Source organism: Eubalaena glacialis, chromosome 6, assembly GCF_028564815.1.
Source record: "Eubalaena glacialis isolate mEubGla1 chromosome 6, mEubGla1.1.hap2.+ XY, whole genome shotgun sequence".
Classification (NCBI taxonomy): Eukaryota; Metazoa; Chordata; class Mammalia; order Artiodactyla; family Balaenidae; genus Eubalaena; species Eubalaena glacialis.
Window position 1 is genome coordinate 75,091,734 of NC_083721.1, and position 60,948 is coordinate 75,152,681.

The 60,948-nt window shown below is 44.0% G+C and overlaps 2 protein-coding genes across 2 annotated transcripts; one reads left to right on the forward strand and one right to left on the reverse strand.

Annotated features, from left to right (window-relative positions):
- Positions 1-12,617: 12,617 nt before the first annotated feature.
- On the reverse strand, positions 12,618-15,696 carry FAM43A (family with sequence similarity 43 member A). The gene has a single exon (XM_061194332.1). The coding sequence runs from the start codon at positions 14,773-14,775 to the stop codon at positions 13,477-13,479; it is 1,299 nt and encodes a 432-aa protein (XP_061050315.1). The 5' UTR covers positions 14,776-15,696; the 3' UTR covers positions 12,618-13,476.
- A 14,968-nt stretch (positions 15,697-30,664) lies between these two features.
- LSG1 (large 60S subunit nuclear export GTPase 1) lies at positions 30,665-55,883 on the forward strand. The gene is made up of 14 exons (XM_061193249.1): positions 30,665-30,834; positions 32,487-32,613; positions 36,453-36,573; positions 36,753-36,839; positions 37,371-37,457; positions 42,509-42,569; positions 43,714-43,890; positions 47,200-47,598; positions 48,027-48,128; positions 48,275-48,418; positions 48,865-48,988; positions 51,357-51,436; positions 52,785-52,958; positions 54,457-55,883. Exons 1-14 carry the CDS (start codon positions 30,736-30,738, stop codon positions 54,634-54,636), a joined length of 1,962 nt encoding a protein of 653 aa, XP_061049232.1. The 5' UTR covers positions 30,665-30,735; the 3' UTR covers positions 54,637-55,883.
- The last annotated feature ends 5,065 nt before the right edge of the window (positions 55,884-60,948 follow it).

Here is a 60,948-nt window from a genome sequence, read left to right on the forward strand (position 1 = left end):
ACCCGCGCTAGGCCAGTGCTACAGCCAGCGTCCATTCAGATGGGTAGGTGAACATGCCGCGCTGGTTGTTGACTATTTTAATACCTCCCTGCCTAGCTGCACTGAGGACTTTAGGATGGAACAGCCTGCAGGGTTCCTGTACTCTGCACCCCACACTCTGCTCTCTGGCTCTGTGGCAGCCCCATTGTGGGAACACAAGTCAGGTGGCTTCAGAAAGCCACAGGGCAAACGCTGAGTGCCTAGGCAGGCCCTTCCTTAACCGTGAGGGAGGAGTGGGAAATGTCCTCAGCGACTAGCACTTAAATGTGGCCTCCTTCCCTTCAGCTGTACCCCAGAGCCCCAGGTTAGGTGCCTCTTAAAAACCAGAAATAATAACACGTAACAGCCACATGGGCAAGTCCCCAACCTGACATCTGCATCAATTTCTCTCTGTTCAATACAACGGAGAGAGATAATAACCTATCTTAGGCTTAATTAACATCTGGGCTCTGCTGCTGGGAGAGTCCCAAACCCATGTCTCCCTGTAATTGCAAACCTTTATTTATTTGGGCACTTTGATGACAGCCACATAATGGGAACTATGGCCCAGACCCCATCCATAGCCTCATACTTGCCAGCAGCTGTCCACCTCCCCTCCGCACCCCAACCTGCCCCTCCCTATTCCTCTCCTGCCTGTCTACCCAGCCATCTCCCAGTATCCCTTGCTCATAATCCCCCTGCCTCATGCCATTCTGTGCTTGTAGAGCACTTGGAATCTGGAGGCCTGGACCGCAGTCCCAGATCTGCCTGTTACTTACTCCACCACCATGAGATGCATGCACTTGAAGTGCCCAGCACTTTGCCTTGCATACAGTAGGTGCTAAACACTTGCGGTGGCCTTCCTTTCTACTCCATTCCATTCTTTAACCCCTAGGTCTCTCACCTGAAAATTGAGTTACTTATGCTGCCCAGCCTGCCTCCCTTGAGTGGTTATGAGCATCAGAAGAGAAAATGGCTAAGAGCATCCTTTGTAAGGTATGCTACACAGAAGGGTGGCCTCCTCAGAAGGAGGGAGGGTTGGAGTGCTGGAGGGATCACTGACCAGAAGAGCCTCCCAGGGGGGAGAGTCCCTTGGACAGACCCCAATCTAGGGTCTAGCCTTTAGTAATGCAGGTCTCTAGGAAATAGGTCTCCATCCTCAAGAAGTTTTGGGGGAAGCGGAACTCCCAGGAAGCAACTAGAGAAGGATAGAGCAGGCTTGGCCACCACATGGCCAGAATCTCTCCAGGGCATGCTTCCCGATCCACCTGAGACCCAACTGTCAGCAAGGAAAATTCCTCACATTTGTGTCATGCTTTTCCATAAGAAGTGGCTTATATACGTGATTTCCTTTGAATTGCACAATGCCATAAGGAAGCATAATTACCTTGTTTACAAATTTATCAGACCTAGGAGAAATGTACCTCTTTGTGCAACGTCACACAGGGAGCCTTGTAGAATGGGGTGCAAACCCAGGTCTCTGAGTTGGAATCCTGTGCTTCTCTCCGTGTGGTGGTTACCTCTGGAAGAGACACAGCTTGTTGCCTTTGTTTTCTTTTTTTTCCCTCCCTTCCTTCCTTTCTTCTTTTTTTTTTTCTCCATAATGATGCATTTATTTAAACTATTTGCTAGTTTATCTCTAAACTTATCAAAGAATAATAATGAATAAAGTAATGCCATATTCCATTAACACCCACACCAGTAAATTTCCCAGTTAATCCTGTTAGGTACCCTAAGCCTTTTTAAAAATACTATTTTGAATTAAAATATTTCTAAAATGCACTATACAGTGCTTTTTAAAAATTAGATTCGTTTATTATAAATGTAGCGTGCTAATAAAATAAAAATTCAGCCAGTCTAGTATCATATAAAGTCCCCCTCTCCTGCCCTCCCTCGGGTCAGTATGCAGACTGAGCTGTTTAGTAGAGGCATTTCTTTTTATATATATATAAATTTATTTATTTTATTTATTTATATTTGGCTGCATTGGGTCTTTGTTGCTGCGCACGGGCTTTCTCTAGTTGCAGCGAGCGGGGGCTACTCTTCGTTGTGGTGCGCTGGCTTCTCATTGCGGTGGCTTCTCTTGTTGTGGAGCACAGGCTCTAGGCGCGCAGGCTTCAGTAGTTGTGGCATGAGGGCTCAGTAGTTGTGGCTCATGGGCTTAGTTACTCCATGGCATGTGGGATCTTCCTGGACCAGCGCTCAAGCCCGTGTCTGCTGCATTGGCAGGCAGATTCTTAACCACTGCGCCACCAGGGAAGCCCAGTAGAGGCATTTCTGACATGGGACAGTGAGACCTCTCTCAGACCTCTGGGGGACAGTGCAATTCACTTAGGGCCTTCCCAGAACTTGCAGTGACCACTCACGCATCTATCCAGGTCTCCCTCTCCCTGGAAAAGCAGAGCCGTCCTCTGTCCAGGTGTCTGGGTCCCTGGTGGGAGGAGCTGAGGCCTTTGTAGGAGAGAAGAACCCAGGCATCTCCCTGCAGGCGGCTGGGTCTGACCAAGGAAGAATTCGCTGACTTGTTCTCTGCAGCCTCACAGGGCAGTGTGACAAGTCTTAGAAGAACTTTTCAAGAATCAGAGCTGTCATCCAGGGGCTGGGTTATCTCAGGAGAAAGAGAGATCTGCTCCCAAAGGCCGTAGGAATTCACAGAGTCCCCAGAGAGGGGACAGTTTCCCTCAAAAATCCTTCTAGTGTTGGGCTAATGTTTACAGCAACTGCTTCTGAAAAGTTACTTGAACTCTGGGTCCTGAGCTCTTCAAAGCAGCCCTTAGGACCAAGTGCAGACTGAATGATGACTGTCTTCACAAACTTTTATAAATAACAGTTTTCCTCTGATCCTCCTAAAGTCTCAGCTCATCTAAACCTGGGCCTGTGGTCATAAGATGAAGAGTCTCTGTTGCAGAGACTGTGTATCTCTTCCTCAAGTCCATTTCCCTTTCCTTATGAGCACACTTCTGGACTACATTTCCCAGCTGGCCTTGCAGTTACATGTAACCACGAACTGAATTCTGGCCAATGGAACATGGTGAGAAGTTGTGTGTGTCACTTCTAGGCCTGCCCATTAAAACCTCCAAATGATCATGCACACTCTTTCTCTGTCCACTGGAAGACATTCTCTAGCTGGAAGCAGGTGACCCAGAGAGAATTTTGAGGTACTATGATAGGGGTCAGCGAATTTTTTCTCTAAAGGACCAGATGGCAAATATTTTAGGCTTGTGGGCTATACGGACTGTTGCAACTACTCAAGTCTGCTGCCATAGTGCAAAGCAGTCATAGACAATGTGTGAATGGATGAGCATGACTGTGTTCCAATTAAACTTCATATACAAAAACATCCAGCAAGTCCAACTTGGCCCACGTCTCCTGCTCTAGAAGATGGTGGAGCCACAATGTAGAAGGAACCTGGGTCCCTAAATGACTGCTTGACAACCACAAGTATTCACACTGAATATTGCATAGGTGAGAAATAAACTGTCCTTATGTTAAGCCAGTAAGAGTATGGGATTTGTTAAAGCAGTTAACATTCTTTACCCTATTTAATTATACCCAACATATTCTGTTCCTTCTGTTTGCCAAGTTCATGGATCAGGAAATGGACCAATGAGGAAGAAAACCCAAATATTCTTCTAAAATGGCCTTTAGAAGTACAGGGCTGGAGAGATGTTGCAGGTAGGAAATTTTCAAAAGCATCCTCCAATCTCACCCTTTTAAAAAAAAAAAAAGTTCTGGAGGATTTTACTTCCCCCAGAACCTAGATGAGGCAAAGTTTTAACTCAGTCAGAGCCTTTGAGAAGACCATCTTGATGGGTGAAAAGGATAACTATCTCTTTTGTGAAGCCCTCTATGACCATCCTTCCCTCACTTGGCTGGGTAGCGGTGGGTTGGCTGCTTGTCCTGTGTTCCCTCAATACTTTACACACTGACTGACCATACTTCTTTTTAGGTTGTACAGGTATTACATGCTTTGGTCTCTTCCACTGGATTGCAAGCTCCATTAGAGCAGGGATGCCTTCTTGTTTCCCTAGGTGCACCCCATCCCCCACCTCAGACTCACCCACCTCACCCCACAGCCAGCACAGTGCTTGGCACACAGTAGGTGCATTATAAATGTTTCTCCAGTGAAGGAGAGAACTGGAATGCATGGATAAAGACATGCACAGATGGACATATATACACTACCAAACGTAAAATAGATAGCTGGTGGGAAGCAACCGCATAGCACAGGGAGATCAGCTCTGTGCTTTGTGACCACCTAGAGGTGTGGGATAGGGAGGGCGGGAGGGAGGGAGATGCAAGAGGGAAGAGATATGGGAACATATGTGTATGTGTAGCTGATTTACTTTGTTATAAAGAAGAAACTGGCACACCATTGTAAAGCAATTATACTCCAATAAAGATGTTAAAAAAAAAAAAAGACATGCACAGGTTAAGGTCAAAATTATCTAGGTAATAGGTAGGGAAACATATAATTTATCATCCAAACTAGGACACTTTTGAGAGTGAAATGTGGCTCTACTATAATTATGTGAGGACATCAGGCATAAATGGGGACTGTCCTGAGCAAACCAGAATCTGTGGTCATCCTAGCAGAGGCCCCTATGGATCGTGGTCTCCCACGATATAGAGCATTCCTCAAGGAAATTGGTGATTTCTATTAGTTTAAGGATCCTTTAAGATTAAAAACAAGCCAAAAAGGAGACTCAGAGTACAATGGAAAGGAAAGGGTGACGTGATTTGAAGTTTTTCTTGGCCGAAATCTGGGAGGATCAGCATAGCTCTCTCATTGCGCTGTGAGCTTTCACTGATCATTTCACACTAATGCCAAGCACAACATCTTGAGTTTACAGTACAGCTCAGCTGCGTCCTAGAGCACAGTCCCAGGCATACCCACAGGAACTTGTACATGCGCGCACACACACACACACACACACACACACACCAGTTCCATCAGAACAGGAGGATCCTAATTATTCCTGTGTGTACTCTATCTACATAGCATGTCTCCAAGGAACACCTCAGAATTTCCACATTTCTAGAACATAGTCTAAAGAATCACTCTAAGAGAACCGTGTCCATTTCAGGGACATCCATTTGAGAAGTAAATGAAATCATGATTGTGGATACTTGTGGAAAGTTTCGGGAAGTAGTGCGTGTGTGTGTGTGTGTGTGTGTGTGTCTGTCAGTCTGAGTGTAGAACAGTAATCACACTAGAAATACTGATCTGGCTGATCATCACATGCTGACAAAATGAATCTAATTACAGAGAACAAATAAAAATCTAGCCAGAGAACACAGGCAGTTGCCACGCTCTCCCGCCACAGCCGATGGAAGAGATTGGGCTGGAGGTGGAGCCACATAGTTCAGGTGGCTATCTAGAGCTTCAGACGGAAAATTGGCCCATAATCTTTCCACATAAAGCATGCCATTTGAACGCCCACCTACTGTTTCCTATTCTTAATAGATTACTTCCTTGTGTTTGCCTGTTTTCCCTCCTTGGGTCCCTGGAACATGTTTCATGGAAAATGTCCCTGCCCAGCTATACATTCCCTCCGTGGAGGAGCCCCACTGAGGCTCACTCATCCCGACTGTGTTATTTCAATCTGAATATTCCAGCAGCCACCACTCCTTTCCTGGACTGCTCTTTACCGAGAGCACTGACTTATCCAACATTTAGATTTTGAGCCTCAAAGCAACCTGAGAGATCGTTTGGTTAGCTAGTACTACCTCCATTTCACAAAAAGAAACTGGCCCAAGGTCAAAGAGCTGATATACGGGAAAACCAAGGCTTGAACCAGGTCTCAAGTCCAATTCTCTTTTGGCTCTACCCACAGACTCATCCACAAGAATACCGCCCCCCACCCCACCCTAGCCCCCCAGTTATTTCATTTGTCAGTTAATATTGGACATTTGCTAAGACCTGGGTCAAAGAAATGAAGTGGCAGAGATATTACATAACTAAAACCTCTTTGGACTTCATCAACGTGAACACTTCCAACAGTGTCTGACCAGCCATGGGCTCCGTGAGCTTCCTTCATCAGCAACAATTGCTACAGATATGAGAGGAAGGGTCCCACACACCTTGGTGTGGCTCCACATCTCCTTCGGGCAAGTAGTGTGGTTTGGTGCAGGCACAAACAGGATCACCTGATCTCATGGTGTTCCTTTAAAAGAGATGAGCTCCTCTACTGGAAATCAGGTAGTGTGAGCGTTTTCCCTGGGAATCGAGGACACGGAGGATGAGTTGGCCTGCAACGGCTAAGACAGGTTTACCTACAGAGGAAGCCTTGGTGGAGGACAGACAGCAGCTGTGGACAAGGAACTGCTGATGGTTTTGTAGATCTTTAGATGGTGCCTGGGAATCATTTGCAAGCCCTGATCTGGCACACAGAACTGATAGTAGGACCCAGTGGCCCTACCCACCCTCCCTCCTTGAACTCATGAGACCTTGGAAACATCACTTTCTCTGTGTATGAGTTCAGCTGCAAGAGTGTGACCTTTAGGAACGTGGCTTATGACGCTAGAACATCTGTAATGTTAGGAGAGGTATTCCCTGCACTAAAACATTTTTTCCTGCCTACTGTGGCCTCCTACATCATGGTGCCTGAAATTCTCTTATTATGGGGTTTTATATCTCAAAGGCTTTTAATATCCAAGAATACCCTATTAAAATGTCAGTTCCCTGAAAAGGCCACTTAGGTAAGAGTTTGGGACACACTGTAGGCTTTAGGAACAATAGCTTGAGGATGCAAAAGTGTGAACATTACCACTTAGGGAAGGGAGGGAGGCAAGCCCTGTGCTTCACACACACACACTTGGCCCATGTCACCAAGGCAGTGAGGGGAGAAATTAGAAGCCTGAGTTCTAATCGTGGCTCCACTATAAGCTCCCTGCAACACCTGAACGAGTCCTTTCCCTTCTTTGAGCTCAGTGTCCTCATCTATAAAAGGAAGGGACTGGTCTGGAAGTGCGCTGAGGTTCTGCCTGGCTCTCAGGCTCTCAGGGAGAGTAGATGATCTTGGAGTGAGCTGGTGACCTCTTGAGCCATTCATTGTTGGCTAATCCTGGAACAGAGGGGAGGGAGAATCCCCGACAGGTAGCAAAGAATAAATTCCCCTAGGAGAGGGATCCAGGATTGGGATGGGTGCTGGAGTAGGGAGGAGCAAGAGGGTGGGGAATGCCTACTCCCTCTTACTCCCAGACTTGTTGCCGGTGGTTCCTGGTCTCCCTTGTTAGGAAAACAAAACACCGTGCTACCAGGTGCCCTTATGGTCTTTGACCAGATGCCTGGGCTCTGCCAAATTTCCTTGGAGAGTGGCTGGGTTGCTTTCAAACTAACTTATCCCAACCAAAAAAAATACAGAGAAAAAGAGGGTAGGACTTGGAGTTAGGAGACCTGACTTCTGGCCCCAACTTGCTGAGTGATCTTAGGGCAAGTTATTTTACGTTTCCTAACCTGGCCCTTAGATACAGTATCAGTCTGCATTTTAGGACACAGCATGGCCTCCAAGTTTTGAGGTAGTGAAAGGGATGTCTAGCAGGCAACTCCTGCTCTGGCTTGGCCAAGAGAACATCACCTCCAAATTAGACTCTGGTGAGGGTCCAGGCCACAATGAGTCCTAAAGATGTCCCCAGAGCCCCAGACAGTTTCTAGCCCACAGTCAGAGGTTTCTTCTATTCTCACCCATTAGGGGATGGAGGAAGGCAGAAACATGCTTGACTTTAACCTTTGCTCCTTCTTTAATTCAGAACATTAGTTTTGCTATTATCTAATGCAATCCATCCATTTTACCTATGAGGATCCCAAGGCTAGAGTGGGGAAGTGACTTGACTGGGTCAGTGCAGACAGAGTCCCGATCACTTCAAGGCCTGGATTCAGGCTTCTGCCATACCACATTTTACGAGCCTTCATTTGGCTCAAATTACAGGGAGGGATATGGGCAATAACTTTGGTGACTACAATTCCATTAAAGCTAATTCCAAGTAAACCATCCTTCTCCAAACCAGAACCATCCCTTCCCTAAGAAGGTCGGGGAAGTTCCAAGGAAAATCTTGAGAACTGAATCTACCTGATATGGAGTGGAGGAGTCAATTGAATCCCAATCTTCCCTCCCTTCCAAACATAATATCCTTAAAACCTTGGCTCCTCCATCTGGGTGATGACCTTGAACTTTATCAGCCCTATTCTCATAGCATGAAGTGGAATCACCCCCTTTACTCCCTCCTTAGCATTTCCTGAGCACCTACTAGGTGTTGGGCTCTATGCTAAGTTTGGTGAATCAGAGATGCCTAAAGTCACATGCCTGTCCTGGGAGAACTCAGCCAACCAGGAGGGATACAGATGATTAATAAATATGGTGCAAGGGAAAGAGCTCCTCCACCCTCAAACTACACCTGCTCTTCTAGGGCAAGACCTTGCCAGACCAGACCTCAGGGGTGGAAACAAGAGGAGACCAAGTTCCTCTGGGGGTGGCCACCCCACCCACCAGCAGCATCCTTGCCAGGAAGACAGACACCTGGCCCCTCTACCTTCAGCATCGTGCAGCTAGTAGACACTCATGCGCACTTGTTGGTGGGAGTGGCATGTTAAAGAATGGCACACAAGTTTATCATCCAGCATCTACCATGTGTAAAATGTAGGGGTACCTAAGAAAGGGGGAAACAAAGAACAATTCAACTGCCAGTTTCTGCCATCCCAAAGCTAAAAATCTAGTCATAAGCCGTAAAAACTGGAGGAATGTGAAAAGAGCATGGGTTTAGGAGTTTGAACCCCTGGGTCTTGGTGTCTCCTTGTATAACTTTGGGCAGGACATCACCCCTCTGTACCTCATTTGTTCATTTCTAAGTGGGGGGTGGGCAGGGCCAAAGCATGCTCTGGAGTTGCAGGATTGGTGTTGATGGATGACTGTGTGCTTGGTTTGTTTTTCCTTTAAAGTTTGGGCTTTCTTTTATTCCATGTGATTAATGTCTGAACTAGGTTTGTGGGAAGAAGGAAAAATGAAGCCAGGATCAGGTGGGAAGCTGGGTAATAGGAGAAGCCCAAGGGGAATGATGTGTTACAGGAGGAAGTGGGGTGGGAGATAGATGAAGAAGAGAAACAGGAAAGGAGGTGGTCGGAAGGGCTGCTCTCCCTGGGGGTTAGAAACAAGGGCCTTTGCTGGTGCCACTGAACAGCCCTAGAGCGGTGAAGGAATTAGTGCCAAGCTCCAGGGCCACCTAGCCATTCAAACCACCAAAATGATGGTTAGTCAAGGCTGTTCAGATTGGGTCACTCCACAGCTGGGGGGGTGGCGGGGGGGGAGGGCGGGAAGTGGGGTTGGTCCCAGGCACATTGTGAACATGGATGAGCCAGCAGGAGCAGGAAAGGCCCCAGCTAACCATAAAGCCAGATCCAGATGGGGCCGAGCACATGGAACATTCTCCAGGGTAGATCACATGCTGGGTCACAAAGCAAGCCTCGGTAGATTTCAGGAAACTGAAATCATAACAAGCATCTTTTGCAACCACAACACTATGAGGCTAGAAATCAACTATAAGAAAAAAACTGGAAGAAACACAAACATGTGGAGGCTAAACAATATGCTACTAAACAACCAATGGATCACTGAAGAAATCAAAGAGGGAATCAAAAAATACCTAGAGACAGATGTGGCCAAGTACAGAAAAACCTGGTGCCAAGAATATAGAGCGCCCTGGCCCTAGGGGCCTCCTGCCCGCCTGGAGCCCTGAGTAGTTTCCCACATGTCAGGCAAGGCTCCTAGCACCAACAATCCATGCACATTGCTAGCTCTGTCATGCATCACTTACCAGCAGATGCTAAGGCTACGGTTGCATACCACACAGAGGAAAGAGTTCTTCTTATTACATTACTAAACCCTTTAGAAATGAGGGCAACGAGCTCCTAATAGAATTGTTACGTTTCTCATGGTTCTTGGTGACTCCCATGAGGTTTTCTAATCTCCAGTGTGGTGCCAGGGGTGGATTCTACCAGCCAGTTCCTTCTCCTTTCACAAGCAGAACCCTTAAAAGCAACTCTGTCCCTGGGAGGGCATTGTGCTTTCTCAGTATAACAGAGCCTTTCTAATTTGTTTAAAATCTACTCTTCTGCTGACTGAGGGCAGTGAGAGGGAAGGTTTTCTTTAGGGGGGGCGCATGCGTGTGTGTAGAGTGGGTGTTGTCTGACACTGTAATAGTTGAGAGGCTATGTAATACCACTGTTTATTTTACTGTCCTACTCCTCTCTCCTTCTGCCTCAACACACACAAAAATTGTACAAACAGGGGATGTTTGTGCAGAGAGAGGTGGAGAAACACCTCCTCTGTGGACGCACGCGGCCACCCCTGCAACCATCTCTCTTTCAGCCGGAAGTCACTCCATGTTTCGTGCAGTCAAGGCTGCATTGTTGGACACCGAGGATTACTTAGGCTGGGGAAGACTGTGGCAAGAGTCTCACTGCATTTAAAGTACCATCAGGTAGTAAAGGAGAAACGTGAGCCTCACCTTGCAAGACGGAAAAGCTAAATTTGATGAATAAACCAGACCTCAGGTGCTTTCTGGAACGTGTATTTCCTCTGCTTCACTGTGCTTTTGTCACACCACTCTTTTCCCTCTGAGTGTCAAGAGTAAATTGGTTTTCCGGTTTTGTTTTGTTTTGTTTTTTCATTTAAAACATCTCTCCTTACGCTAGTGATGTCATCCCTGGAAGACTGAGATGTAAGAAGAGGTGAATCATGTATCACCTTCGCATCTCTTCTAGAATTACATCAGCCAGAGCCCTGGGGTGCAGTGGGGATAAAAGCCAAAAAGTAGAGGGGAGGAAAGAGGGAAAGGGAGGGTGCCGGTGGGGGAGGGAAAAAGAGAGCTGGTTCTTTTGCAGTCTGCTTATTTTCTTCTTTCTCCTTCCTCACCCCCTAAACACCCCTTCCCTATTTATAAATCAGATAACAGGAAAAATCAGACTTTAAAGAGACAGTTGCCTTATATTTATTGATGGTGTTGGTGTAAATATCATTTGTTTGAACTTTCTGACCAATCACCATACCCCCATCGGTCACAGATGAAAGCCACCTTGGCATTCTCTCTGGACACATCAATTGGATTAAGAAGGAAGACATGAAGACCCTGCCCCACCCCCAAGTATTCATCAAATGATCTTCACCGTGATTAACGTTCTCATCAGTTTCAAACAGCAAAGGAACTGGCAGTGCATGGAAATAATTTGAAATATGAAATTACTGAAATGTGAAATCTAATCATGCAAACTAGCGATGACCCACAGCTGACTTTCCTGCCCTCTCTCTACCTGGGGGTTTGAAAACATCATTCAATAATGTGTAGTTGAGGTATTCAGGGAAAGGGATAGGGACTCTCAACAAAACCAAAATATAATAGAAGAGAAATATAAGATAGGCCTTGTTCTAATGCCCTCAGAAAGTGACTCTGAATATTTTTCAATTTCCCACACACCCACCCACCCTTTGCTTTTCTAAAGATCATCTTATGCCTGAACCACTCCTGTTAATTAGGAAGAAAATCTACCACCCCCCTTCATCTATGGCTCCAGTGAATTCCAGACTCCTTAGGATCACTGGGTCTAGCTGCTCAGAAGGTATTTATGATGAAAACAAAACCAAGGGCCTCAGGACACTACACTAGGGAAGGCCAGGAGAGCACTCAATTTCTGCAACACAGGAAAAGGGGCCCATAGGGGCAAAGGAAAAAATAGTTTGCAGAAGGCACACTTTTGGCAGAATCTTATTACAGCTTCCAGCTGATCGGGTGTAGCCAAACTAGAGACATCTGTTTGGAGTTTACAACAGAAACAAACACACGGAAAGCATGAAAATGCTAAGACACACACACAGACCAAGCTCTAGCAGTCCTTCTCCACCTTGACCTCCAAACCATTCTCCCACTGGGTCATGCTGGGTTGTAGAAGGGAAGGAAATAGGCTCTTCCACCTGCCCCTGCCCCGACCCCACCCCACGTGCACCATGACTCATTCAAGCCATGACTGGAACCTCTCCACTTTCCTCTCTCCTTGACTTTCCTCCCAGGGAAAACAGAGATGTTCCCACTCCTCAGAGAGCATCATGGGGACTTTCCTTAGCTCTCTAATTCACATCTTTAAAGCTCCTTGAGCTGTTTGGAAAGGAAAAGGTGAACCACAGAAGGAGGTGGTAAAACCTCAGAAGACCTTGAAAGTCACCCCTCCCTAAATAACCTCATAGGTCTGGCAATGAGGAACAGAACTCACCCGGCATCTCCAAGAATTGCCTCAAAGAAGCCAGAAAAAGCCCACACTCACATTAACTAATAATAAGTGAAGAATATGGTCCCAGCTGCAGCATCCAGAGTTGCAGAGGACCAGAAAGGCCCCAGGCTACGCATGAAGTGGGTTCCCCTTCCCTAATTACCTCCAAGCCCCGCAAAGGACAAAGACTGTCCTCCCACCCCATCCCAGCCATGGTCACACCTTCTGCCGCCCAGCCCCACGGCCAAGCATTTTCTGAAGCAGGTCTAGACGCTCACCTGTTCTGTTAAATTTTCCTCTTTATTCTCTCCCCACTGGCGGGCAAACAGAACCAGAGCAGTGCTACTCTTTAAAAATAACAAAATGTTTTATACACATTTCTGTATATACAGCTGAACAACATTTTACATGTCCCTTTTGCACAGCAAAAGATATAAACATTGGACTCTGAGAACACAGTTATGTACAAAAAAAAACCAAAAAGATGTCAAAAATACTTCACAACAGTGCAAAAATATTTTACACAGTATCATGGAGTGAGATCTTTTGAGCGGGAGCAAGGTGTATGTGTTTCTAAAGGAAAACTCCTTTTTTAGATATTAGATGTCTTTAACTGTAAACAAAATGCAACTTTCTTTCTCCCCCCCTCCCTTCCCCACCAGTTATTTGAGGAATTTGGCAGAATTTCAAGGGTCTGAGTCTGAGGTAAACAACCCAAGCTCTCGCACCAAAAAGACTGGGGGCAAGGAGGTGGCACTAAAGCCTCAAACATTGTGAGAGCAAATTCTTTTTTTTTTTTTTTAATGACATGTCAATGACAGCGCCAGGCCGCTCCCAGTTGGGGGCTGGTGGAGGACGTTAACCCCTCCTCCTCAGGCCCCAGCTGCCCCACAAACAGGAAACTGGCCGGCAGACACCTCACGCCTGTGGGGCTTTGCTAACACCAGCTGCCCTTCCCCTCCCCAGACCCCAGAGGCTGCCTCTCTCCCCTTCCTTGTAGGGTTTCCCTCCCCCATATCTCCACGTGCAATCTGAGCCCTGCTTCAAACAGAGCCAAACGTATGGGGGTGGGGGAGGGTCTGGGCCTCAAGTGTCCCCTTTCCCCTTTCTTGGGGGGGGGTCGGGAAGGTAAGGAAGTGGTGGAGAAACGGGGGGGGGTCACGATGGGGCAACAGGGGAGCGCACAGGACATTGCTGGGAGCTCAGCCCGAGTGGGGCTCGTCTGAGCTGGCGCAGCCGGCGGGGTCGGACTGGTCCCCGGCGGTGGTAGTGGTGGGTTCCGGGCCCCCTCCTTCGATGGAGCTCTCGCTACCCGTGCTCTCACCCGACAGTAGGCGCGTCACCCGCAAGTCGGCCTGCAGGCTGCGCACGTCGTTGCCGAAGCTGAGCTCTCCCAGATCATTAATAAGCTGGGACAGCTCGGCCTTCATGTCGGAGGTGCTGCCCAGCAGCAGAGACGGCGACCCAGCCTCAGGACCCGGTGAGACCCCGCCGACCCCCAGCGCCTCTTCGCGGCCACTCTCCAGCGTGTCCAGCAAGTCCCCGCATTCGAAGTGCATGGCCACCACCAGCGCCCGTTGCGCCTCGGCCTCTTGCTCTGCCGGGTCTCCCTCCCCGGCTCGGTCCTCCTCCTCCTCCTCCTCCTCCTCCTCCTCCTCCTCCTCCGGGCAGCCCTCCGTGTGCACCCCTCTCTCTTCCTCCTGCAGCTCCTGCTCCTGCTGTTCGCCGAGCAGATCCTCGGTGATGGAGCCGAGCTTTGGCGCGCTGCGGCTGCGCTCCACCGGCGGCTTGTAGCAGCAGGGTCCGTGCAGGAGCAGCTTGCGCAGAGGCACTAGCGGGATGGTGTGCGCGCCCACTAGCTCCTGCTGTTGGTGACGCGCATCGTCCCGCCGCTTGAGCCGTTTAAATTCCGCCAGAGCGTTGGCTGACGTCTGGTAGAGCAGCAGGGCCATGGCCTGCGCCTTCTCGGGCTTGGACACCAGCACCGCGTGGCAGCGCAGCATTACCGCCTTGTGCTTGAGCTCGTGCCGGTACACCCAGGCGAAGACCTTGGGCAGTCGCGCGTCCGCCACGCAGTAGGTAACGCGGTGCAGCAGGTAGAGGTGGCCCGGGCGGCGCAGCGCACGCTCCTCGGCGTGCACCATACGGATACCCTGCGCACTCACAGTCAGCTTCATCTTGGTGCCCTGACGGCCCGCCTCGCTCTTGCTCCAGATCTTGCCCACCGCTAGGTCGGTGCAGCCGTCGCCGCGCGCCTGGATGGTGGTGGCATTGCCCAGGTAGAGCACGGTGTAAGTTGGGTCCTCGCTGGTGATGTGCAGCTTCTTGCGCTTGGAGCGGAACATGCTGCCCACCCGGCTGAGCGCGCCTTCGGGGCACGCCCGTGCCAGAGAGCTGAGCGCCGAGTAGTGCAGGCTCACCGCGTAGCCCTTGGGTTTGGACGCCTGCCGTGGCGGCGCCTCGGCAAGCAGCTCGAACTTGTGCTTCTTCCACGGCAGCATCTCCGGAGGGCGCCCCAGCGCAGCTGGGCGGCGGCGGCGGAGCGCCGATTGAGAGCCCGGCTGAGCCACCCGCCCCGGCCGGGCCCGGCCGGGGCAAGACCGAAAAATAAAACTCTGCTGGGAGTGGCCCAGTCGGAGGGAGTGGGGGCGGGGAAGATGTTCGAGAACCCCGCCGAAAGAGGTAGGGGTAGAATTTTTTTTTAAGAGGATTTAACTGCAAGGAGTGGGGGGGAGGGAGGAGCACACAGATTTACCCCTGCCTGGGCAGGACCAGGGCAAAGAGTCTTGGGCAAGCAAAATGAGAGAAAGCACGAGAGTGGAGCAGAAAATGTCTTTAGAAAAAAGGGATGCGCGCGTGCAGCAAAAGCAGCCGGGATGGTGCGAGAATACGCAGGAACTCCTCGGCGAAGGTGAAAAGGGGCCCCCTCTCACACTCACACACACAATCCCCAGGGCTAGGGCCAGAAACCGCGGAAACTCAACCGCAAGTGTGCCCAGGGGTCGTTGCTCCCCACCCCCAAGGGGTGCTGGAGGCAGAGAGGCCCTCGGCTGAGCGGGTCCCAGAATCAGCTGCTTGCCCCAAGTGCGCTCAGATGGTGGGTCCGGCTGGCCGCGGCGGGCCCAGCGCAGCAGTCCCGCCGTGGCTCACTGCATCTTCTCTCCCGCAGGACGCCGGGGACTCGGGCTTCTCCGGCTCACTGTCCGGGCTGGCTCCGCCAGGGCAGCGCCAGGCTCCGAGGGCGGGGCGTGCGCATGGTCGGCTCCGGGGATGGTCGCTACCTCATTTCTTCCCTCCGGAGGGTGTCCGACTGCGCTCCCGGGATCCCCTGGCTCGGCTGCCCGCCTTTGCTGCGCGCCCCCTCCGGTGTCGCGAGCGGTAGCTGCCTCGCCAGCCTCACATCCTTGCCGTCTGGGAGGAAGATCTCGGGTAAATATAGGCCGGCGCGAACCATTCGCCGCGCGGGGACAGGGGAGGAGCAGAGAAGAGGATCTGTTTCGGGCTTGGAAGCCCGGCGGGTTCCTGGTCTCTTAAAGGGACCTGGTTGCAGCCATTGGTTGAGGGAAAGGGGAGAACGGGCCAACCTGGCAATTAAATGCCAAGTTTACCAGCAGAAATTCTGTAGAATTTATCTACAAAAATCGCCAAGACCTTTGGTTACCCCGCAAGAAAAGCAACTTGAATTCTGACACTCCACCCCCAGCCTGAGTTGCAACTCACTGATGTGTATCTCCATCGGAACTTCTGGGGGAGGTGGTGGAAGGTGGGATTTACACTATAAAATACAAAAAGGTTGGGGAAATAGTGATTCTTTCCGTGTGTAATAGCTTTCTGAAATTGACTGGGTGCTGTTTAATTTTTTTTTTCCAGAATTTTATTCTATTAAAGAAAATAAATAGGGGCAAAGAAAACGCTGAGACTTATCTTTCACTATCTTGGAGCCCTTTCTCCACAGGCAAAGAGCAGATAGTGAAAAGAGAGATGAGTGGTAATAGGATGATTAGAGTGAACACTATAGTATGTGTTTGGTAAATAAGGTCCTTCCAGCTCCTAACCCCCAGCAGTGCCCCCTCCTTCTGTCAGGCCTCAGAGTAGAGCAGTTTTCTGAGATATATTCAATTTCTAAGTAATGCTTGTGTGTGGTTAGAACTCAGTTTATAATTTGGCAGGCCAGTCATTCAGTTTTATTACATCATTATCACATTATGGATGAGAATTCCTAGTAAAAATTCAAATGACGTTTTTTATTTGTGTCAAATAATGCCCGGCCACCCTCCACAGAGAATGGTTAGCATTAATCATTCTTTTCTCTTGTGCCAGCTGGATAATGTCGCTTTAATCATCTGGCCGGCTTGACCCTTGGCTAGTAACTCATTTCTGGGCCCTCGAAACAACCGGCTTGCCTCTATGGTCTGCTCAATCAAAGCAAAACCACTTCTAGCTGGAATGTGTGATAAATGTCCAGATGACCCTGCATCAAACTCCCAAACTCATCCCAGAGGAGGAGAGTAGGCCCTCCCACTCCCCAGGCCCAGTCTACTGGGGATCTGGATGTCTCTGGCTGCCATGCCAGATTCTGATTTCAGAACAACTGTAGCTCCTCATGGAAATTCTCTGGCCCTCTACCTTTGCTAACTTTTAACCTTTCTTTGAACTCTAACCCAATTTTCTAGAGTCATTGGTGCTGCGTTTCAATTTAACTAACTTTCCTGAGTACCTTTTGGTACCAGGCCCTGAGCTGGGAACACACCTAATTCCTGTCTCCAAGAAGCTCCCAGTCCAATGAAGGATGTAAACTTCACCCACCTCTGGGCTTCTTCTGGAATGTAAGTCCTGTGAGAGCACCCTATCTCCCCCCAGTGCCTGACACTACTTAATTGTTGAATGAATGAATGAAACATGCATGTAAACAAGAAGACAGAGTGAACTAAATGCCCTGAGAAAGACCCAAAGTACTCTGAGAAGCTGGAAGAAAAGGTTCTTTGTGACTAGGAAAATCAGAAAAAGTTCCATGGAGGTGGTGAAGTTTGAAATATGGACAGGATTTTGCCATGGAGGGAAGAATTAAAGGGCTTTCCAGATATAGAGAACGGCAAAATTATAGAACCTAAAAATGCATGCACATGTGTAGTTGAGGATGGCATTTGACAATTGTGACAATGAAAGAAGAAAATTTCCTGATCAAACAAGGAAGTCTTCTGATCATGCCCTCCTAGTCTCTGAGGGAAGGAATGGCCTTTTCATGGCTGGCTGGTCCCAGAATGTCATCAGACCAAAGCTCTAATGCCTTACTCCTCAGCTGCACTGATGGGTTAATGGAGGTATGGTGTTGGAATGAGCTGGTTAGGACTATAATAACCCATTTAAACCAAGGTTAATTCCTCTTCTGCTTACACTTCTGGAATATCTTGCAGTGGCAATGAAGCAGATGGTATGTGCTCCAAACAAAAAATTCCAATAAAAAACCCACCAAATTAACCTGTGCTAAGTGACCTTTAGCTGGTCCATAATCTCAAAGTCTAGACTCTACAAAAGCAGGCATCATGTTCAAGCAGTTAACATTTCCAAATTACTCAGAGGTCCAGGGACCAGAAGTGTTTGAGCAGGAAGAGGAGGGACCAGTGGTGGGAGCTAAGGCTGCTCTCAGCCTCCGCGAGAGGCACCTCTTTGGGCTTCATGTGGTGGCAGGGAAACCAGTGGACCACAGCAGCAGGGAGGACTCCACTGGCGGGCCAGGGTTTCCAGCGGAGCCAGAGTGTCAGACCCAGATGCACAGGCCCACAGAGCCTGCTCCTGGACTGTCTTCTTAATAAGCCTGTTTTCAACCTGGGGAGGACAGAGAAATTCTAGACAAATGTCAACACTCTGACATGTGAGTCCCGCTCTGTGCAGATTTGAGACACAGAGCAGTTCCAGAAGAGACCTCAGCAAAGTCAGCCGGAAACGGCTTAGAAAATGCATGGGACCGCAGACCTCACCTGTTTTTTTATGACACTGCCCCATCTACTGGTGCCAGGCAGAAGTGACACTTGATGAGATGGTTTCTCATAGAACTGGATAAGCCAGTGGTTGAATCAATACACAACCAAGTCACAGCTGGAAAGAAACCCAGCCTCTAACGTAACATGTAAGAGTCAACCTTTTAGCGCGCAGGAAGCTTTCAGGCTGGTTTTCTCCCACCTTATTTCTTGTATAACGCTCCTGCCTCTTGGTCCCCCTCCCCCTACACCCTACTGAATGAATATGGGCTTCAGAGATGACAAATGACGTATCTGGGATCTTCAAAGTCATTCAACAAATATTTGTGGATGTGATTTGTGGATATACTGTGGATGTGATGTTGTTGCTGGGGATACTGCCCCAAAGCAGACAGACGGGTCTCTGCCCTCATGGGATTTATATCCTATGGGGAGGCAGATAATCAGCAAACAAATAACTAATAAAATATCAGTTAGTGATAAGTCTCTGAGGAAAAGAAAACAGTGTTAGGAGTAGAAAGTAGCTGGCTTAGACAGCAGAGCCAGGGAAGGTATCTCTGGGCAGAGACCTGGATGAGATGGAGCCAGCCAGGCAAAGATATGGAGGGAGAACATTCCAACCCGTGTTGGCCAAAGTGGTAGTCACTGGCCATGTGCAGCTAATGAGCACTTGACATGTACTTGGTCCAAACTGAGATGTGATGCAAACATGAAATACACTCTGGATTTTAAAGACTTAGTAAGATAAGAAGGATGTAAAATATCTCAATAATTTTATAGTAATTATATATTGAATGATAATATTTTGGCTATTTTGAGTTAATAGAATATACTATTAAAATTGATTTTGCCTGTTTCCTTTTACTTCTTTAATGTGGCTGCTAGAACATTTAAAACTATACATATGGACAGCTTTGTGCTAGGCAAAGGACACACCCAATATGAAGTCCCCAAGGTGGGAATGATTCCAGTGGGTTCAAGGACTCTCTGGCTTCAAAATCCCACTGTGTGATCACAGCCTCTTACCCTTCCAGCCCTCTTCATTCCTTACTCTATCACATCAGTTATTTAACCTTCTCAAGACCTCCAGGATCTACATCAGCATTCCTCACAGGTAGACTCACCCACTGGCTGCATCAGAATTCCCTGGGACAAGTCCTGGATCCCACCCTTAAATGGGAATTTCTGGAGTTAGGGGCTGGGAGTATACATGCTTAAACTCCTCCATGATAGAACAGTTACTAAAGTTTAGTGAGCCCTGCCCTAGCCCACTTCATTTTTCCCACTATCAACTCATTCCTAGCCTCTTATCCTTGCCTTCCTCCCCATCCAGTACCTTCTGGATGAGCATCGGGTCCACAATTTCTGTGCACTGCATCCACCCCATCCCTGGACCACTACCACAATCTCTATGCTCTGCTTCTGGAGCTATAATGCTGAGTAGAATCCCTCAACCGTTCGGACAGTGCCTCAACCCATTCTGACCCCTCCTATGGTAGGCAGAATAATGACCCCCCCAAAGATGTCTATGTCCTAATCTCCAGAATTTGTGATATGTTACAGTACATGGCAAAGGGGAAGGAAGATTCTACAATAGATGGAATTAAGGTTGCTAACCAGCTGACCTTAAAAAGGGAGAATAATCTGAATTATCCAGATGGGCTCAATGTAATCACCAGGGTCCTTAAAAGTGAAAGTGGAGACCTCAAAAACATTATGCTAAAGTGAAGGAAGACACAAAAGGTCACATACTGTATGAGTCCATTTATAGGAGCCATCCAGAATGGGTGAATCCATAATGACAGAATGCAGATTGGTGGTTGCCAAGGGCTGGAGGGATAGAGGAAGGGGGAGCAAGTGCTTAATGGATACAGGGTTTCCTTTCGGGGTGATGAAAATATTTTGGAACTAGATGGAAGTGGTAGTTGCACAACATTGTGAATATGCTAAATACCACTTAATTCTTCCCTTTTACAGGGTTAATTTTATGTTATATGAATCTCACCTCAATTTTTTTTTTAAATAAAGAAGGAGGGGGCTTCCCTGGTGGCGCAGTGGTTGGGAGTCTGCCTGCCAATGCAGGGGACACGGGTTCGAGCCCTGGTCTGGGAAGATCCCACATGCCGCGGAGCAACTGGGCCCGTGAGCCACAACTACTGAGCCTGCGCGTCTGGAGCCTGTGCTCCGCAACAAGAGAGGCCGCGATAGTGAAAGGCCTGCGCACCGCAATGAAGAGTGGCCCCCGCTTGCCGCAACTAGAGAAAGCCCTCGCACAGAAACGAAGACCCAACACAGCCAAAAATAAATAAATAAATAAATAAATAAATAATCCTTAAAAAAAAAAAAAAAAAGAAGGAGGCAGAAGAGAGGGTCAGAGTAGTGTGATATGAGAAGGACCCAACTCTCCCTTGCTGGTTTTGAAGATGGAGAAAGGGGCCACAGGCCAAAGGATGCAGGCAGCCTCTAGAAGCTGGAAAAGGCAAGGACGAATTCTCCCCTAGAGTTTCCAGAAAAGAGGCCCTACTGACACCTTGACTTTAGCTCAGTGAGACCTGTATTGGACTTCTAACCTGCAGCATTGTAAATTTATGTTGATTTAAGCCAAGCTTGTGGTAACTTGTTACAGCAGCAGTACACCTCCCATCTAGCTGTCCATTCCTCTGTCACTCCCCTCAATGTGTACCCTGAATCCTCGCACTTTCTAGAAGCCACCCACTCCCCATCAGAGCCAAGCAGAGGACCTGGTGCTTCCTTAAAAAAACTAAGGCAGTTAGAGCAACATTAACTGCGTGCCAACCCCAATTAACCCGGTCACTTAGCTACATCTATACCCATTCCCATCTCTCTGCCTGCCCCCCTCAAATCCACCCTTCACGCTATCACCAAACCACAAGTCTGACCTTGTACTTCCTCTCATAACCCTGCAGTGGCTTCCCACCAGCCACCGGTTACAGCCCCAGCTTCTCAGTATAACACGTGAGAATGTTCGGGTCTGGCACCTGCCCACATCTGCAGCCTCATTCGTCGCCTCTCCTGGCCTCGTAATTTATGCTGCAGTGATGGACAAGAGCCTATGCTTCTCCAGGGCTCGTGAGACTGTTTCTCGTCTTCCTGCCATTGCTTATGTGGTTCTAACTGGAACGGCCTCCTCCTACCATGTCCCCTGGCTGACCCGGACTGGGGTCCCACCCTCTCCAGGAAAATGTCCCGAGATCCCTAACTCCTTCTCCACGCCCCCTTGTGTGTATCTCGACCTCTGTGATCACCTGCTTGTCGTACTAGTGCCTTTAATTCTCCGCCTCCTTCACTAGGCTGTGAGCGCCTCAACAGGAGGGAATGTATTTAATTCATCTTTCTGTCCCCAGTTCCTAGCACAAGGCCTGCCACCAAGTCAGTATACGATAAACATTTGAGGACTGGACGTCAACCATGTGCTTATTTTCATAGCAATCGAATTGTCATAAGCACAGACTGGCAGGACTGGAAGGGCCCCTCAGGATAATCTGGCCTGGGGGCTTCCCTGGTGGCACAGTGGTTGAGTCTGCCTGCCAATGCAGGGGACACGGGTTCGAGCCCCGGTCTGGGAAGATCCCACGTGCCGCAGAGCAACTAGGCCCGTGAGCCACAACTACTGAGCCTGCGCGTCTGGAGCCTGTTCTCCGCAACGAGAGAGGCCGCGATAGTGAGAGGACCGCGCACCGCGATGAAGAGTGGCCCCCGCTTGCCGCAACTAGAGAAAGCCCTCACACAGAAACGAAGACCCAACACAGCCAAAAAAATAAATAAATAAATAAAGGAGTTCCTTTAAAAAAAAAAAGATAATCTAGCCTGCCCCTCGGTTTTATAGACAGGAAAATCAGGTCCTGAGAGTACACGCACTGGCCATACAGTTATTTTCTGACCAGGCCAAGATTAGGACGCATGTGGCCTGAATCTCAATTCAGGCAATTTGTTCAGCTAAACATAAAGCCAGAGGCTTTTAAACACATAAATGTGTGGCACACATGTTCTGCACTCTCTCCCTTCTATGAAGGGCTATGTCTGGGGACTCATGGGTGGACTGGGCAGAAGCCACCCTCATCAATCAAACATACATCTCCCTGTGACACGATTGAGCTGCCACTCACTGGGCCCCTTGAAATGTCCCCTTGTCACTGGCCTTCATGCCACCAAAGAGGTTCAAGGCAAACATGACTGTCGTGGGATCTACATGGTCGGACTTTGGGCTCCCTAGTGGTTGAGATCTCACCCAGGTCCACGACAGTCTAGTGGCCCATTGGGCTCCTCTGCTCTGCCCAGTAACCCTCAACCTCGCTGGGGTTTTCACCTCCAAAACAATGAGCGTTGTAGCAGTTCTTACTTCTCAGGAAATAGTAAAAGACGTACAGTAAAATGAAATGAGTGTGGTAAATACTTGGAGATTTTCAAACTGAGGGTAGAGAGGATATTATGCAATCTGTGTTTTAGTTTGTCTCTCAGTTTTGAACTTCTCTCTGGGCATGTGGGCCTGACGGATCTTTAACTAGGCCACACAAATGAGCTGGCAAAGTCACGGCTCTTCAATCACAAATATTAACTGCACTGGCCTCTCCGCACTGGGTGCTGGGGAGATGCACAGGGTCTCACCCTTAAGGAGCCTATAATCCAGTGTTCACTGATTCAGAGAGGACTTGAGGAGGTACTTTGGGTATGTGGTAGGGCAGGGGTCCCCAACCCCTGGGCCACGGACCACTAATGGTCCGTGGCCTGTTAGGAACCGGGCCACACAGCAGGAGGTGAGTGGTAGGCAAGTGAGTGAAGCTTCCTCTGCCGCTCCCCATCGCTCCCCATCGCTCCCCATCGCTCCCCATCGCTCGCATTACCTCCTGAACCATCCCCCCACCCCACCCCGGTCCGTGGAAAAATTGTCTTCCACGAAACCGGTCCCTGGTGCCAAAATGTTTGGGGACCTCTGTTGTAGGGGATGAAACATAGGTGCAAATAGGTTTAGTCTGAGATAGTGGAGGCTGAGCTAAAGCGCTCTGAGGGCTCAAAGGGAAAAAGAAGTTCTAGCCAATCAGTGAGAGACCAGGGCCCTCTTCATGGAGGGGGTGGGTTACAGACTTCACTGAAGGATGGGCAGGTTGGTGTGGACAGAGATGGGAGAGAGAAGTCTAGAGGGAGGAAAGGGCTTGTGTGATGGCATTAGTGTTGAACCCTAAATGACAGGCAAAAGCAGGAAACTCAAGCGTATTGAGCACCTACTACACGTAGTCACTGCGCTGATGCTTCACATCCATCTGAACATTTCATCCTCTTAAGAATTGTTGTGAGGTTCATGATATTCCCTTCATTTTACACAAGGAAAGGACTGAGGCTAAGAGAAGTTAAGAAACCTGTATGATATCATGTATATGTGGAATCTAAAACAATACAATTGAATGAATATGCAAAACAGAAAAAGACTCACAGACATAGAAGACAAACAAGTGGTTACCAAAGGGGAAAGGTTGGGGTTGGGGGGAAGGGACAAATTAGGGGTATGGGATTAACATACGAGCTACTGTGTAAAAAATAGATAAGCAACAAGGACATACTGTATAGCACAGGGAATTACAACCATTATCTTGTAATAACCTAAAATGGAGTATAATCTACAAAAACACTGAATCACTAGGCTGTACACCTGAAACTAATATAATATTGTAAATCAAATATACTTCAATTAAAAAAAAGAAAGAAAATAAACCTGCCAAAGATGTCCAAAGCCTATGCTATTTTTATTTTAAAATTTATTTTATTCTAGTAGAGTTGATTTACAATGTTGTGTTAGTTTCTGCTGTACAGCAAAGTGATTCAGTTATACATATATATATACATTCTTTTTCATATTTTTTCCATTATGGTTTATCACAGGATATTGAATATAGTTCCCTGTGCCATATAGTAGGACCTTGTTGTTTATCCATTCTATATATACTAGTTTGCATCTGCTAATCCCAAACTCCCAAGCCATCCCTCCTCCCCCTTGGCAACCACGTCCGTTCTCTATGTCTTTGAGTCTGTTTCTGTTTCGTAGATAAGTTCATTTGTGTCATATTTTAGATGCCACATATAAGGGATGTCATATGATATTTGTCTTTCTCTTTCTGACTTACTTCACTCAGTATGATAATCTCTAGGTCCATCCATGTTGCTGCAAATGGCATTATTTCTTTCTTTTCATGGCTGAGTAGTATTCCATTGTATATATGTACCACATCTTCTTTATCCATTCATCTGTTGATTGTTTCCATGTCTTGGCTATTGTGAATAGTGCTGCTATGAACATAAGAGTACATGTATCTTTCTGAATTATAGTTTTGTCTGGATATATGCACAGGAGTAGGATTGCTGGATCATATGGTAATTCTATTTTTAGTTTTTTGAGGCTCCTCCATACTGTTTTCCAGAGTGGCTGCACCAATTTACATTCCCACCAACAGTGTAGGAGGGTTCCCTTTTCTCCACACCCTCTCCAGCATTTGTTATTTGTAGACTTTTTAATGATGGACATTCTGACCAGTGTGAGGTGGTACCTCATTATAGTTTTGATTTGCATTTCTGTAATAATTAGCGATGTTGAGCATCTTCTCATGTGCCTGTTGGCCATCTGTATGTCTTCTTTGGCGAAATGTCTATTTAGGTCTTCTGTCCATTTTGCAATTGGGTTGTTTGGTTTTTTGTTATTGAGTTTTATGAGCTGCTTGTATATTTTGGAAATTAAGCCCTTGTCAGTTACATCATTTGCAAGTCTTTTCTCCCAGTCCATACAAAGCCTATGCTCTTTGTGTTGAGTCAGGTCAGGCCTGACTCTGGAGGACCTTGAATAGCAGGTGGAGGCATCTCACAGACTGGGTGAGTCACTGGAGGCATTTGAGTAGGGACGTGCCTTGATCAGAGCCGGAGCTCAGACACCCACATCCCAGCTCTCACTCAATGAGGGTCCCAGAGCAAGATGTTGCCCCTTTCTGACCCTCACCTTCCTGCTTGTGAGCTGAGCAAATTCCCCTCTGGTTCTAAGATCATAGGAGGCTGTGTTGGTTTTCTAGGGCTGCCATAACAAATTACCATAAACAGGTTGGCTTAAAACAATAGACATTTTTTCTCTCACAGGTCCTGAGGCTGGAAAAAGGAAGCATCCTTCCTTGCCTCTTCCTAGTTTCCACAATCCTTGGCGTTCCTTGGCTTGTAGACATATCGTTCCAATCTCTATCTCCATCCTCTGATGGTGTTCACCCCCTGTGTCTTCTCTGTGTGTGCCCAAATTTGTGTCTTCTTATAAGGACATCTGTCATTACAGTAGGGCCCACTCTAATCACATATGACCTCGTCTTCACTTGATTACATCTACAAAGATCTTATTTCCAAATAAAGTCACATCCAGGTTAAGACTGGAAGCTCTATTTTTTTTTTTTTTTTTTTTTGGAACCTCTGTTTTTGAGAGACACCATTCAACTCAAAGCAGAGGCCATGATAGGAAACTGCAGGGGTAAGAGAAGAAAATAGACAAGTTAGATGTCTATAAACTCTGAAGGTCACCCTGTGTCTGAAGCCCCCCAGAGATGTTGTCACCATGACCTTGTTTGCCCTGAAGCCCCTCCTTTCATGCGCTGCTTGCTTGGAATATTTACCACCTGGACAAGGGCCAGGCAGAAATGCAAAGGCATAAGAAGGCAGTCAAGAGAAGTGAAACGATGAGCCTTGCAAGTGAGCCTTTCTCATCAGTGCCACCAGAGGCAAGGAATGCCAAGTTTGTCCCCTCCAAAAGCAGAGGGCAGAGAAATTGCTATGCCTGCATGGTTCCCTTTAAAACTGAAACGTTGTATCTTCACTTTTCCGTTTGTGCTAACAGTACTGTAACTAATGATGACTGCATTTGCTACATGGTTGGTTCATGGTGCCCTCAACCCTCACATGACAAAGAGGGCGCAATGTTGTCTTCTCCCTGGGTTATATGGTGAAGGAACCGCCCTGCTATTGACAGCCTGGGCACCTTTTCTGAGACCGTCATTGTGCCCCTGTTATTTCAGAGACTGGGGTGAAACAAAGGGTAGCATGAAGCAGAAGGGAACCCATTGAGGTAAGGAGTCTGTTAAGCACCTTAGTGATTATGTATTCCAACACCCACTTTGAAGTATGAACCTACTTGAGAACATCCTGATGCCTGGTTATTTAGCCTTTGCTTAAACACCTCCAGTGGCAGAGAGCTCACTACCTTTCAAAGCTATCCATTCCATCTTTGAACCACTCCAATTGTAAGTAGGTTCAGACAGATGGCAGTGGCAACTCTGTAGCTTCTCCCTATTTGTTCTAGTTCTGCTTGCCTCACGTCTACTCAGAACTCTCGTCTCTCCTGTCCTAGGGTAGTCCTTCACATAAATAGAAATGGCCCATCATACCTTCTCCTGAGACTAGCCATACTTCCTCCAACTTTTCCTCATTCCCTCACCATGCAAGTGTACCTGCTAACATTATCAATGTATCTATTAATGTGACTTAGGGGAGGGCCCACAGTTAGACACAAAAAGTAAAATCCCAGTGGTCAGAAGACTTTCCCAGTGGATTAGGGTCTACCTGGTGGTATAGTTCGTGGCTCCACTAGCGACTTGAGCTATTTAACCTTGGATGAGTCCCTCTGTCAGGCTGATCACCACTAAAATACAAGCTCATAGGGGCAAGGGGTTTGTCCAATGCTGAATCCCCAGAGCTTAGAGATGAATGAATGAATGAATGAATGAACAAGAGAAACCTGGCACTTTCAATCTGCAGATTTTAGAGTTGGTGATTATTCATTCTACTTGGAGCCTTCTTTACTTTGTATTACTTCACCGAACTTTATTGGGTCTCAATTTCTACAACTAAAAGTTCAGAAAAACAACAGTGCCCTTTCTCGCTTGACTGTTGTGAGGGAAAAAAGAATGGCAAAGTCATCTGTGAATAAAAGACCCCAGAAATTCCACATATAACTACAAGAGTTGGGAAAAAAATCCACAGGTTCAAATACAGTACACGTAGGATCTTGTAGCCTACACACCAAAACAAGAGGTCATTTACACGTTTCGTTGCACACACAATGACTAGCACAAGCAGGAAATCAATGTTTGAAGTGACTCAGATTAATCATTTATAATAACCACAAAGGGCTGCTGAACTACTGAAACTTGATTATGTGTAAGAATCCACTCATTTTCAACAGGGATAAATTGAGAATCGCAGATAACCTAAGGGAGTTTCCCTACTGATTCAGTGACTCTGCAGAGACTGCCAGACTTCTGTTTTCACAACTCTCAGCCTTATGCAAACTGCTTTAATGTCCTTGTGGAAGTAGTTGGTGTAGAGAATGGGAGAGAGGGAGGGGCAGGGTTGCAAGCGTGCCTGGGAACAATTTTTCTACCAGTGACACATTGTTGGCCAAGGGGTGAAAAGAAAACCAAAACAGAAACCCACCTACTCACCCCTCTCCATTCCCAGAGAGAGGTGGAGCCCAGAGGCAGAACAGTGTGGAGTTGGAGAGCAGAAAGCTACTCCAAGGTTTGTTCCTGAGTGTGGGTTTGCGGGGCTTGGAACTACATGTGTTGAATCACAGTAAATCAAGTAGTATGCAACATCATGAATGAAGAACACTTCGTATTGCTATCTGGAAACTGGATATGAGGCTTCCAATCTCAAAATCAATGCAACTTTCTCCAAGGGTCAGCTATTCAGAAAATCTTGGCTTCAAGAGAAGGTCTAAGCTATATAGGCATTCAGGAGGATCTGACCAGTCTTCCAGACAGAAACATTTCCACTATCGTGACAAAGTGATGAGGGGAGTTTGAGTGGGTTATGTTGTTCCCTGAAGTGTGTGGGTGGAATGGCTTTTGTAGTTAGAGGGCAGGGACCGGGCTGATTCATCTCTGCAACCCCCTCACTCGGGAGCAGCAGCCAACAGCTTCCCCACCCTTCACCACCACCATCATCACTCCCTCCTCATCTCACTTGGTTCCTCTGAATCTGGATCCCATGATCATGTCTCATCAGCATCCTCAAGTCCCCTTCCTCCTTGCCCTTCTCACTGAATTAGCCTCATAATCCCTCAACATGGACCTGGACCTGGATTCCATACATCTGGATTCTCACCTGCATTGTCCACTTCTGGGGGAAAAATTGTTCAGTTGTGAAAATGGGTACCCCACAAAATACCAGGCAATGAACTTGCAGCATTATCTCATTTGCTACCTCTGCCAGACAGGAATTATTATTATCCCCATGAACCAGATAAGAAAACTGAGGCTCGGTTTGTTCTTTTTCAATGGTAGATTTGAGGAGCATCTTGGGGGGATAGAATTATTTATGCCTTACTTATTTGTCAGCTAAGAATAGTTGCTGCTATTTTAATTTTATAATGCCAGTGTCTTTTTGACACCCCACCCATCTTGATTAAACTATCACTTTATTTGGTCAAGATTTTTTGGAGCCCATAAGAGGAATGACAATAGAAACCAAAAGTGTTTGTTTTCCTTAAATCTCTGAAGGTGACAAAATCTGGAAGAGGAAATGAGGGTGAAGTCCCAAGCTTCTAACTGAGCTCTAGGAATGAGGTGGCAGGTTTCTTTATATCATCTATTTTTATTATTTTTTAACATCTTTATTAGAGTATAATTGCTTTACAATCGTGTGTCAGTTTCTGCTTTATAACAAAGTGAATCAGTTATACATATACATATGTCCCCATATCTCTTCCCTCTTGCATCTCCCTCCCTCCCACCCTCCCTATCCCACCCCTCTAGGCGGTCACAAAGCACCGAGCTGATCTCCCTGTGCTATGCGGCTGCTTCCCACTAGCTATCTATTTTACATTTGGTAGTGTATATATGTCATCTATTATTATTATTGTCACTAGAATATAAAGTTCATTGAATCTTACTGTATGAGTTAGTTTTATCTTTAACCACTCAGCTCCAAGAGAATGCCAGAAACTGTCTGCTAATTCTCTTCCATGGGTCTTCTCCATATCTTACTTCTGGAGATGATGTTCAGGGTTTTTAAAGATACACTGTTTCTAAGTTGAGAAATGGGAGAAACCATGTTCTAATGTATTCCTTCACTGATCTGTGAGCACTGCCTTCCCAAAGCCTTGCCAGCTACTACATGGCTTGTCAGCAGCCCTTTGGGTGTTTCCCAAAGTTCACTCCAATTCAGTAAGAGTCAGCAGTGAGGTGTAGCACACAACGGTCAGGGTCCCAGCTCTTCCTGACCCAAACTTGCTGTGACTGACTTTTAGCCAGTCCACTTCAGTGTCTTCACTAGCAGGCAGTGGACTTCTCTTGCTACTCAGAGTGGCCTGTGGCCCAGACCAGCATCATCAGCATCTCCTGGAAGTACAGAGGGCCGGCCCCACCCTAGACCTTATCAATCAGAATCTGCATGTTAACAAGATTCCCAGGGGGTTCACATGCACATCAAAGTTTGAGAACTGGATTCTGAAATACACACTAACAACCGTCATTCTCCCCTTGCCCCAGGAACGAATAAAATAGTGAGGAGACCTGGGTTTGATGCCTGACTCCGAATATATTTCATCTCTGACTTGGGCAAGCTGCTTCCTCTCCGGAGCATCACAACATTGAGGTGTTCCTCCTGATTAAGGAGAATAGAGCTTAAACGCCCAACACCCGCACAACTCTAACCCGACTTTTCTAACGATAAGGTGAGAAACAAAATCCAGGCCGCAAAGAGTGGAGCGGGGTCACTGCTTTTCACTTTATTTTAATTTATAGGAAAATTTAAATACAATTCTAGGTGGAACTTTTAAACGCTTTTTAAAAAATTATTTGAAAAAAAAAAGCATTTAAGTCAGATCCATTTGGCTTTCCTTGCAACCTTGCCAAGCTCTTTCCATTCCGAACTGCCATCCAGGCTGGGACTCTTCTCACCAGTTCACAGCTCCGGAAGACCAAGTATACAAAAAGCTGTTTAGTTGCCGTGACAACGGCGAGGACACACCTTAGAACACCGGCCGAAAACTAGCGCCAGGAAGCAACGCCACCTAGCGCTGCAGGAACACCCTTCACCCGGGTCTCCGCCTCCTTCTGACGAAAGTAGCCGGGAGGCGGGGCTAGTATCCCGAATATGAACGGCCACGTTTTCCATGTCTCCTAGTTCTACACCGGACGCTAAAGGCCGATGCACAAGTTTGGAAGGTACCATTCTTTTAATTTAATCAACTTATCAAAATTTGAGATATTCCTAGGAATATATATTGAAAATTAAGTCCTCAGACCACTTTACATTTATTTTCCATCATAGTGGCAAATATGAGATATATAAGTGGCGATTTGAAACAATTATTGTGTTTCCCTTCAACTTCGGGCCTTAACTACTTGGGCTAGCTCATACGTCACTTCCGGAGATCTATCGCCTAACAGTCCAAAAAACAGGAGCGGGTCCGGCAAGGAACATTTGTACGCCGACGGGGCAGCTATGGGTCGGAGGAGGGCGCCGGAGGCTGGGACCCTGGGCCGGGCTCTTATCCGCCAGCAAGTTCAGCGGAGCCGTAGCCATCGTCACACCGACTCCTGGGTAAGACCTTGTCATCTTTCCCAGTCTGTCTAGTTATGAGAGTCTGAAAGCTGTGAAGCTTGGGGTCAGAGGTCACAGGGAAATTTTCCAGAGGAAATGATGCCAAAATAGGGTTTCTAAGGATGAATACAGTCGTCCCCCGTTAACCGCGGGGGTCGGTTTGGGACCCCCCCCCACTCCCCGCGGATACCACAATGCGCAAATGTTCAAGTCCCTTAGAGCCTCCCAGGCAGATAAACAGGCCCTCCTTCTAGCAAGGCACAGGGCCCAGAGGTGGAGGCTAATGTGGTGATGAGGTTGCAGTGAGATCTTGAATGCCAGGATAAAAGTTTGGTCTTTGCCCTGTAAGCCATGGAAGCGTTTGGAAGTTTCTGCACAGGAAAGACATAAAAACTACTTTTTGTATTCATTTGTTCAAAGAATTGACCCTCCAGTAGCCGCTGGTTGGTACCAGAAGTACAAAATAACTCAGATTCCTGCTCCACCCTTTTTATTCCCTAGTGGTTTCACTCAAAGCTGAACAACTTATCTCCAAAGTTTGGCGGGCCTAATAGTTCCCTGGACCTGGGAACGATCATAATTTTTAGGATCCTTGAAAAGCGGATGAAGTAGTTTGACTTGTGTTTGTCATTTTGACATTCATTCCCTCATGTATTTGAGAACTCACGAAGTTCTCTGTAAGAATCTGTGCAAAGTCAAAGGTGTCTCTAATTATCCATGTGCACTTCACACCATCTAACTTCCATCTGTGTAATCTGCAGAGTAAACAGCATACAGAGCTCATCAATATTCATCAGGTCAGAGTTACTCTGGACATTAGATTACCAGTAATTTTAATTGATTTTGAAGCAACTTGTTGTTAATGTACCCATTAGGAAGTAGTGGGAAGATTCGATTATGAATTCTAAAGAACTGGATTCTAATCCTTATGCTGATTTTTGCTGATTCTGTGGCCTTGGGCAAACCACCTAGCCTTTTAACCTTCAATTTTTTCATTTACTTGCACCTGTACAGAGTGTAGAGCTTAGGATGGTGTTTATCTTATCAAACTATGGGTTGTGTCTGGAAATCAGTTCAGTAGCTCACAACTAGCCAGGTTTTTCACCCTACAGAATAGAATTCAAGAAAATACCAGTCTGTGTGGCATGTAATAAAGTAGCTTTGTTTCAGGATTCCTTTGTTTCCATTTTACTATACTGAATGGTACACAGTTGTATCACTAAGTTTCTCACAGCATTTGGGTCACTATGTGAAATGTATTTCTTACTGTGGGTCTCCATCAAAAAAATGTGACTAACAGTGGCTGCCAGGACCAGAGTATATGGTATATGGGTTCAGGTTCTTACCTCTACCACATATTAGCTTGCCACTATAGGCAAGTTATTTTATCTAATTTAATCCTGTTTCCTCATCAGTAAAATAGAGATACAATAAAATTTATCTTAGAAGATTTTGAAAATAAAATGAGAAAATAAATAGAGAGTAACTATCATGAGGTAAGAAAGTGCTCATTTAAATGTTAACTGTTATTAGTATTGACTCTAAAGGGGCTGATACCACCCTCAAGACCATAGAATAGTTACTTGGGAGTTAGTTTGGATGTTAAGAGCAGAATAGAGCAGCTGTATTACCACCTTGTGTTTTATTCATAGTTGCACACAAGTGAACTCAATGATGGCTATGATTGGGGTCGTCTTAATCTTCAGTCCGTGACTGAACAGAGCTCCCTGGATGACTTCCTTGCCACTGCGGAACTTGCAGGAACAGAGTTTGTAGCTGGTAAGTTGTTGCTGAGTGCCTACAGCACATTTGTGTCTTTGCTGACTATATACAAATAAGTCTACTTGGAAGTGTTTTGCCGATCCTACCAAACTCATAAAGGAGCTGTCTTTAATCCAAAGGCAGATATCCCAGAAGCAGCGTGGGAAGGTCCAGGTGAACTCAACTGGGAGGTACAGAATGTGCCACACTTTTCAAATTCAGCTCTAAAAAACACTTCAGGTTATCCATCATCATATCAAATTCAAGAACCTCAGTCTCTCATAAGGAAAGAGACCAGTCAACATTACAGTGACAATACCAGCATTTTCCAGAAAATGTTTTCTGATACCATTGTTAGAAGCAAAATCCTGGGCCTGCTGCTGTAACTTAGGCAATTTGAATTGTATTTTAAAGCACTTGTTAACACATAATAGTGAATTTTTCCATGCATGTAATTTGTTTTAATCACTGCTTTCCCTTTTTTTGTTTTTGTTTTTGTTTTTTCTAAGCACTTAGAAAACTACCTGGCACAGAGACAGCATTATAAACTACCATTTCTATTGCTCTTCTCTTATTATAAGTGTTATTATGTTGTTTAGTAAATTCATTCATTTGTTCAGAATGCTTTTATTGAGCCCCAGCTACTCTCAGGTATTGTACTGGCTCCTAAAAGTATGGTGTTGACTAAGACAAATTTTGTTTCTGCAGAATTTTGTCTAAGGTGCTATAAAAGAAGTCTGTAGCAGAGAATGGGGTCATAAAAGATGGAGCTGGTGTTCATTTCTGTCTGAAGGAAAACTACGGCCAGTCAGGGCAAGCTTTACCCTGGGACTGAGTCTTAAAAGATGAGTAGATGTTAGCAGGACAGGTGAGATGACACAGGACATTATACACAGGCAGGCAGAGCACTTGAAACTAAGATCTGAGCAGCAGTCTACTTTGTTCAGAAAACGGTTAGGAGCTTCACCCTGTTGGTGCTTAAAGTACATGGGGACAGGATGTGATGCACCAACACTAGGGAGGAGGGCTAGGGCCAGGGCCAGGAGAAAATAAGGGCTTTAAAGGAGTCTTTAGAGGGATGTAAGCAAGTAGGAAACATTTTTTGAAAGATCACTGATGGATTTTGAGGAAGAAAGACTAGTTAGGAAACTATTGCTTTAGTCCAGCAAGAGAATCAGGCCAGAACTGAAATAGTAGTAGTAGAAGAGTGGAGAAAAGAATAGGAACAAGATTTTTAGTGGGCTAGAATAAACCAGACTTTATGGAGGGGGTGGAGTAAGTGAAGAGTGAGGAGTGTCTTTTTGCATGTTAATGAGGACCCCTAAATAGCTTCAGGATGGGGGTTGGTCTTGTGAGCAATGTAAGGATAATTAGAAGGTTGGAATTTTTAGCCCCACTGGGGAGAGGAGAGGAGCTGGAGATTAAGTTAATCACTAATGACCAATGACTTGAGCAGTCATACCTACATAATGAAGTTTCCATAAGCCTTTCAAAAATCGGTAAGAATTCCTCATTGAAATTAATTTCATGCCTTTTTCCCTTTTTCCTTAATAATGTAGAAGTGATAGAATTTTGTCTCAACTCTCTGTGGCCTTCAGACAGCACTTGTCTCCTGGACACACAGGGACAGGAACTTAACCTGGAGGCTACAAGTTTCAGCTGTCTGTGAACCCCTCAGATTGCAGGCAAAATTGTACGTGTGTGTGTGTGTACATAGTGCATTTTGAATCAGGTTAGATCCATGGTTTTTAAGCCGGTTCTCACATGGATGGATCCCTGACCTTGCAAAGGAGAGCAAAACAATGAGAAATGCTAAGTGTTCACTGGGAACTCTTTACTTTTAAAAGATGGCACAGGCCGTACTCACTTCTTATGTTCAGCAAGTAAGAGGAAGATATGATATTGTGATATAATAAGAAATACATTTATATTTGGTCTTCATCTCTGGTTCCTTGATACAAGAGCTTCTAAAACCCTTGTAATTTCTTGAGTGGTAGGGGTGAGAGGAGTGCCTTGTTATTCATAATAAGCCCCTTGCAGCCTTACTAGAGTTTATGCTAATGAGGTGACCTTTGGGCCCCTAGCCCAAAAGGCCCCCTGTGGGGGCTGATTGCCACAGGAAGCAACCCTGGGATTTGAGGGTTGGGATTTTCAGAAACTCCTCCCTCAACCACTGGGGAGCGGAGACGTCCTGGAGATTGAGTTAATCACCAGTGGCCAATGATTTAATCTATGGGGCCTCCATAAAAATACATTCAGAGATTTGGCATCTGAAGTGGGGAAGTCACTTGATAGTTAGTGTCAGAATAGAATTGAATTGTAGGACACCCGGTTGGTGTCTGGAGAGTTGGAGAACTGGTTGTTGGTGTGGGAAAACCCACACATTCGGTGTCAGAAGTGTTGGTAGTAAAAACAGTTCAGAGACAGGTGGCTGCATTATTGTGTGATTACCTCCAGCAGAACTCAGCATCGTTACTGAAATGAGAACGAGAATGGATAGTTGGCTCGGTGCAGTGGGCTAAGGAATTTGATGTTTGGTCGGAGAGTGGTGGAATGGATGGACCATGTGGTTTTAGCCAAATAGGGAAAGAAGTGAAGCTGCAAGCTGGGTGGTACACTGGGAGAAGAGGAAAGAATCAAGGGGCTGGAGACGTTTACAGAGGTTGGCCCAAGCAGAGTGGGAACACTGGGTGGGAGATCACCATTGGAAGGAGGAAATAATGTGAAAGGGCTAAAGGGATGTGTATTCTGACTGTTGGTTGAGGATGACATGAATGAGAATGGTGACTGAACTGGCTGTACTCTAGGTCAGGGGTCCCCAACCTAGGTACCAGTCCGCGACCTGTTAGGAACCAGGCCGCACAGCAGGAGGTGAGCGGTGGGCGAGCGAGCTAAGCTTCATCTGCCGCTCCCCATGACTCGCATTAGCGCCTGAACCACTGTTCGCATTACCTCCTGAACCATCCCACCCCACCCCACCCCCCGCCAGTCCATGGAAAAATTGTCTTCCATGAAACTGGTCCCTGGTGCCAGAAAGGCTGGGGACTGCTGCTCTAGGTGACTGGACCGTGCAGAATTGGTGGTCCAATGAGGGTAGCAGATTGCAGTCTTTGCTTAAAGGTTGAGAGGAACATTGCTGAAGATGTCCTGTTATCCTTGGATAGGACCTCCCCTTGGCATTTTGGTAAGAAGCTTAGCTGGCTTCTCAGGTGCTTATCTCAGTGGAGTCACCTGCCCAGGAGACTAGGTGGCCGTGTGTGGTACAGTAGAGGGGCCTGGAGCAACTTGAGGGGGATAGAGCCCTAGAGCAGAGGTCTCTGGTTCATACATAGACTGGGCGTTTTTTTATTCCTTTGAATTCTTATATAGCTTAATTGTGGATGTTCATAAATATTTCATATAAATTATAGCTGTGTAGTAATTTACCAGTTCTAACTGGAGTGAGTCTCCTTGCTGAATCTTTGCTTCCCCCCTCACTCCCATTGGCTTACAATTATTCTCTACATGTAGAATGAGGAGATTGGTTGTAATGAATGTTTACAATCCCTTCTCACTCTTATTGCTTCTATTTCCATGAAATGCATTTAGCATGTGGAGTTTTATAAAATCAGTACTTGAAAAAGTGGTTGATCTTTTGAAAGTTTTAGTAAAGATCTGTTCTTGTATTCTTTTTTGGGGGGTGGCTAGAAAGCTTCCTTTAGAAATTATAATTAATTCAAGGCTAGGGGAATCTATCTAAATCAAGAAAGCTTAAATTCTGTTTTAGGTGCTCATATTTTTAGTTTTCTAAGTAATGACCAACATTCACTCTCTATAAGTCCTCTTAAATAACAGTACTTTTTTTTCCCTACAAACAGAGAAGCTTAATATTAAATTTGTGCCTCCTGAGGCTAGAACTGGACTACTGTCTTTTGAGGAGAACCAGAGAATTAAGAAACTCCATGAAGAAAACAAACAGTTCTTGTGTATCCCAAGGAGGTGAGTTGAACAAAAATATAGGACATTAAAAGGCATAACAAGGCCACTAAATATAAAATTTTTTATTTGGTGTTCACGTTTTTCTGCTTTCTTTTCTCAGCTGCTATTATTAAATCCCAATCTCCTATGTTATTTTGGTAACTCACGTGGAATTTTTTTTTCCTTTATGATTGTTGCAGACCAAAGTGGGACCAAAAAACTAGCCCAGAAGAACTCAAACAGGCAGAGAAAGATAACTTTCTAGAATGGAGACGTCAACTTGTCCGGTGAGTGTTAGCCTACAGGAAGATTTGCCTTGAAATTCTGAGTTAGGCATTTTAGTGTGCTTGCATTGCTATTTGCATTTTGAAGGCTTTGTTCTTTTAAAAGGGAAATGGTAGATTTCATCTTATAAGTGCAAATTGGTGTGTGTGCAAACCGCATTGCTTTGTGCACATGCGTCCTTGCACAAAGATGGTGAGTTGATTGCTCCATTCCTGGCCTTTTCTCCTTTTCATACCCTTCTCTAGCCATTAGTCACCCTGGAGTTGATCACTGCTCTCTGGAGCATTCTTCCAGGAAGAGATGTCTGGGAGAAATGTCACTTCGTGTGTTAAATAAACTTTCAGGGCTTAAAAAGCTTAAGTATAAAATTTGCATTTGATTTGCGTATTGATTCAGCAGAAAGTATATAAAAATCACTTGACAGTTAATACTTGTGTACTTATTTTTTTAATGCAGTGAATTTGGGTGTTTATACTACTTGAACCCTACTATTATAATCTGGCAGAGGTATAAACTTCTCATTCTAAAACCAGGTTGGAAGAGGAACAAGACCTGATATTGACTCCATTTGAAAGAAATTTGGATTTTTGGCGCCAGCTCTGGAGGGTGATTGAAAGAAGGTAGGTTACCGTTTTCTTTTTGTGTAAGGAGTATGTGGTGGTGGCGGTATATTAGATTGGGAAGTTATATATGTTTGTGAGCCCAGGGAGGGGCTGAGGGGACAGGATCAAGTTATGCACAGGGCTACTGAGAATTATTATAAAACCTGAAAGTATGATACTATATTTCTTTTTAAATATAAGGGGTTTTTGTTATTAGATAAACACATTGATAAACTTGCAAGAGTGGTGACTATCTTCTGTAAGATGAGTTCTGAAGCACCTGTAGTTTTTCAGCAAATGTGTATGAGTTCCTATCGGTAATATGGAAAATATGGCTGGGAAAGGGGTAGGTGTCTGCTTGCAAAGAGCAAATATGTTATGGGGGAGGCCAAGAAAAGGGCCAAGCACCAGGGGCATACAGTTGGATGAAACGCAATCGTTGCACTAAGGTATTAGTAAAATACAAACTGGAGTGTGGTTCCTATTGTATTAGAGAGAGGGTAGTGGGCTGAGTCAGAGCAGAGGAAGGAGCAGTTAGTAGTATTGGGGGAAATTAAGGAGTGATTTGTTTTAATTGGGCTTTGAAAAGAAGAGAATGCCTTTGATAAGTTGAGACTGTGAGATTTTTTAAGGCTTTTCCATATCCTGATAGCTAAAAGGTTTTTATTTTGTCAAAGAGTGTATGAATTATTTATAAGGATTCCATAAATGAACCTTTTTTTTTTTAACATCTTTATTGGAGTATAATTGCTTTACAGTGGTGTGTTAGTTTCTGCTTTATAACAAAGTGAATCAGTTATACATATACATATATCCCCAAATCTCTTCCCTCTTGCGTCTCCCTCCCTCCCACACTCCCTATCCCGCCCCTCTAGATGGTCACAAGGCACCAAGCTGATCTCCCTGTGCTATGCGGCTGCTTCCCACTAGCTATCTGTTTTACATTTGGTAGGGTATATATGTCCATGCTACTCTCTCACTTTGTCCCAGCTTACCCTTCCCCCTCCCCATATCCTCAAGTCCGTTCTCTAGTAGGTCTGCGTCTTTATTCCCGTGTCCCTAGGTTCTTCATGACCTTTTTTTTTTTTTTTTTTTTTTAGATTCTATATATATGTATTAGCATACGGTATTTGTTTTTCTCTTTCTAACTTACTTCACTCTGTATGACAGACTCTAGGTCATCCACCTCACTACAAATAACTCAGTTTCGTTTCTTTTTATGACTGAGTAATATTCCATTGTATACATGTGCCATATCTTCTTTATCCATTCGTCTGTCGATGGACACTTAGGTTGCTTCCATGTCCTGGCTATTGTAAATAGAGCTGCAATGAACATTGTGGTACATGACTCTTTTTGAATTATGGTTTTCTCAGGATATATGCCCAGTAGTGGGATTGCTGGGTCGTATGGTAGTTCTATTTTTAGTTTTTTAAGGACCGTCCATACTGTTCTCCATAGTGGCTGTATCAATTTACATTCCCACCAACAGTGCAAGAGGGTTCCCTTTTCTCCACACCCTCTCCAGCACTTATTGTTTGTAGATTTTTTGATGATGGCCATTCTGACTGGTGTGAAATGATATCTCATTGTAGTTTTATTTGCATTTCTCTAATGATTAATGATGTTGAGCATTCTTTCATGTGTTTGTTGGCAATCTGTATATCTTCTTTGGAGAAATGTCTGTTTAGGTCTTCTGCCCATTTTTGGATTGGGTTGTTTGTTTTTTTGATATTGAGCTGCATGAGCTGCTTGTAAATTTTGGAGATCATAAATGAACCTTATATTTGAAATGATGCTTTTAACAAGGAGCCCTTAGGATGTGGGTTTGTTTGTTTGTTTGTTTGTTTAGTCCATAAAATACACCCAATAAGAACATTAGGAAACAGGGCGCTTTAACTGGGATTCTTGGTAAAGAGTATTAGCACATTTAGCACCGTTACTAAGAAAAAGGACCTGGATTAAATTTGTAGAAGTTATTTACATTTCCTTTTAGAGTGATGAAAATGATCTGGAATTAGATAGTGGTGATGGTTGCACCACTTTGTGAATATACTAAAAACCACTGAACTGTACACTTTTTAAAAGATGGATCTTATGATATGTGAATTATCTCTCTCTCTCTTTTTTTTTAAGTCACTTATATACCTCCCCCCCTCATCTTGCTCCCTCAGGGGCAGAGAGGGCTGTTGGCCTGGGATGTGAGGAGGTCAGAGTAGCAAGGCAAATCTCTAAGCCTGAAGAAAGGGGAAGCTTGCTCCTGATCGCGGGCTCCATGCAGGCTTGAATGGGGCTTGGGAAGACCCAGTATGGTTCTCCCAGGGAGCAGAGTGAGCTAATCTCTCCTTCAGGGCCTCATTAGCATTTGGGGTATGTACTGCTGAAAATGTCTGTTTTCTTATTTCCAAAGATAAATGGTAACAATGTGAAATACTGAAACCTCACCCTTGAGGGAATGCCCCCATTTGCACGCTTATAGTTTACTATTTTATTGTAGATTTTCTCCTACTTCCTTTATTGCCTGTCTTCCCTCTGCATTCCTTTTTTTTTTTTCCTACTTATTCTGGTTTCTGACTTTTACATAAGAGGCCTTCATCTGATGTCAAGTGATGTTTGTTGTCTGTTCATATTTAAGAACAAAGCATTACAAAGCTGATTGACAGGACTTTTGTTTGGGTGGAGTTTGCCCACTGGTGAACTTCACTGTACAGTAACTGAGCAGGGATCAATTTTATTTTTTTGGAATATGCCAAGATGTCAGTATCTATGAGTGTTTTCCCTAGGATCAGTCAGTGTCTTAAAGAGGAGGACTGTCTCCTGCCAGGAACAGGGCTGAAGGTGGTGGTGTAATACAAGGGAGCTGGGCATTTTCATCATTTGGGGTGTAGACTTACGTTTAATCCTCCTCTCTTCAGTACAGCACCTCTTTCCCACCTTCTCCTGTGCTTGAGGTCCCAGTTCAGGAGCCTCTCAAGTTCATTTTCTCCATGGGTTCATTTTCTCCACAGGGGCTATGGGGTGGCGTGTGGCTGCCTGGCTGAATGGAACAGGGGCGTGGACCTAATTGCTCCCTGCTGAGAATGATTTCAGTCCTATACCTCACTCTTGCCATGAAAGCTAGACGTGATGCTTCTAATCCTGAGCTTTCTCGGAGCTCTGGGGCGTGAACAGGCTCACTTCTCGTTGGGCTGACATTTCTTAGTTGCTGTTCTTTCTTTCTCTTTGTCCTGATGAGTTCCAGTCTTTGCTTTCATGTTTTGCAGGCTTTGAGAGGCAACAGAGGTAGCCATATGTGTTCTTCCAGGTTTAACAGCAAGGCCCTTCCCTTGCTTTTCATGCCCCTAAATAAGCAATTTGTTTCCCCAGAGTGAGCCTGTACTATTGAAACTTCTAGCTTCTAGTGGATTACAGCATTACTTGCTCTTTTACTTTTTTGTGATATTTCTCTGTGTTTTTATAAGAGAGAACATGTTTCTGACTCAGGGAATATAGTTTATATCACACAGAAGTGGATCTGAGTCACATAGAAACATCAGTAAAGTGACTACTGCTGTGTCTTTTAATAGGAAATATTTATTGATATGTTCTGTACAGCAGATGTCTCCTGTTTGGTAACAGGCTAGCTACGCCATCTGCCTCTTTAATTTCAAGAGTAGTTATCAGAAAAGATTTGATGTATAGTATGTCATTGAAATGGTGGAAACTGCCGAGGCACGGAGGGCAGAACGCTGTATTCCAGTAAGACAAGGCGCTTCCATTGTGTTGCATCAACCCTTCCCGGTACATAGCTGGCACTTTGCTAGGCATCCTAATTCAGCACACGAAGCAAGCTGCCTTAAACTTTTCTTCTTTTCTTACTGGCGTGTCTAAGCTGGTTATTCTTTCTACCTGTTTGGTGGGTAGACATAATGTGTGTGGACCTTGTAATTTTAGTTCATTAGGCTTTGTCCATTTTTTGCAGTCATTTTTGCATTTACTGTTAAATCCTCACAGTTGGAAAGTGGTAGATATTACCTTAAAGAAGGAAATACTAGGACGCACTTAACTAGAGAACTTAAAAGCAATTTGTCATAAATTAGCAGGTCTGTGAGTTTCTTTGACTCACAAGATCATGCTGGAAATTTAACTATTCTGAAGGAGAATGCACTTTGTCAAAAGCTCTGCCCTAAATGGTAACCTTGATTTAATACATCGCCTTCGGTTGCATAGGAGTTACCTCAGGAAAAGCTGACCAGATACGGATTTGGGGGAGACTGGTGGAAGGTGGTAGCACATCCACAGCTTGTTTCCTTCCAGTGGCGGTCACAGCTGGCCCTTAAAGCAGCTTTCCTAGCCACAGGGTCTGAAGGGAGGGAGGATTCTGCCGGAGAAGTGCAGTATTTATTCTTACAGTGCTCAGCTGCTGTCGTCCCCACTACATTTGTGAGGGATTCGAGGGGCTTGCTGTCAGCCGCAGAAAGTTTTCGTATTGCTACATCATCTTACATGTGATGGAAGGTGTTGGACTCATCATTCCTGCTTCATTATGGCAACTTAAGTTGATATTTTGCTGTTTTGTATTTTTGCCATTTAAACACATTCTTGGAACTGGTGGATGATGATTTGCTACATGTACACTTTTCAGCCCTAGGTTTAAATAAGATATAGGCTTTGATGGTGGCAGCTGTGAGCAGGTGATATATTAGGGGTTTTTGAGGCCTTACTTAACACAAGTGTAAACTAGGCACTGAGTGTACAGTAGACCTCACCTTGGATTGAAGTCTTTGGAATACTCTTTGATCTCTCCAGGAGAGTTTGCTAGAAGATACAGGTAAAAGTTTTAACAATGAAACATCATCAGAGACTACAAGCTCTGGTCCAGAGTGCTTGCGTTCTCATTCCAGCTCCCTCACTTAGTAGCTGGTGACCTTGAACAAGCCACTTAGCTGTTCTAAACTTCAGTCTCTTCGTATATAAACTGGGGATAATTGTACCTTAAAAAGTTATATCAGTGCTTAATATGTGGAAAGTGTTTGCTACTATTTCCTTTCACTTCACAGTGATTGGTGTATCTCACATTTGTTTTTCAGTGATATCGTGGTCCAGATAGTAGATGCTCGAAATCCACTCCTATTTAGGTGTGAGGATTTGGTAAGTAAAATGTGACATGATTCAAACTTTAAGTCCTTGGGCAGCAGTGGGAGGACAGCATCACCGATAGCAGTGACCCTAGGCAGGCCTTTGCACCCTCCTCTAGCTTTGTTTAATCTGGCCTCCTGCTCCTCCCAAGGTCAGGAGCTTGCATTTTGGGACTGTTTAGATAAATGTTTTCTTCAAACAGTTGTTTCCATCTGCAGGAAGGCACAAACACTTGAACTTTCTACTTTTAGAAGCCACTTTGTTAATAGGCATTTGCCAGTGCTTCTCATTTTTTAAGAGACTCTAGTTGAAATAGCATTTTGCTTACTTTAGCGTATGCCTAGTTCCTTCACTTACCCATCCCACTAAGCTTTCTCTTCTCACACCATAGTTATTACCTCCTGTGGTATTTTACAAATGAGCTAAGTGTGTAAAACACCACAGGAGGTAATCATTAAGGTGTGAGGATCACAAGAAATAATGTGATACAGGCTTTCAGTTAATAAGACACTGAACACACATGAAGTATTCCTATTTTTGTTTGAGGACCAGAGTAGGAATAGTACTGGTTATTTTAAAATCCACTGGTGAATAACAGTCTTAATGGGGAAGCTCTTATTAATTCAGCTTTCATACTTCTGGTGTATTTCCTAATGGAGAGCTGTGCTTGCGAATTAATTTAATCACTGGGTCTTGTTTTCCTTTTAGACTTCAAAAATAGTTTTTTATATTAATAGGTAAGATTATTATTAGCTATCATCACTTGGCTTGAAGATAGTCCCTGCTGGCTGACAAATCTAGTTATACAGTTCTTTAACTTTGCTTAAAAGAAATAATTCAGGATTATTAAAGAGAGGAACTGTATAATTTAAAGAAATAAGAACGTGTTATACTTAAACTGGGCAGGAAAGCATTTCTTTTTACCCTTCCCAGTTTCTTATGTGAAGAGTATTTTTTCTAAGTATAGATGACCTAACTTCTTTTCAGAGCTTGCTGAAAGGATCCATAGGATGTATCATGATTAAAAATCTTTAAATTAGGAATGATTTAAAACTGGGGGCAGTAAAAACTTTTAGTCGTAGCTGGGGATCTTCAGTATAATTAGCCTAATTTTTCCCCTTTTGGAGAAATATCTAAATATCTTTATCTTGCATAGGAATGTTATGTGAAAACAATTGATGACAACAAGGAGAATGTTATTCTGATAAATAAGGCTGACTTGCTGACTACCGAGCAGCGGAGTGCCTGGGCCGAGTTCTTCGAAAAGGAAAATGTGAAAGTCATTTTCTGGTCGGCTTTGTCTGAAGCCATTCAACTGATTGGTGACTCTAAGGTAACCTGGGGGACTTTTTCAGGTTGGGTTTCAAGGAGGAGGATTTTGGCTTCTGTTAAGTGTGCTCTGGTGTTTTTTTTGTTTTTTTTTTCATTGTTGGTGTGTGGGGTTTTGTTTCTTTTTTCCCTAAGTGCTGTGATAGTCGGGTGATCTATAGAAAAGTGAGTCACAAGGTTGCTTTCTCTGGTTTTTAAATAGTCTGCTATCCCAGAGGTCTATGATGCACACTGATAGTAGCTATAATTTTTAATTTTTTTAAATTTTAGGCAGAAAATTGTATAGGAAGTCTCATACTGACCTTGTATGTAATTGCTTTTAAGAGAAGTCAGAACAAAAAGTCAGATACAACTGAATGTAGTAACTTCTCTGGACTTGATTAGACTCTCTTTTGACTTTGTTTTGAAAACAAAGAAATGAAGTAGTCCTAAATTAAGATATACCATGTTATTTTCTGTATCTTTTAATCCACTTTTTACAGAAACAGTTTAGGAGCTATTTTCTAGTAAAAATTAATGATAACCAACTATGAAAAGAAATTAGTGATAGAATCTTAGAGCTGGAAGAGACTTAAAGTCATATCTTTTCCTATCCACCTCCTTTCCTCTCACCTCTGTTTATCAACTGTTTGCTGACTGGTTAGTGTGCTGAGCTGGGTGCTATGAATACAGCACCCTCCCTTGGTGAGCTCACAAGTTAGCGAGCTCTAACTCTGTGAGGGAGTTCTTCCCTCCACCTCCCTGGCAGTCGCATGCTGTCTCTGTGACTGCTTTAAATGGCAGACACCAGGTGTCTCATTCCTTTTTATCTCCAAGGTTAGAAAGTTCTTCAGTCCAGTGAAGCTAAGTCAGCTTCCCTACCTTTGACCTGAGGCCTCTTCCTCTCTCCCCCTGTCCTCTCTTCTGCAGAAGATACATTGTCTGCTTTCCTGCTCCTCATAGACATGACCTCCGAGCACTCCTCACCCTGACCGCCTGTCTGCCTGGGTCAGACGCCTACAATGGGTGGCAGCTGGTTGAGTACAGTATTCCAGGTGTGGTTTGCCCAGGACATGTACTCTTATTTCTTGTGATCAGGATACTCCCAGTAATTCAGAGTTTTTGTTAATTCACCCCCTTTCAAAGGAGCTTATGCTCTTGGCTCATTGAACCTGTGAACAACCACATCCCTCGAATATTTAAAAGACAAGACTTACTAAGCAGATCTCATCCTATCTTTACATGTGGCAAAAGGTATTCATTTTGGTTTTAGCTCAGCTTAGGATCATGCTGTTCCTCTTAAATATTAGTGATTTGGGAACAAGGTAGAATCATTTTGCATGTGTCATTTGCTTTTCTCTTCTTCCAGCTTTGAATCATCTGCAGATTTTGTATTGGCCCTTCTATATATTCTTTCTGGTCGTTGACAACGCTGTTGAGTAGACCGGAGCCAAGGATAGAGGCTCTGTGACCTTGTGTGGACTTAATAAATGCTCGGTACCAAGCATTTTAGTGTGATGCATACAGATGTATTTGAAAGGCTATAACAATAGTTACTCTGTTATTACTGTTAATAAAAACTAACCCATAGAAAACTTATTCTTAGCCAGGCACTACTATTCTGAGTACTTTGTGTTTTATTCATTTCATCTTTTACATCTGTGGTATTCCCTGACCTATCAACCAAGGAGTAGATTGCAAAGGGAAGTGGGATTTGTGTGCACCATCTGTTCTCAGGGAACCCTTGTTGCCTCCCGTTGCTGTCAGGGGAGGAATTGTTTGGAGGAATTTCCTAACTTGAGGAATTGTTTCCCTGTCAGACTCTGGATTAACAGTGCATGATTTATGGAAGATATTCTTTCTTCCTTTTTAAAAGTTGAACCCTATTTATTCCTCCCAGGTCTTCTGAAATCTGTTATTCATGATTTTCCAAGTCAAGTAACCAGCTACCATTGTGATATATCTAATCACATCTGTCATTTGAGTATCAAACATGAACTTACTAAAAATAGATATTCGCTGTTTTCTCACCTATCTGAAGTTTGGTTCTTTCTCTATGGTTGCTTAACCTTTCTTATTTTAAAAAAATAGGACAGTTTTTTGAATTGAGTACTTTGGTTTTCTCTTGGCCAGCTCTTAAATTGCACTGTGTTCCCCCAAAAGACTGACTTTTCCCTTCTTTCTTTCTATTTTTGATGTCACTACTGCAAAGTCCTTTTGTTGCCTTTGTCATTTTTCCTGAACCGAAACTGCTTCTAGCCTTAGTTTTCCAAATACACATTCATGTTCAGTTTACATTCTTGTGTTCTGCAGAAGAGCACACAGTGACTTCTTTACATTTATTGCTCACTTATCATAGAAATTGCTTCCAATTCCATATTTCTTTTTGAGTTGCCAGGAATGACAATGAAATCATACCTTTTTTCCCTGACATTTTTTTTTAATATCTCTTTCCTAAAATGTAGGATGCCTATTTAACTGAGTTCATCATGCCCTCTCCTGTGGTGGCTACTCATTGTAATGCTAGATTATTTGGAAATGATAGGTTTCCATCACTTCTAAATCTGAATCAATTCTCCCTTGTTGATACTAATTGGTAATTCTATAAATTGCCGTATTTCTGCTTTGTTATCCATAGGAATTCAGAAGGATTAACACACCCATGAATCGTAAATGATTTTTACCTTTCTCTTTCCACAGGAAATCGTTGGTTGGTGAATAATTTCCATACGTAGAGTTGAGTTTTATTGCTCTCATACTTCACACACACGGACCTATGCTCCATGGTGCTATGATTTATTAAAGGCAGTTATAAAAGAATAGCAGTTTCCTTAACTATGCAAACCACTGTCTTTGAAAATGCAAATATACAATGAAGCTCAAATTACAAATTATACCCTTCTTGCTTTGTGCAGAGAAGAGAATGTTAAATGTTTTATCGTTCATGAGAAATGCTTTGTTTTATTCTACAGCCCATTGCAAAAAAAATGTACTGCCAAGGAGTTCAGCTTGATACAGGTTTTTCTAAACCCTTGCTTTCTTTTAATAGGTAAAAGAGTTATCTATTAGAAAAGTAATACATGTTATTTGTACAGAGTTCAAATAATACAAAAATGTGTAAAGTGAAGGTCCACCACTCCAGAGGACACCACTGTTGATAGTTTGGTTATATCCTCATGCTATCTTCTCCCTCTATTCACCTTTTTCTTTCTCCTTCATAACTTTCCTTGTCCTCTGTTCATCTTAGATAACCAACTCTGAATGTTGTTCACCAGAGTGAAGAGTTCAGTTGTTACACACTTCTGAACTTTTGTGGTTTCTGTTATTTCATCAGCAAGAAGTAAACGGAGACAGGGGAGAAGCCATCACAGCTGAGTTTGAAAACTCCAGTTGTGACGAAGCTGAAATTCTACACGAAGAGACTGAACATCTTTCACTTAATGAGGTTGCCAGGAGTGATGAAGATGACAGCGAGTATGAGGACTGTCGGGAGGAGGAGGAGGAGGATTGGCAGACGTGTTCAGAAGAGGGCAGCAGCCCTGACGAGGAGGCCTGTGGCCAGGATTGGCAGGAAAGCTGCACTGTGGATTCTGAGGCTCAAGGAAGGAAAACCCCACAGAAGAGGCAAATATGCAATTTTAGCCACCTGGTATCAAAGCAGGAATTACTGGAGATCTTTAAGCAGCTACACTCTGGAAAGAAGGTGAAGAATGGACAACTTACTGTTGGACTGGTAAGATGAAATATGTCATAAAATTGTTCCGTGAGGGTCTGTATTGCCCATCCCTTGGTAGCTGCACTGGAACCCCAGAGATCAGTCAGGCCCTGGCGTCATAGGGAACATTGATGCCCTCTTGTTGCCCACGGGCATCCTGGGAGCAGGCTGGGTGACAGGCAAAGCCCAACTCAAAGAATGAACTTTCTCAAAGCTTATATTGGTTACACCACTGTTCATGTTAATTATCTTCTGCAGTCTCCCAGTTCATCCCTACCTGTCACGTCACTTACAAGAGATACTAGAATGAGAGCTTTCAGGGCTGTCTTCAGACTTCCAGTCCAACGTTCTTACCTTTAGATAGGCTTTTTAGATAGGGTAGGCTTTCGGCATCCTGTGATCCTTGCCAACTTATACTGTAAACATTCCTTCTGACACCCTTCTAGGTGGGCTACCCAAACGTTGGTAAGAGTTCGACAATCAACACCATAATGGGCAATAAGAAGGTGTCTGTGTCTGCCACGCCCGGTCACACCAAGCATTTTCAGGTATTTCTACAGCATCGACCTCTGTATTTCCTTCTCCGCCAGTTCCTCCCTCTGGGTGTTTTCTGGAGTTCTTTGCCACTCGTGTGCTGCTCGTCTTCCCCTTCCTGTGCTGTATGCCCAGCATAAACCTCTTACTTGTCTTTCAGACTCTCTATGTGGAACCTGGCCTCTGCTTATGTGACTGCCCAGGCCTGGTGATGCCATCCTTTGTCTCTACCAAAGCCGAGATGATTTGCAGTGGAATCCTCCCGATTGACCAGATGAGAGATCACCTCCCACCTATATCACTAATATCCTCTGTGCTGTGCCAAAATTTTGGTTGTTATGTGTATATTAGGGCTTAAGAAAAGTCTGGGTAATAGACAGGGGAGGAAAAAATAATCACTCCTTACATAGTTGTAAGGATTAGAAACAAAGACTCGGTGCTTTATGTCTGAATTAGGGTCATCTCACAAATCTATAGTGTATTTACATAAAAATGTGTCATCTTTAAGGCCTGTTTCAGAGATAATATTTTAATATTTTTAAAGGATACATTTGGAAGTGATCATTGTGCATAAGGCTTTGTTTAAAAGAGGGGAGAAAAGTCTTTTAAATTAACGAATAATCGTACTTCTTCTTTGGAGAGGTGAAAAGTTTTTTTGTCACAGAGGTGCTGAAATACCATGTTCTTAGAAGACACCATGGGGAGGAGGAGGGGGTCAGTTCAAAGAAACAGATTCCTTGACAGTCTTACATTTGCCAGAATATTCCAAGACGTGTTTTAGAAGCTACGTATGGCATTGACATCATAAAGCCTAGAGAAGATGAAGATCCCCAGCGACCTCCAACGTCAGAAGAACTGTTGACGGCTTATGGATGTGAGTTGTGATTTATTTTAAAACATGAACAAAAAATAATAGTATAGCTACTAAGAGAAATACTCTGCAAAGGTACAAGTTCAGAATTTTTCCTTAGCATTTGTCATGTCATCTTTCAGGCTTGATATTTTTGTTGTCCTGTTGGTCTTGCCCACCAAGTGGCCTCCAGGTAGCTGACTTGGTCCAGCAGTAAAGGAGGGAGAGCCGGCCACTGCCTGAGTGGTATTTTACTTCAGTGTTAAGTGCTTTTTTAGAGTTAGAGAAGGAGATGCTCTGTATCCTTTGCCTCTTCCCCAGGTCTTCATCATAGAAATCAAGTGCCTGGGAGACACATCTTCCCAGGCTCTCTCAGGCCCTTTCCTATAGGAGGCCTAGCACCCAAGTGTAGACACAGGGCTTCTGATCTAAGGCTATGTTGGCTTTTTCTTTTTCTGCATGGGAATTATCTTTGTCTGTCATTTCTCCAATTCATTGTGATTTATTTACCTTAAATACAAACTTTAAAGGTAATCTGGAAAGACGCGTATCTACCTAAAGAAAAAGCGGTGTTAAAAACATTTCCATGCATGTGTGGCTTGCCTTGTAAGGAATTGCCCCCAGCCGGGAAGGAGTTCAGGTTATTTGAGTATCTACTGGCAGAGAAAGGTGATTTGATATAAACCACAGTTATATGGTTAAAATCAGACCTTGAATTTACTTTAGTTGAGCGACTTTAAAGAGGATGAATACTAAGCACTTGTTGCAAGACTGCTATAGTCACAAAATCATAGGACAAGAAGGGGCCTTAAAGATTCCCCCACCTCTCATCCCCCTTTTCGTAAGACAAGTAATCTGAAATCAGAGCATGAAATGACTTGCCCAAGGTGATGTCTGGTCAGTGGCATAGCCTCAGTGAGAACCCAGATTTCCTAATCTAGACCTCTCCAGTGTGCTAACCTGAAAGATGGGGAAAGGTAGACTTTGTACTAAACTTTGCATCTGGTTTGATTTCCAGATAAAACTGAAAGGAATGTGAGTCTTTTAAGATTTTTCATCTAATTCTCTCTGATGAAATCAAAGAGAGTGAGGACAAAACCAGTTTATAAAAACAGATGACTAAACATTCTTAAAGTGTTAGTGAAATTCAACATCTGTCCATATATTTGTTAACCATTTTGTCTTCTGAGAATCACTTTTTTCTATGCATCATTTGTTTTTGTCGTAATGATTTGTAGGAGTTCTTTGTTACCTGTGCTGCAAATGTTTTTCCAGTGTTTATTTATGGTTTCTTTAGCCCTGTAGAAGTTAACGACTTTAATAAACAATGTTTTTTTCGTTTTTTGGGGGGGTTTTTTTGGCTGCATTGGGTCTTTGCTGCTGCGCGCAGGCTTTTCTCTGGTTGAGGCGAGCGGGAGCTACTCTTCGTTGTGGTGCGTGGGCTTCTCGTGGCGGTGGCTTCTCTTGTGGAGCACGGGCTCTAGGTGCACGGTCTTCAGTAGTTGCAGCGCACGGGCTCAGTAGTTGTGGCTCGTGGGCTCTAGAGCACAGGCTCAGTAGTTGTAGCGCACGGGCTTAGTTGCTCCGCGGCATGTGGGATCTTCTGGGACCAGGGCTCAAACCCATGTACCCTGCATTGGCAGGCAGATTCCCATGCGCCACCAGGGAAGCCCAACAATGTTTTTCCTTCTTAGTTTTGTTGGGTTTGGTGTTTTACTGGGAAAAACTATTTTACTGTAATCCTTTTTTTTTTTTTTTTTTTTAATCTTAGGGGTTTTTTTCCCCCTTTTCCTAAATGTATTTTTGTGTACGGTTCTAACTATTGATACTTTCTTCTAAACTGAAGGAGCCAACATACAGCTAGTATGGGAGGGAACTGAGTTTTGAACCTGTCAGCCAAAGCTTGTGTTCTTACCCGCTGTGCTCTGCTACTCCCTTCTAATTGAGTTAGTATTAAAGGGATCTTCATTGTATGTTTGGGAAACTGAAAAAGGTGTAGACGTATCATTAAATAAGAAAACTTGCTCTATTGCTTTGGGTTTTGCTAATAATATTGACGACATAGCATTGTACAAGTAGCCTCCTTGAATCAGTAATTAAAATCAGAGAGATAGAAGAAATGACTGGAGTAGAGAGAGACTGAATGTGTCACAGCATGTTGCTAGGTGGTTGTCAGAAGATCAGATGTAACAATATAGTCTATTCTGGATTATCAGATGTTTTTGTAATGCTAACCAAAATATTTTCTACATTATTAATTGATTTGTTTTTTTTTAAGGTTAAATAAGAATGCACAGTGTAATAACAGAAAAAGCTAGACTTCCATCACCTCAGTTGTCTTTGTTGTGATGTTTTCTAACTTAGGTTTTGCAAAATTCATTTCTCCTCACAGGTATGCGAGGATTCATGACAGCACATGGACAGCCAGACCAACCTCGATCTGCACGCTACATCCTGAAGGATTATGTCAATGTAAGTGAACCCTGCTTCTTGTTCCTCTGGAATAAGTAGGTCTTCTTTCTCCACAGCATATGTTTAGGGTAATGGCAACCAGCTGGGTTATAAAGGAGATATCTTCTCATTGATATTGTGACATAACTGGAATTATATTCTTGATCCAGGAGAGCTAGCATCATATAAATCATAGAAGTGATTGACATAATATGAAAGAGATGAAGATCTCTGAATACCTCTTCGCAGTGAAGGTGATAAATTTATGTCTCCAGTTTTTCCATCTCCTCCAGCCCTTGGGTGTTTCTACTGCAGCTATATCACAATATTCCTTGTAGTGTAGCTGTTTATATACCTGCCTTCCAACACTTGTCCAGTAACAATAATAATCATAGCTAACATTTATTCAAAGCTAGGCCTGCTAGGAATAGTTCTAAATGTTTTACGTTTGTCATCTCATTAAAAAATATGTAAGTCTGTGAAGTATTATTCTCCTATTACAAGTGAGGACATGCTAAGTTTTGGGTTTTCTTCATCAGTAAAATAGGAATTAATAGTACCTATCTCATGAGATTATTATGGGAAATAAATGAGAACAGTGTATGTGCGTGGAGACACACACACACACACACACACACACACACACCACTAAGCTCAGTGCCTGGCACATAATTAGCCCCAGTAGTTTTTATTTATTAAGCTACTTCTTTCTGCAAAAAAGCATTCCAGGGGCTTAATTGGTTGTAAGGATTTCACTTTATTCCCTCCTCTTCTCAATACACCATCAGCGGAGCTTGGAGCATAGAAATAAAAGAGGGCAGCCATATTCTCTTTTTTTAAAATTCGGGAGGAAAACAGTTAATAGAATATTTGTATAGATGAATTATTTATTCATTTACCATTTGTAAAACTATGGAGGGTGGGGGAGATGAGTTAAAAACAACCACAGTTTTTAGAGTGTTTATGGTGGAAAGAGGAAACTTGGCACCCAGTGGACAAGAGCAGCAGGCCCAGTGTCCCCATTAGTACAGCCACACTGTCCAACTACGTCCTGGCTTTTGTTTTGGAAAATATTCTCCTAAGTATAATCATATACATGTACTGAAGAGTACGGTAAACAAGGTAAAAGGGGGCACAGGGAGGATTTCGTTCTTGTGTGGGAGCTGTGGGAAGAGGTAGGCCTCTAGAACACTAAGGATCATCATCAGGGTGTAAGTTGGGACTCTCCAGTTGCAGTGACCAAAACTCAGCTCAGCTGTCAAAAGGCCGAAAGTTCCATCAGAGTGTGCACGGTGGAGAGGCCTCCTCTGTGGACTCTCACACAGATGGCCCTGAGGATGTGCAGTTACCATGCATGTTGTCTTTGCAGGGTAAACTCCTGTACTGTCATCCTCCTCCTGGAAGAGATCCTGTGACCTTTCAGTATCAACACCAGCGACTCCTAGAGAAAAAAGCGAATGGTGGGGAAATCAAAATGCAGCCGCGCAGAAATAAAAAAGCAAATCAGATTGAAAATGTAGTGGATAAAACTTTTTTCCATCAGGTAAGTTTTAAAGTTTTTCTTTAACTTCTGATCCAGTACATTTTGTATAACAGCTTTATTGAAATAACATTCGCATACCATAAAATTCACGCTTTTAAAATATACGGTTCAGTAAGTTATAGGATAATTGCAGAGTTATATAACCATCACCACTCACTCCAAAAAGAAACCCTGTACCCATTAGCATTCACTCTCCACTCCCCTCTGCCCCCAGCCCCTGCCAACCACTAATCTACTTTCTCTATATAAAGATTTGTCTATTCTGGACATTTCATGTAAATGAAATCATACGCTCTGTGGTCCTTTGTGACTGGCTTCTTTAGCCTAATGGCTTCAAGGTTCACCCATGTATCAGTACTATATTCCTTTTTATTGCCAAATAATATTCCATTGAATGGATAGACCACATTTTGTTTATCCATTTATCAGTTGTTGGACATTTGGGTTGTTTCCACTTTTTGTCTGTTATGAATAATGCTGCTATGAACATTCATGTGCAAGTGTTTGTGTGGACATATATTTCATTTCTCTTGGGTATATACATTAGGAGTGGGATTGCTGGGTCATGTGGGAACTCTAAGTTTAACAGTTGAGGTACTGCCAAACTTTCCAAAAGTGGCTGCACCATTTTACATCCCCACCAGCAATGTGTGAGGGTTCTAATTTCTCCACATCCTTGCTAAACTACAGAAAGGAAGTGATATTTAAGCTGGACTTTGAGGAACAAATAAAAATGTGTCAGTTGGAAGAAGCGGTGAGGGCCAGATTTCCAGGCAGAAGGAGTAGCATGAACAAAGGCAAAAAGTTGTGAGAGAGTGGATTTTTTTAGTAAAGAGCCCATGTTGTAGGTGGCCTTGTGTGCCATGTGAGGGAATATGAACTTGATTCCCCAGGCCACAGGCGGCCATCAGAGATCTGTGAGGACAGGACTAGAGAGATACAGAATAGAGAACTCTGATAGAAATGTGCACACTGGATTTGAGGAGTCTTGCAGTGGTCCAGTGAAAGCTGATGAACACCTGGGTTAGAGCAGTAGGGATGGAGAAGAGGGGGAAAGATGTATAAAGTTCTTGAGAGTGGAATCCACAGAACTTGGGGCCTGGCTGTATGTGATAGATAAGGAAGACAGAGTGTGTGCCATCTTCAGGGCTGGGCAGATTCTTATACCACTAGCCGAAATAAAGAATGGAGAGTCAGCTTCTAACTAACTTTGGGTTGTGGCCGGTTGAAGTTTGATATCAAGATAGAGATTTCCAGAAAATAGCTGGTATTGAGTCTAGTTATAGATGTTGTTTGAAGCCATGGACTAAACAAAGTTGAGGACAAAGAGAATGAAGTGAAGACAAAACGCTGAGAAGCTTATTTACGGAATGGGGAGAGAAAGAGGACCAGTGAGAGATGGAAGTCCACTCTCTTGGAGTTCTCCATAAGCAATCCTGTGTATATCCTGTAAAGGAGACTGCTGACATCGCCAATAATATTATCTCTTATTTCCTAGGAAAATGTGAGAGCTTTGACCAAAGGAGTCCAGGCTGTGATGGGCTACAAGCCTGGGAGTGGCCTGGTGACGGCAGCTACTGTGAGCTCTGAGACGGGGGCTGGGAAGCCCTGGAAAAAACATGGCAACAGAAATAAAAAAGAGAAAAGTCGTAGACTCTATAAGCACCTGGATACGTGAACTTGGGCTGCAACAGAAGTAGCATCTGCACTGTGCATCTGTGGTGCTATAGGGTGGACCCTGCCCTTGTGATTCACACCCAACAGCTGATATCAAGACCGAGGGGCTCCTCAGAGCACCAACTCCAATTAACAGGGTCGTCTTGGAGCCCCAGAAACCTGCTCCTGTAGGAGGCTGAATCTGAGATGAGGGAATGAATGATGTATGTTTATTTGTGTAAACATATATACAAATGCATAGTAATTTGTAAACTGGGAATTTCTTGAAGAGATAGTAAAATTAAATTGCCACTTATGGGTTTTTTATTTGTTCGTGTAGCTACACTGCAATTTGGACATTTCACATTATTTAAACAGTTTTAATCTACTAAAACGTACTGGGATTTTAGATGGATTTTTGAGCACATTATGAGATTTGTGATTCTCCACCTCACACACATACCCAGCACACACCCCTAATATGGCAGAAGGCATATCAGATCTTGGAATAGGGGCTAGCACAGGTGATTTTTAAAAGCCCTTGAAGAGCATAATCCTCTGTTGAAAGTCACCGTGAGTCTCTTCCCCAGAGGGGAGCGTGGGTTTTTCTATAGCCAAACCCACAGCGAGTGAGGAAAGAGGCAGCTAAGCAGCTGGTTCTTGTTTTAGGTGTAGGGATCCTTGATGTCCTTAGCACTTAGGACCATCAGGAGTAGTTGACCAACAAGGGCAGTTGACCTTTTACAATCACCTTTATAATACACTATGGCTGCTTCAGCCTCTCACTTCTTTACTTTTGTCTCTTTTTCTCTGAGCCTCATTATTCCCTTAATTCAGATCCTTACCTTGTTCTGTGTCATAAATATTTTTGGAAATCTAATGGAAGTTATGGATGCTTTCTCCAGAAAAATGCACATTCCCACCTACACAATTTTGCAAAATGTATCAGAAGATTCACAGGTCCCCAAAGTTCATGAATTCACTGTTAAGAAGCCTTGCCTTGGGAATTCCCTGGTGGTCCAGTGATCAGGACTCTGCTTTCACTGCCAAGGGCCTGGGTTCTATCCCTGGTGGGGGAACTAAGATCCCACAAGCCATGAGGTGTGGCCAAAAAAAAAAAGTGTTATAATTTTTTTTTTTAATTTTTTTTAAAAAGAAGCCTTGCCTTTAACTGACCATAATGTATTTGGTATATTTGAAAATTGTTATATGTGGGAAATTAAAAATTTTTGTTCATAAGTATTCATTGACCAAATTTTAATTTTGATGAAGTCCAAATTTATCTTTTTTTGCTTTGGTTGCTTGTGCTTTTGGTATTATAGTTAAAGTATTGGCAAATAAAAGCTTACTAAGATTTACTCCTGTGTTTCTTCCCAAGAGTTTTAGGGTTTTAGCTCTTAAATTTAGGTCTTTGGGCCAGAGTTAATTTTTGTATATGATGTGAGGTAGGGGACAAACCAACTTCATTCTTTTGCATGTGGATATCCAGTAGTCCCAACACCATTTGTTGAAAAGACTAGCCTTTCCCCATTGAATTATTTTGATAACCCTGTCAAAAGTGGAACATAAATGTGAGGGCTTATTTCTCAATGTATGCCTTTGATATTTAACATTCATGGGTGTGTAACAATTGTGAAGAGTATCTGACTCAATTTCCTAGCACGTACTGCTGGTAAGAGATGATGTCTGTGCAGATGCCCCACCCACTCCTCATCCCTTAGGCTAATTGGAGTTCGCCTGCAGCCCAATACACGGTTCCTGTGCAGGCTCACAGCTTTCCACAAGCCCTGTGTTTTCTGCTTTCCCACCTGAGGACTTTTCCTGCACCCCAGGAGCTTGCTCAGCCTGCACACAGGGCAGTCTAGAAGGGCTGGGGGCTTAACACTCCCTGGGGTAACCCCCAACCAGTAAGGAATGGGGGCCAGTTGGTAAGCACCCCAGCTTCCCTTTCACCCAGTGTGTACATTCTACATGTTCTTCCTCAGTGGAACTGAGCCCCACTTGCCCACGGCTAAAACTGTCTCATTAACTCACCTTTCCTTTTCTCCCTTCCCGGTCTCACTTTCTCCTCTTCCTCATTTCTGCTTCACGGAAGTGCCACCCAAATAAACTAACTGAACCTAAGTCTTTGTTTACAGTCTGAGGAACCCAAACTAGGACACCATGAAAAGGGAATTTCTATTTTCACCTTTGCTTCTGCCCAGAATATGTCTCGTTAAGCATCCTCGCAATTTTTATTTTTAAGTATCCTCACCCTTGTTTTACAGGTTAGTACTTAAATTTACGAAGTGCAGTCATTATCATTATCACATTATCAAATTTTTTGTTTCAAAATCTTTTTCCAATATTTAATTACAAGGACTATGCCACCCTTTTCAAGTAGAACCTGCTATATACATCTGTCATCTGTTTACTTTTCAGGAAATTAGAAGGAAGTGTGGTTTCTCTCAAGAAACCAATAGCAGCATATGTTTTCTTGGTGGGGAAACCAGGAAAAATTTGGCAGCAAGCCAGAAATCTACTTACTGCCACCTTGTTTTACCAGCCTTTTCCCATCTTCGGTCTTTGTGGAGAAGTGAGGAAAATCGTTTTAAATTTCCACCCTTAACAACCATTTGTTGTCTGTTGTGTTCAACATACTGTATACCAGGCAAGGGTGAGAGGCCCTACAGAAAGGAAAGATGGTGCTTTCAAAAGTTTCCAGTATAGGGACTTCCCTGGTGGTCCAGTGGTTAAGAATCTGCCTTCCAATGCAGGGGACGCAGGTTCGATCCCTGTTCGGGGAACGAAGATCCCACGTGCATGCCACAGCCAAGCTTGTGTGCTCTAGAGCCCATGTGCTGCAACGATGCAGCCAAATAAATATTTTTTTAAAAAGTCTCCAGTATAAAGAGGAAACAACCATTTTGAGCAATTTAAAAACAAAAGGCATTATGTTAGCAAAAAGTAGATCCTCAATAAAATTTTTAACTGTTTTATTGAAGTGCAAAATATGTATACAGAAAGTGCACAATCATAAGTGTACAGATAGCTGAATTTTCACAAGCAACACATTGATGCAGCCAGCACCCTGACGCAGGCACAGAGCATGACCAGCACCCACCTAACTGCTATTCTAACCTTTTCGCCTCACTTTATATTATATAGAAACAGAATCAACGGCGTGTACCCTTACGTATCTCACTTTTTTAATCAGCGTTTGTGAGATTCGTCCATATTCTCACGTGTAATCGTAAATCGTTCATTCTCATTGCCAAATAGTATTCTATGGTGTGAATATATCACAATTTATCTGTTTTATTATTGGTGGACTTGTAGAGGTTTCTCAGGTTTGGGGTTTTTTAAATTTTTTAATTAATAAACTTTATTATTTAGACCAGTTTTAGGCTCACAGCAAAATTATGCAGAAAGTACAGAGAGTCCCCATTTATCCCCAATCCCCACACACACAGAGCCTCCCCTACTGTCAACATCCCATACCACAGTGGCTCGTTTGTTACAATGGATGAACCTACAGTAACACATCCTTATCACCCAATGGGTTTTGGTTTTTTAAAATAGTGCTGCCATGGATGTTGTAATACAGTGCTGTTCAACAGAACTTTCTGCTATAATGGAAATGTTCTATAATCGGTGCTGTCCAGTACGTAACTACAGCCATATGTGACTATTAAGCACTTAAAATGTGGCTAGTGACATCTTCAGAAGTTAACTGCTAAAGGTAATGACTGTTAACTCCTGCCTGACCCAACAATCAAAGGTCAGTATGATGAGATTTTTTTCAGAGTTGGGGGAGAATAGGGGTAAATTTCACATTTATAATTTATACATCTTGTCTACTTCTAAAGTAGGCAACACACAGTATTAAAACACTCATAATCTTTTGGATTATAAACCATTGAGTTTTTTTAAAAAGGATTTTTGAATCCATAGTAATATTCAAAAAAGGGAGAGGAAGGGAAACTTTTTTACAAAAGAACCCCAGGGAGAAAATGTAGAAGGAATGATAGGATCATCATTTTGTAACCATCAACGAAATCAAGGATTCAGGCAAGATCACCAACAGATGCTGAAAGCACTGAGTGAAGGGTGGTTGTGGAACTGGATGGTCACACACCCCTCTAAGTATCACCCACCCTTACTTATTAAATTCAAAGGGAAAGTGCTTTCTACAATGGAGCAACCTGGCAGCCACTACGTTAAACAAGTGATCAAACTCAGCATCAGCCGTGGAATGCCAGCCTGGCATTCTGCATCCCCGATGCGGTGTATTAGGGAGTACACGACATCACCTTGTACCGCTTTTGCAAAAGCATTTAACCTCAGTATAATCACGAGGAAACAACTAGACGAATTCCACATTTGGGACAATCTATAAAACAAGGGACCTGGGCTAAAGAGACACACGGCTAAATGAGTGAATCCTAAACTGAAAAAAAAAAAAAAATCAACTACATTACTGGACATTATTGGAACAACTGAGCAAATTTTAATATGGATTACATTTTTTTCTTCCAGTTTTATTGAGATATAATTGACATACAGCCCTATGTAAGTTTAAGGTGTGCAGCATAGTGATTTGATTTACATGCATCATGAAGTGGTTCTCACAGTAAGTTTAGTGAACATCCACCACCTCATACAGGTATAAAATTAAAGAAATAGAAAAAATTGTTTTCCTTGTGATGAGAATTCTTATGATTTACTCTCTTAACAATTTTCCTATATAACATACAGCAGTGTTCATTATATTCATCATGTTGTACATCACACCCCTAGTACTTATTTATCTTATAACAGGAAGTTGGTACTTTTCGACCACCTTCCTCCACTTCCCTCTCCCCCACCCCCATCCCCGGATTACATATTAGATAAGATTATTGTATCAGTGCAATAGAAGTGTGGTTCTGAGGAGACAATCCTTGGAGAAACATGCTGATGCATATTAAGGGTAAAATGTCATGATACCTGCAATTTCAAATGGTTCCGAGTGGAGACAGAGAGACAAAACAAATGTGGCAAAATATTAACAGTTGGTGAATCTAGATAGGTATCCTTTCACCTTTCTGTAGTTTTGAAATTTTTCAAAATAAAAACTCGGGGAGTGAGGGGTTGTAAGAGTTGACAGTTAAATACCATAAGGGCTCAGGAGCCATTCAGAAGCACAGACAAAATTGTACCAGAAGACTACAGAATCAAACAGTTACCACGATTAACAGAAACATGCAGAGCTTCTGTCTTTACTCTTTGCCTTTGCTGGCTTTTAGGCAGGGGGGTTATCCAGCTCCCATACTGGCATGTAGGAACTTAGCAGGAGGCTGGTTGCTTTCTGAATTGCAAACGGCAGTGAGAACTTACATTTCTTTTAAATAATTATCTCATGCAAATATTCAAGTACTGAATTCGCTTTAAGAGGTGAGTTGCCGGACTTCCCTCGTGGCGCAGTGGTTAAGAAGCCACCTGCCAATGCAGGGGACACGGGTTCGAGCCCTGGCCCAGGAAGATCCCACATGCCGCTAAGCAGCTAAGCCCGTGCGCCACAACTACTGAGCCCGCGCCCCTAAAGCCCATGTTCTGCAAAAAGAGAAGCCACTGCAGTGAGAAGCCAGAGCACCACAACAAAGTGTAGGCCCCGCTCGTTGCAACTAGAGAAAGCCCTCGCAGCAACGAAGACCCAACGCAGCCAAAAATAAATACATTAATTAATTAATTTTTTTAAAAAAGGTGAGTTGTCTTGCTTTAAAGCCCCTTTAAAAAAGGACTTTCCTTGATGTAACATCTCAACATCTGTCTGTTCCATTAGCCCTTGCCTAGCTTCTGAGTGACATGCAGGAAGTGACTTTCAGCAATCAGATGTTACGAGGAACTTGAGGGGAAAAAGGTGAAGAAATCCTCACAAGATCCTACAGTGTGTTGATGACAGAGTTTTAAATAGAACCCAGGACCCCAACAGTCCTACCACCTGCTTCAATCACAGCACTCCAACTTGTCCACAATGGGACTGATTAAGATTTGGAAAGGCCAGGATAAACAACAAGGTCCTACTGTCTCCACAGGGAACTATATTCAATATCCTGTGATAAACCACAATGGAAAAGAATATGAAAAAATGTATATATATGTATAACTGAATCACTTTGCTGTACAGCAGAAATTAACACAACGTTGTAAATCAACTCTATTTCAATAAAATTTTTTTAAAAGATTTGGAAGAGTCAGTATTGCATTCTCTTAGAATTAACTTCTCTGTATTTATAGCAGGTAAAACAAACTGATGCAGAACTTTTTTTAAAATGTTGTTGTTTGAGGAGTAGCCCCAAGCCCTTCCTCTCAA

Coding starts and splice junctions, on each gene's coding strand:
- FAM43A (XM_061194332.1), bottom strand. CDS start 14,775: ATGCTGCCGTGGAAGAAGCACAAGTTCGAGCTGCTTGCCGAGGCGCCG.
- LSG1 (XM_061193249.1), top strand. CDS start 30,736: ATGGGTCGGAGGAGGGCGCCGGAGGCTGGGACCCTGGGCCGGGCTCTT. Junction 36,574..36,752: donor TTCTTGTGTATCCCAAGGAG/GTGAGTTGAACA, acceptor TGATTGTTGCAG/ACCAAAGTGGGACCAAAAAA. Junction 48,419..48,864: donor ACCTCCCACCTATATCACTA/ATATCCTCTGTG, acceptor TGACAGTCTTAC/ATTTGCCAGAATATTCCAAG.